This window comes from Triticum urartu, chromosome 2, assembly GCF_003073215.2.
Source record: "Triticum urartu cultivar G1812 chromosome 2, Tu2.1, whole genome shotgun sequence".
In the NCBI taxonomy this organism is placed as follows: domain Eukaryota; kingdom Viridiplantae; phylum Streptophyta; class Magnoliopsida; order Poales; family Poaceae; genus Triticum; species Triticum urartu.
Window position 1 is genome coordinate 692,219,105 of NC_053023.1, and position 72,089 is coordinate 692,291,193.

A 72,089-nucleotide genomic window follows, 5' to 3' on the forward strand; every position below is an offset into this window, starting at 1 on the left:
CCATGTCATGCCCGTGCAGGTCGTCGCCATGGACGACTAGGAGCTCTCTCGCCTTGGCCGTGAAGAGTAGTCCCACACCCTCGCCTTGCTCTGCCCTGGATCCGGTCCCTCTCCAGCAGCCGCCGTCGGATCTGGTATGCCACTGCCCGTCCGCCCTCCCACGCCCCCTTCCGTCGTTGGATCGAACTATCGCCACCATTGACAGCACGCATAGGATCGAGAAAACCTGTATACTGCGTAAATACGCAGAAGATTTTTTGTAAAATTAAAGTTAATAGTAGTAGCGTGGGTCCCAGGAACGCGCTACAAATAATTAGTAGTAGCGCGGGATGGCACCCACACTACTACTATCCAGTTAGCTGTAGCGCGCTAGTAGTAGCATGGGCACCGTGCCGCTATTAGGCTTTTGTCTAGTGGTGTCTGTCTGAAGGTGATATGTCAGCTCAGTCTTTCGGAGGTGCTCATACGGATAGAGGCCCTGTTTGGTTCGGCTGTGGATTTCTAAAAGCAGCTGTGAAAAATCTGCTGTGAAAAAACAGCTGTGGAAAATCTGATGTGAAAAAGATGTAGGTCATTTGGCAAACCAGCTGATACAGTTTTTTTAAGATTTTGGCCTGCAGCGGGATTAGATTTTGGAAAGCACGTCCTGGGCTACTTCCGCTTTTGGTTCAGATTTTGGCAGCGGGTTTCTGAAATCGGATTCTGCTGGATTCGCTCTTTGGTTCAGATTCTGCTGCACGGCAGCGGAATCCGTCGATAAAAGTTGAACCAAACATGGCCAGAATGTGCGAGTGTGCGTTCGTAGAGGTGAGTGTCTATGTGTATGTATGAGCGTCCGCGTCTGTGTTAAAAAATGGATATTGTGGTTAAAAAAATATTCCATGTCAAATCCGTAATATTGAGCACGTAAGAGCATCTACAACGGGACTTGACAAATCCGACCCCTCAAACGCCCGCGGACGCGACCGGTCGCGTCCGCGGACAGTGACCGGTCACGCCTCAGATTAGCTACTCTGCATCCGAATCTCTCGTATTTCAACCCCATAAATCCATACAAAGCATGCAAAAGAAATTCTGCGTACTACATACTACGTACTACCCTAGCTAATTTTCGTCGCCGGATATGTCCAGGACGTCGGTGCCTGGCGTCGGTTGGACGGGCACGTACAAGGGTTCCGGCTCCTCCTCCTACTCGACTTCATCCATGTAGGTGAACATCTCCTCCTCCTCAACCTCCTCCTCCTCCTCCAACTCGTCCTCCCGATCCACTGCATCAGGAGGAAGTCCCGCGGCGATCTGGGCTTCGCGCCTTGTCCGGATCTGCTCAAGGAGCTGCAGACGATGCCTTGGCGTTATAAATGGGTAGCCCCTTATCCTGCAGCGTGGGGGCATGGCTACTAGTGGTGGCGACGAGGGAGGGGATAGTGGCGGTGGTGGCGCACGAGCGGAGGAAAATGTGAAGGGGTAGGATTTCGGTGTCGGTGGTCGGCAAAAATAGTCAGGCTAGCCACTACGCTGCCGACGGAGCGGCGCCACGCGGCGAGATCGGTCTGACAGAGGATACGAGCTTCGGACCGCCGGGTTTCCGGGCGATTCTGCATGGGACCCCGACGTCAGTCCGACGTGACGTACGTGCCCCGACATTCAATATCCGCCCATATTTAGGCTGGATATGAGGGGTGCCGGTTAGCCCCCGGACGTTTGAGTTCCGTTTGAGACGCTTAGCTGTGTCAAAATTCCATGAACGGTGTATAAGATACAAACAGGTCTGAATTCCATGAACGCTCGTCCTGCAATAGATGCCATGGATCCATCCGCTACACGAACCTTGTCTTTACCTGAACAAGGTGTATAAGATACAAACAGGTCTGAATCCCATGTCATATGATTTGTAGCTCCTGTATCAATAATCCAAGGTTTTGATTTGGTGGTAGTGTTCGCTTGATAAAGGTTCATACCTTGGTGAGAAGTGGCAATTAGATTGGAATCAACCTTAGAGGTGCCTTGCGAGGAAGATGAGCTTTCTGAGAGTTTAAGCTTGGAGTTGAACTCCTCAAGAGCTCGTACATCTACCACTGGTGGCCCCCGTAGAGACGTGGTGTGGTTAGATTGCCTTCTATTCACACATTGAACTCCCCCTATCCGAGGTTTTCCTTTTTCCCACCAAGATGGATATCCATGCAGCTCAAAACACCCATCCTTTGTGTGTCCTTTTCTTTTACAATGATCACAAAGCAACTTGTTTTTGTCTATCTTGCCAAAGGGCCTGGGAGTACGGCGGTATTGCATAGATAAAGCCGCACGGTCATCTGCACATTTTAGATCATCCTCCTTAGGTTGAGACAACCGAGTTTCTTCCTCAAGCACACTGGAAATAGTATCATCGAGACTTGGCCATTCTGGTTGAGAGAATATAAGTTGTCGCCGAAGGTTAAGCTCCTGGTTTAGTCCATCTAGAAACAGCTTGGCCACAATCGTCTCAAACCATTTGTGATGAATGGCTAGATCTCTCTTGTCAACTGCTTGAAAAGGATGATAGTAGTGCAGGTCCCTGTACAACCGTTTCAATTCACCAGCATACTCTGTTACAGACTTTGTGCGCTGACTTAGATGAGTTAATTCCTCCATAATGCAGGTTGCCTGCATTTTGTTTGATTTCCCAGCGAATTGGTTCTCCAAGGCGGTCCACACTTCAGACACGGATGACATTATTTTGACCTGTTGTCGCACAATTGGATCCATGCTTCCCAACAGCCATACACTAGTGCAGAACCGGGCAATAGCACCGGTTCGTAAGGCCCTTTAGTGCCGGTTCCATAACCGGCACTAAAGTGTGGGCAGTAAATCCCCCCCCCCTTTAGTACCGATTCAGCACGAACCGGTGCTAAAGGGAAACCACGTGGCACGAGCCAGCTCCGGGGGCCGGGAGCCCTTTAGTACAGGTTGGTAACACCAACCGGTACTAAATGTTTGTGGGTTTTTGTTTTATTTTGTATTTTTCAATTAAATTTGTGTTATCAATTTAATTTAGGATTGTTTTACGTTATAATGAGTTGTAGTCGTCATCATCATCATCATCATCATCATCGCATATTAATAAATAAATAAACTCTAGCTAGCTAAAAATCATCGTAGTCGTCTAATTACCACTATTTAATCATCATAGTCATTACCGCTAGCTATCTAATCATCACCAACACTGGCTAGCTTAAAGAGGAAACATTCACTTTGTAACAGAAGCAAAGATATCATCGAGTTCAACATAATCATCACCAACATCGAAGTTCAGGACACGGACATGAGACACTAATTAAGAGCATGAACTAGTGCTGCTCCCTCTCAGGTAGAATAGCATAGAACATGTATAGCTCTCCTGATTCATCATACTGGAGCATGCAGATGAATATGTCTCCTAATCTTGGGTTGCGCTTCTCCTTGCTGCCCCCTAGTACTTCTCTGCGATCGTTAACAATTTTGCTCCAATCTTTCACTATTAAGCATTATTCGCTTTCAGAAATCCTGAATGCACTCATGTGCAATGTAGGATATCTTGGCCGTAAGCTAACCATTGACATGTCACCTTTAGTCTCGATCCACTGAGCCACAACTGTCATCGGAAGTCCCTGTTGAAGAACATCGTATAGTAATTAATATACTAAGCAATGAAAGTTTAGCTTCAAAAATAATGTATGCAAAAGATGCACTAATTAAGGACAAATAGTTAAAATCTTACCATCTTTCGATTATAGATGTGACCGTAGTTCAATACGATCACCATTGGTCGCACATTTTGAGTACTAACATTTCTAAGTTCAGAAAAAAAATTTGTCTTGACAGTATTAAGATCCTCAAGCCATGAAACATAATGACTTATCTCCTCGCAGTTTAGTTGAGCCCCGGGGCAGTAGTAGGTCCTGTCTACCAAGCGCCGGACATGTTTGCTTGAACCGAAATAAGCTGACAATACAAATTAGTTGTCAACTATTTTTGAATAAACTGTATCAAAGACATAAACATATGCATGCATGGTTGAGAAAAACTCACATAATGGTAGAACTGGAGGCGTTTGCACATCGACCCAGATGTCTATATTACCTTCAATATCATCTTCCGGACGAATATCAAAGGTGACAACCATACCAGGCTCAAATGCATAAGCCTTGCATAGTGCTTGCCAAGTTTTGCATTCAAAATGGGTGTATGTGTCTCCATTATATAATTTGACGTTAAAAGTATACCCATGCTCCGTCTTCAAGTAAACTCTCTTTACCTCCATATCATCTATAGCACTAAAACCTATCTTATCCAAAACAAAAATTCTTGCATGGCAGGGGATGCATTAGTAGAATAATAAAAATTTAAAATTATAAGTTGAAGCAAATGAAGCATAAGTTTTGCATTCAAATAATAATTGACAAAGTGACTTACTGTATCAACTTCGAATGTCTCATGCAGCTTGATGCTGAAGCGCCTACCATCAACAAGGAAATTTCTGTCGCACAGGTCGCGCTGGTCTTCACAGTGTTCGCACATAATGAAATCTTTTTCGTCGTCAGATGACATTTCCTATGTGACGTGTGACGCCCGGGTAATTAGGCTACAGTAATCCCCCGTTAATGATGCCACGTCACCACGATTATTGTTGTTGATCTTGTGTTAGTTCAAAACAATTCAAATTTAAGTTAAAGGCAAACCACAAAAGTTTTCAAACAATAAAACTAAAATGTTCAGGATGTGCCAAATAATTAATAAGTAATTATTTTGGATAAACCACACTTTTATAAAATGTTTAAATACTCTAAAATATTTAAAACAGTAGTTAAAACAATTAAATAAATGCTTTTTAAATTGTAAAAATAGTAAACTATTTTATTTGAAGCCAAACTAATTGTGGCAGTATCCTAATTAATAATACTAATTTAGTAATTTAGGGGGCTAAGTTCATAATTTACAAAACTAAAAATAAAAGGTATTTAAAAGAAAACATGAACTATTAAAAGAAAAATAGAAAAGGCAGAAAGACAAAGGAAAAGTAAAGGGCAAAGCCTAGTGTGCTACTGGGCCATAAGCAACTACAGTGCGGCCCAGCCCATCCCGTAGCGATCCCCTACCTCCTGTTCACAAGAGGGGGATCGTGGCTCACATCCACGCCTCCATGGCGGATGATGGCGCCATGTCGATCATCCGGCCAGCCCCCGAGTTGTATAAGACCGTCTCCATGCCCCTCGCCGAACCCTAGCGCAAATCCTCTCCCTTCCCCACGCCGCTTTCTTCCTCCCCCGCCATGGTAGTCTTTGTCGTCACCATCGATCCGTCGCCCACGAAGCCACAGAGTGCTCCACGCCGTACCACCATGTCCAGGAGATCCACCTCGACGTCCTCTTCCTCCTCACCAACGCACGCGAGGCCAGGCGCTCTACATCGTCGATATCGACTTCGTCTTCTTCATCGGTGCTCGAAGCTCGCCGCCAACGATTCACCGCCTCCTGCAGCTACTAAACTCCCACCGGCCTTTATTGCGCCTCACGATGAGCTCCCGGTCGAAACCCCTCTCCTCTAGACTTGGTTCGTTGTTTCCTGCTGATACTACCATCGCCACCGAAGCTCTGTCGCTGTCGTCGAGCTCGTCACCGTCAGTATCGTGTACTCTAGGGCCAGGCAAGCACGTCAACGTGCTCGTGGCGTCCCTGTGGTGCCGCCTGAGCCGTTTGTTTGGTCATTCTCCCCGTGTATCCCCATATCCGTTGAGCTCTTGCTCTGGCCACCGCTCACCGTCATTGCTTCGGCCAACTCCGGCCATCTCTGCTCGTGTCGTTGATTTCGTTCAACGCGCGACGTCGCGCCCGATTCGTTAGGTAGCAGCGGCCGCTCAAATCGTTGCTGGAGATGCTCGTTTGGTCCTCATCGTCGTCCTCTGTACTCGCAAGCCTTACGCTGCTCGCACGCCGGCGTCCTGCACGCGTCCGCCTCCGCCCGGGCTCACCGGCCCCGCGCGTCGCTCGCTGCCTTACGCTCCGCCGTGGCCTGCCCACGCCCTGGGCCGAGCCCTGACCGCGCGCCGGCGCGCCGCGCCCCCGCTCGCCTCCTACTGCCGCCGCGTTGCTGCAGTCTGCTCTGGTCGCCGCCAGAGCCGTGGCCGCGCTCACCCCGTTCCACTGCTCGCGCCGCGGCCACCCACGCCTCGCGTCCGACCCACCCTGCGCCCAACATGCGCCGCCGTGTGCATGCCGCTTGCTTCGCTGCAGCTTTGCTACTCCCGCAGCCGCTGTCTGCTGCTATGCTACACGGCTACAGTAACATTCAGTTACTGTAGCAGGAGCTAGCTTTTGTATTTCTACAATGACTAGCCTTCTAAACTGCCACTAAACAGCGATAAGACAAGTCCTAACATGGGTACAAATTATATGAATGGAAAGTAGACGTAACAAGCCTCATTTTGCTCCATTGGACCTGCTTCAGATAATGCTTGGATTAAATCCTACAAAAATCGCAAAATGCTATCTTGTGTTAAAAAGAATAGAGTTACTCCTTAGCATTGTGTGTGCGCTGTGTGCGCGTGGGCTGTGCCGCAGCCGTGTGTGGCCGGCCTAGTTTAATTAGGTCTAAACAAATTTAGTTTAGATTAATTGGTTAATTAATTAGTTTAAGCCTACTACATGTGGACCTGAGTTATTTAAGCTAGTTTTAGTTATTTTTTTAGGTATAGCTTATGACATGTGGGCCACCATCTTCCCTTTTGACCAGTTAAATTGACTTGGTCAATTCAATTAAATAAATGCAGAAATTTCAGAAAATTGAATAAACTTTGAAAATCCATAGAAAATAATCTGTAACTCAAATCGAAATAATTTATATATGAAAGATGATCAGAAAAATTAGACGAATCCGGATACGCAACCCATTCGTCTGTCACACGTCCCTAGCATAGCGAACACGCAACTTTCCCCCTCCGATTCATCTGTCCGAAAACGCGAAACACCGGGGATATTTTCCCGGATGTTTCCCCCCTTCACCGGTATCACCTCATACGGCGTTAGGTCACCCCTAGCACTGCGCATTGCCATGTTATGCTTTGTGTTGCTTTGTTTGCTTTGTTATTTATTGTGTTCCCCTCCGTTACTTCTTTCCGGTAGACCCCGAGACCGCTGCCGGTACCCCCGATCGACTACGATGTTGACGACCCCTACTTGCCAGAGCAACCAGGCAAGCCCCCCCTTTGATCATCAGATATCGCCTACTCTTCTCTATACTGCTTGCATTAGAATAGTGTAGCTTGTTACTGCTTTCCGTTATTCCTATCATGATGCATAGCCCGTCCTTGCTACTACTATTGTTACCATTACCTGCTATCCTACTGCTTAGTATAGGATGCTAGTGTTCCATCAGTGGCCCTACACTCTTGTCCGTCTGCCATGCTATACTACTGGACCGTGATCACTTCGGGAGGTGATCACGGGCATATACTATATACTTTACACAGTTACATTACCTGTGGTACTGTTCGGAGTTGGGGGCTGAAGGGGCAGGTGGCTCCATCCTGGTAGAGGTGGGCCTGGGTTCCCGACGGCCCCCGACTGTTACTTTGTGGCGGAGCGACAGGGCAGGTTGAGACCACCTAGGAGAGAGGTGGGCCTGGCCCTGGTCGGTGTTCGCGGATACTTAACACATTTAACGAGATCTTGGTATTTGATCTGAGTCTGGCTACTGGCCTATACGCACTAACCATCTACGCGGGGACAGTTATGGGCACTTGACGTCGTGGTATCAGCCGAAGCCTTCGTGACGTCAGCGACTGAGTGGCGCGCGCCGGATTGGACCGTAAGCCTGCTCTTGTATTAAGGGGGCTAGTTCTGCTTCCGGCCGCGTTCGCAACGTGCAGGTGTGCTAAGGGCGATGGGCCCAGACCCCTGGGCGCTTAGGTTTAGACCGGCGTGCTGACCTCTCTGTTGGTCTAGGTGGGGCTGCGACGTGTTGATCTTCCGAGGCCGGGCATGACCCAGGAAAGTGTGTCTGGCCAAATGGGATCAAGCGTGTTGGGTTATGTGGTGCACCCCTACAGGGAAGTTAATCTATTCGAATAGCCGTGATCTTCGGTAACAGGACGACTTGGAGTTGTACCTTGACCTTATGACAACTAGAACCGGATACTTAATAAAACACACCCTTCCAAGTGCCAGATACAACCGGTGATCGCTCTCTCACAGGGCGACGAGGGAAGGATCATCGGTTAGGGTTATGCTATGCGATGCTACTTGGAGGACTTCAGTCTACTCTCTTCTACATGCTGCAAGATGGAGGTGGCCAGAAGCGTAGTCTTCGACAGGATTAGCTATCCCCCTCTTATTCTGGCTTTCTACAGTTCAGTCCACCGATATGGTCCTTTACACTTTTACCCATGCATATGTAGTGTAGCTCCTTGCTTGCGAGTACTTTGGATGAGTACTCACGGTTGCTTTCTCCCTCTTTTCCCCCTATCCCTTCTACCTGGTTGTCGCAACCAGATGTTGGAGCCCAGGAGCCAGACGCCACCTTCGACGACGACTCCTACTACACCGGAGGTGCCTACTACTACGTGCTGCCTGCTGACGATGACCAGGAGTAGTTTAGGAGGATCCCAGGCAGGAGGCCTGCGCCTCTTTCGATCTGTATCCCCGTTTGTGCTAGCCTTCTTAAGGCAAACTTGTTTAACTTATGTCTGTACTCAGATATTCTTGCTTCCGCTGACTCTTGTGCCTTCGAGCATTTGTATTCGAGCCTTCGAGGCCCCTGGCTTGTAATATAAAGCTTGTATTATTTTAATTTGTGTCTAGAGTTGTGTTGTGATATCTTCCCGTGAGTTCCTGATCTTGGTCGTACACATTTGTGTGCATGATTAGTGTACGGTCAAATCGGGGGCGTCACAAGTTGGTATCAGAGCCGACTGCCTGTAGGAATCCCCCTTCCAAACTCCTTGGCCGAAGTTGAGTCTAGTCGATGAAAATTGTTTTACTAACATGGCTGTGTGGCCCATGGGCCCACGTCGCCATTGGGTGGTATTAGGATCTTTTACTCCTTGATCCTTACTCTGGGACTCTGAACTCTCTTCTATCCGGGTTAAATGAATTTTGCTAAATCTAACATTAGGATCTCGTTATCACTTTCACCCGGAGAGCCCCTTATTACTGATGATCGTCTGTTGTACGTGAAGACCCTGAAGATACTCTCCGCTGTTAACCCGAGAACTTGTGTTCATCGCGTTTGCAATTCCCCTTCCACTGTCAACCCTTATGGATAACTACTTGCAGTTGTTATTCTTACATTCATCCCCAGTTGGTCTTGTTATTACAAGATACCCCGTAATACTTGTCGTTGTTTCGATAATCCTTTGAACTTACTGCCTTGCCGTTCCTTGTCACCTGAATACCCCTATGGATAATTCTCGCACTTATCGAGTATCCGCTCACCCCCAGTTGTTCATGTGTTTCACAATGGTCTTCGAAATACTATTCGATCCTCCGAAAATCCCTAGCAGCTTGTTGCTCTGCAAACACTTGTCTGCTTGCATTATGGATGCTCTCCATATGTCTGGCAATATTCATTAGTCTCCTTTGACACCGTCATTTGATCCTATTGATTCAACATGAGTGCGAGTGCACGCAATCATCGGTTGATCCTTTTAAAATATCTTTCCGGCTCAGATGTCATTTTGAAAGTGAGCTGGTTATCGACTCATCAAATTGCCGTCGATTGTACCCCTAAGTCTACTCAACTAATCCATCCTTAATCAGAGCGTTTGCTTCTGATCCCTTGAGATGGAAATCGCAATTCCTTTGCATTTAAGGTTTGAATTAGTTAGTTATTCCCATAATCGAATGCCTTTGCATTCTTTCTTCCTCTGATTGAGTACCGATACTCACGTCAACTCCGTTATGGACCACCAAACCCATTGCTGAGTTGTTATCTCACATTCAATCTTGTGAGTTCTTTCCCTAATACATAGTGCTTTGACAACCATGCTCTACTTTCAAGCTTGTGTTAATTACTGCTAAAAATTTGTGGTATTTGTTCCTAAGATGCCTCGATGGGTTGAACTAATGCCTTACCTAATCTATGTGAGCCTGAAAGATTTCACGGGCGATACTCATCTGGTATTTCACTAGGTAAAACTTTCGACACTAATGCCTTTATCAAAATGAGAAGTGAATGTAAGGTTGTGCTTTGGAGAAGTGGGAGTCGACCTTGAACTTTGTGTTCATGCCCATGGACCCGATGTGGAACTTATCATGGAAGCTTCTTGCAAAACTTTCAATCAATTGGATAATTCTTCCGGTGTCTTTGAATTTGATCCCTTGCAACTATGGTGTCGGCCATATTGATATTCCTTGATTCATTTTCTCGGACAAGTTAAAGTACTTGTCTTTTGCAGATCAATACACTTGTCAACCCTCTATCTTGCTCTACCTCCGAGTATTACCCTCTGGTATCTCGATAATATCACCGAACCATGTTGCTTATTCTGAGCCTTCATCAAGTATTATTCCTCACCGATTCCAATGTTTTCCTGGTTTCGAGTTGTTAGTCACTCGAGGACACCAATAACTAAATCGGGTCCGCACCATGATTAAACAACTCTTAGTAATCTCCTTTACTCACGAGTTTGTACTCGAGCATGTCAATCCTAGCCTAATCGGCTATCATCATAGTGCTAATTTTAACTGTGCTACCCGGTCCTTATTCCCGGAGCATAAATTTTGACGCTGAGCTAAGCTTACGTCGATCTTCCTCGTCATAACAATTGTCCTTGAATGACAAGCTTGATTTCAAGTTTGTGTCGTACCTCTGGTTTCAATAACTTCTCGCTTCATCATTCCATTGACTTGATGTCATCGCCGACGGACGGCGGCGCGCGGCGTTCGGGGCGGGGGCGCGAGACGGCGACGACGACGGGCGGCGGCGGGGACAGCGACGACGACGGCGGACGACGGGCGACGGGCGGCGAGGACGGGTTCGAGCGGCGCGTGAGAGGTTGGAGACGAAAGAAGTGGGGAGATCTAACTGAATTTTCGTAAGTGTTGTATATATAGGAGAGGCCTTTAGTACCGGTTGGAGCCACCAACCGGTACTAAAGGACAACTTTGGCCAGGCCAAGAGGCGGGAAGAGCAGGCCTTTAGTACCGGTTGGTGGTTCCAACCGGTACTAAAGGGTGGTCTTTAGTACCGGTTGGAGCCACCAACCGGTACTAAAGGCCTCGCGCTGCCACCCCAAAGTTTAGTCCCACCTCGCCGGGCGAAGGGCAGCCGCACTGGTTTATAAACCCAGCCGCGGCTACCTCTTCGAACTCCTCTATATAGCAGGCTTCTGGGCCTAATTAATTAGGGCGCGCTGCCCTTCTGGGCCTGCATTTGCACACCCTAGGTCTGGCAGGCCCACTGGGCCGCGCGCCAACAAATTTTTTATATAGTTTTTTCTTTTCTGCATTATTTATTTTCTTCTATTTATTTTTGAGTAGTTTTTTATATAGTTTTTTTTCTGCATTATTTATTTTTTTCTATTTATTTTTGAGTAATTTTTTTGTATAGTTTTTTTATTTTCTGCATTATTTCTTTTCTTCTATTTATTTTCTTCTGGAAATTGAATACTGCATACTGAACAATTAGGTAAATGACTGAAAAACAACAAATGATGTCAGAACATGTTGGAAATTGATGACGTCGCTTTGAATGCTGCATACTGAACACAAAAGAAGTCCGGAGTTCAAATAAGTTTAAAAAACATTGAAGTGGCCGTGTAACAGATGAGTTCTCGTCTGAAACCCTGATACTCCGAAAGAGTATGTCCAGTTTGTACACGAAGTGCGTCCAGCTTTTGCCGTGACCCTCTCTACTCTTTCGCGCATGCTATGCGGGTGAAATGATGATACCATGCCAAGTTTCAACATTTTCAGGATTCATTTTGTAGTGATTTTCAATTTCACGGTCATTTAACTCTCTAAACAATTAGGTAAATGACCGAAAAACAACAAATGATGTCAAAACATGTTGGAAATTGATGACGTCGCTTTGAATGCTGCATACTGAACACAAAAGAAGTCCAGAGTTCAAATAAGTTATTAAAAATAAAAAAGAGGTGCAATGCTGGTTAATTTGCTTCAAGCCATTCGGAATAGTGTAGACTGCACTGCACATAGCTCAGTGCAATCTATGCTATTCCGCAAGGCTTGAAGCTAATCAACATGTAGGTGAGCATTGCAACTCTTCGTCATTGTCTGTGCACTCACGGCTTATAAACCGCTTATACTGCCTCTCTCTTGGCGAGGTGGGACTAAAAATCAGCTTACAAAGAAACTCTAGTACCGGTTCATGGCATGAACCGGTACTAAAGGTCTTCGTGGGGGCCCCAGACTGACCATAGCCTGACACAGCCTCATTAGTACCGGTTCGTGGCATGAACCGGTACTAAAGGTTACCCACGAACCGGTACTAATGATGCCCGCCCGCCTAGCCGTTGGAACCGGCACTAATGGTCACATTAGTGCCGGCTCAAATTCAAATCGGCACTAATGTGCTTCACATTTGACCCTTTTTCTACTAGTGATACTAGAACTCTATCATTGATCTGTCTTGTGTGAGTATCACCACTTTTCTGCTTTTCTTCATCATCAACAAGCAGGTACTCATAGCCATGGGAACTCAGTATCAATTGAGCATGGCGTGCCCAACTGACATAGTTGCCAGGACCTAACAACCTCACTGGATTTGGTTCCAGGGCATACTTAACTGTCTCTGGGACTGCTTTAAGCTGCTGCTGCTCAAGCAATTTACTGAAAATTTCATACATTTTTTCTATACTTGCATCCCCTGACTTGTCTTTAGATTGTTCTGACATTTCCAATGCAAAAGCACACCCCAAGCACACTCAACAATTGTAAGATTCACCACGCAAGGTGCTACTTGCTGTAGTACACGAGCCTGATTTAACTTGGCCTCTCCACTGCTTGTAATGGAGATCTCACGCAGGAGAATAGCAGCCAAAAAACAAACTTGGAGATGAACTAGCTATTGGCGTGATAGGTACCAGGAAGAACGATGGCACTTTGGGGATGAAATTGACTTTTCCGCAAACCACTCACCAAACCGGAGCAGCGCTGCAGACCTATGGCCGGGTCGGACGGCGGACTGCAGTAGGGATGAAGACGGGGATTCGGAGAGACCACACCACAACACACGACTACAGCGACCGCAAGCTCCAGAGTACGGCGACACAGCACCTCGTCGGCGGCCAATCTTCGCTCAAAATTCCGGGTGGAACACGCAGGAACGAACCTGCTCTGGTGCCATATTGAATCTCATACGAAAATCATGCAGATTTGAGTGAGCTAGGTTGAAGAACGGAGAGAGAGAGGCAGAGGCGATGGATGGGGAATTTTCTGGATCTCATCTCGATCCATCTCTCTATTATCTATCTATATTATTTGTACATTTTACACTTCAGCCCTCTTACAGATATATAAATTCCAACTCACACCAATAGAAGCAAATAATGGGGGCCAATGATGAGCAAGTTGATCAAATGCAGGAGTATGATGTGGGGAAGAAGATAAGTGATTTTCTGTTGCAAAAGAGATACCTAGTAGTGAAGGAAATATGCCCTAGAGGCAATAATAAAGTTATTATTTATTTCCTTATATCATGATAAATGTTTATTATTCATGCTAGAATTGTATTAACTGGAAACATAATACATGTGTGAATACATAGACAAACAAAGTGTCACTAGTATGCCTCTACTTGACTAGCTCGTTAATCAAAGATGGTTATGTTTCCTAACCATGAACAAGTAGTTGTTATTTGATTAACGGGATCACATCATTAAGTGAATGATCTGATTAACCTGACCCATTCCACTAGCTTAGCACCCGATCGTTTAGTATGTTGCTATTGCTTTCTTCATGACTTATACATGTTCCTATGACTATGAGATTATGCAACTCCCGTTTACCAGAGGAACACTTTGTGTGCTACCAAACGTCACAACGTAACTGGGTGATTATAAAGGAGCTCTACAGGTGTCTCCAAAGGTACATGTTGGGTTGGCGTATTTCGAGATTAGGATTTGTCACTCCGATTGTCGGAGAGGTATCTCTGGGCCCTCTCGGTAATGCACATCACTTAAGCCTTGCAAGCATTGCAACTAATGAGTTAGTTGCGGGATGATGTATTACAGAACGAGTAAAGAGACTTGCCGGTAACGAGATTGAACTAGGTATTTGGAATATCGACGATCGAATCTCGGGCAAGTAACATACCGATGACAAAGGGAACAACGTATGTTGTTATGCGGTCTGACCGATAAAGATCTTCGTAGAATATGTAGGAGCCAATATGAGCATCCAGGTTCCGCTATTGGTTATTGACCGGAGACATGTCTCGGTCATGTCTACATTGTTCTCGAACCCGTAGGGTCCGCATGCTTAAGGTTACGATGATAGTTATATTATGAGTTTATGCATTTTGATGTACCGAAGTTTGTTCGGAGTCCCGGATGTGATCACGGACATGACGAGGAGTCTCGAAATGGTCGAGACATAAAGATTGATATATTGGAAGCCTATGTTTGGATATCGGAAGTGTTCCGGGTGAAATCGAATTTTACCGGAGTACCGGGAGGTTACCGGAACCCCCCGGGAGCTATATGGGCCATGATGGGCCTTAGTGGAAAAGAGAAGAGGCAGCCCTACATGGGCCGCGCGCCCCTCCCCTCCCTTGGTCCGAATAGGACAAGGAGAGGGGGTCGGCCCCTCTCTCTCTATTCCCCCTCCGCGAATCCTATTCCAACTAGGATTGGGGGGGAATCCTACTCCCAGAGGGAGTAGGATTCTCTTGGCGCGCCTCTCCTAGGCCGGCCGCACCCCCCCTAGTCCTTTATATACGGAGGCAGGGGCACCCCAGAGACACACAAGTTGATCCACGTGATCTTATTCTTAGCCGTGTGCGGCGCCCCCAGCCACCATAGTCCTCGATAATATTGTAGCGGTGCTTAGGCGAAGCCCTGCAGTAGTAGTACATCAAGATCGTCACCACGCCATCGTGCTGACGGAACTCTTCCCCAACACTTTGCTGGATCGGAGTCCGGGGATCGTCATCGAGCTGAACGTGTGCTAAAACTCGGAGGTGCCGTAGTTTCGGTGCTTAATCGGTCGGGCCGTGAAGACGTACGACTACATCAACCAAACGCTTCCGTTGTCGATCTACAAGGTATGTAGATCACACTCTCCCCTCGTTGCTATGCATCACCATGATCTTGCGTGTGCGTAGGAATTTTTTTGAAATTACTACGTTCCCCAACATTGGCATCCGTGCCTAGGTTTTATATGTTGATGTTATATGCACGAGTAGAACACAAGTGAGTTGTGGGCGATATAAGTCATACTGCTTACCAGCATGTCATACTTTGGTTCAGCGGTATTGTTGGACGAAGCGGCCCGGACCAACATTACGCGTACGCTTACGCGAGACCGGTTCTCCCGACGTGCTTTGCACATAGGTGGCTTGCGGGTGACAGTTTCTCCAACTTTAGTTGAATCGAGTGTGGCTACGCCCGGTCCTTGCGAAGGTTAAAACAGCACCAACTTGACAAACTATCATTGTGGTTTTGATGCGTAGGTAAGATTGGTTCTTGCTTAAGCCCGTAGCAGCCACGTAAAACTTGCAACAACAAAGTAGAGGACGTCTAACTTGTTTTTGCAGGGCATGTTGTGATGTGATATGGTCAAGACATGATGCTAAATTTTATTGTATGAGATGATCATGTTTTGTAACCGAGTTATCAGCAACTGGCAGGAGCCATATGGTTGTCGCTTTATTGTATGCAATGCAATCGCGCTGTAATGCTTTACTTTATCACTAAATGGTAGCGACAATCGTGGAAGCACAAGCTCGGCGAGACGACAACCATGCTACGATGGAGATCAAGGTGTCGCGCCGGTGACGATGGTGATCACGACGGTGCTTCGGAGATGGAGTTCACAAGCACAAGATGATGATGGCCATATCATATCACTTATATTGATTGCATGTGATGTTTATCTTTTATGCATCTTATCTTGCTTTGATTGACGGTAGCATTATAAGATGATCTCTCACTAAATTATCAAGTAGTGTTCTCCCTGAGTATGCACCGTTGCGAAAGTTCTTCGTGCTGAGACACCACGTGATGATCAGGTGTGATAGGCTCTACGTTCAAATACAACGGGTGCAAAACAGTTGCACATGCGGAATACTCAGGTTAAACTTGACGAGCCAAGCATATACAGATATGGCCTCGGAACACGGAGACCGAAAGGTCGAGCGTGAATCATATAGTAGATATGATCAACATAAAGATGTTCACCAATGAAACTACTCCATCTCACGTGATGATCGGACATGGTTTAGTTGATTTGGATCACATAATCACTTAGAGGATTAGAGGGATGTCTATCTAAGTGGGAGTTCTTTAAGTGAATTAACTGAACTTAAATTTATCATGAAACTTAGTACCTGATAAGTATCTTGCTTGTTTATGTTTGATTGTAGATAGATGGCTCGTGCTGTTGTTCCGTTGAATTTTAATGCGTTCCTGGAGAAAGCAAAGTTGAAAGATGATGGTAGCAATTACATGGACTGGGTCCGTAACTTGAGGATTATCCGCATTGCTGCACAGAAGAATTACGTCCTGGAAGCACCGCTGGGTGCCAGGCCTGCTGCAGGAGCAACGTCGGATGTTATGAACGTCTCGCAGAGCAAAGCTGATGACTACTCAATAGTTCAGTGTGCCATGCTTTACGGCTTAGAATCGGGACTTCAACGACGTTTTGAACGTCATGGAGCATATGAGATGTTCCAGGAGTTGAAGTTAATATTTCAAGCAAATGCCCGGATTGAGAGATACGAAGTCTCCAATAAGTTCTATAGCTGCAAGATGGAGGAGAACAGTTCTGTCAGTGAGCATATACTCAAAATGTCTGGGTATAATAATCACTTGATTCAATTGGGAGTTAATCTTCCAGATGATTGCGTCATTGACAGAATTCTCCAATCACTGCCACCAAGCTACAAGAGCTTCGTGATGAACTATAATATGCAAGGGATGAATAAGACTATTCCCGAGCTCTTCGCGATGCTGAAAGCTGCGGAGGTAGAAATCAAGAAGGAGCATCAAGTGTTGATGGTTAACAAGACCACTAGTTTCAAGAAAAGGGGCAAAGGGAAGAAGAAGGGGAACTTCAAAAAGAACGGCAAGCAAGTTGCTACTCAAGAGAAGAAACCCAAACCTGGACCTAAGCCTGAAACTGAGTGCTTCTATTGCAAGCAGACTGGTCACTGGAAGCGGAACTGCCCCAAGTATTTGGCGGATAAGAAGGATGGCAAGGTGAACAAAGGTATATGTGATATACATGTTATTGATGTGTACCTTACTAATACTCGCAGTAGCACCTGGGTATTTGATACTGGTTCTGTTGCTAATATTTGCAACTCGAAACAGGGACTACGGATTAAGCGAAGATTGGCTAAGGACGAGGTGACGATGCGCGTGGGAAACGGTTCCAAAGTCGATGTGATCGCAGTCGGCACGCTACCTCTACATCTACCTTTGGGATTAATATTAGACCTAAATAATTGTTATTTGGTTCCAGCGTTAAGCATGAACATTATATCTGGATCTTGTTTGATGCGAGACGGTTATTCATTTAAATCAGAGAATAATGGTAGTTCTATTTATATGAGTAATATCTTTTATGGTCATGCACCCTTGAAGAGTGGTCTATTCTTGTTGAAACTCGATAGTAGTAACACACATATTCATAATGTTGAAGCCAAAAGATATAGAGTTGATAATGATAGTGCAACTTATTTGTGGCACTGCCGTTTAGGTCATATCGGTGTAAAGCGCATGAAGAAACTCCATACTAATGGACTTTTGGAACCACTTGATTATGAATCACTTGGTACTTGCGAACCGTGCCTCATGGGCAAGATGACTAAAACGCCGTTCTCCGGTACTATGGAGAGAGCAACAGATTTTTTGGAAATCATACATATAGATGTATGTGGTCCGATGAATATTGAGGCTCGTGGTGGATATCGTTATTTTCTCACCTTCACAGATGATTTGAGCAGATATGGGTATATCTACTTAATGAAACATAAGTCTGAAACGTTTGAAAAGTTCAAAGAATTTCAGAGTGAAGTTGAAAATCATCGTAACAAGAAAATAAAGTTTCTACGATCTGATCGTGGAGGAGAATATTTGAGTTACGAGTTTGGTGTACATTTGAAAAATTGTGGAATAGTTTCGCAACTCACGCCACCCAGAACACCACAGCAAAATGGTGTGTCCGAACGTCGTAATCGTACTTTACTGGATATGGTGCGATCTATGATGTTTCTTACTGATTTACCACTATCATTTTGGGGATACGCTCTAGAGATGGCCGCATTCACGTTAAATAGGGCACCATCAAAATCCGTTGAGACGACGCCTTATGAACTGTGGTTTGGCAAGAAACCAAAGTTGTCGTTTCTGAAAGTTTGGGGCTGCGATGCTTATGTGAAAAAGCTTCAACCTGATAAGCTCGAACCCAAATCGGAGAAATGTGTCTTCATAGGATATCCAAAGGAGACTATTGGATACACCTTCTATCACAGATCCGAAGGCAAGACTTTTGTTGCTAAATTGGAAACTTTCTGGAGAAGGAGTTTCTCTCAAAAGAAGTGAGTGGGAGGAAAGTAGAACTTGACGAGGTAACTGTACCTGCTCCCTTATTGGAAAGTAGTACATCACAGAAAACTGTTTCTGTGACACCTACACCAGTTAGTGAGGAAGCTAATGATGATGATCATGAAACTTCAGAACAAGATACTACTGAACCTCGTAGATCAACCAGAGTAAGATCCGCGCCAGAGTGGTACGGTAATCCCGTTCTGGAAGTCATGCTACTAGATCATGATGAACCTACGAACTATGAAGAAGCGATGGTGAGCCCAGATTCCGCAAAGTGGCTTGAAGCCATGAAATCTGAGATGGGATCCATGTATGAGAACAAAGTATGGACTTTGGTTGACTTGCCCGATGATCGGCAAGCAATTGAGAATAAATGGATCTTCAAGAAGAAGACTAACGCTGACGGTAATATTACTGTCTACAAAGCTCGACTTGTCGCAAAAGGTTTTCGACAAGTTCAAGGGATTGACTACGATGAGACCTTCTCACCCGTAGCGATGCTTAAGTCTGTCCGAATCATGTTAGCAATTGCCGCATTTTATGATTATGAAATTTGGCAGATGGATGTCAAAACTGCATTCCTGAATGGATTTCTGGAAGAAGAGTTGTATATGATGCAACCAGAAGGTTTTGTCGATCCAAAGGGAGCCAACAAAGTGTGCAAGCTCCAGCGATCCATTTATGGACTGGTGCAAGCCTCTCGGAGTTGGAATAAACGCTTTGATAGTGTGATCAAAGCATTTGGTTTTATACAGACTTTTGGAGAAGCTTGTATTTACAAGAAAGTGAGTGGGAGCTCTGTCGCATTTCTGATATTATATGTAGATGACATATTACTAATTGGAAATGATATAGAATTTCTGGATAGCATAAAGGGATACTTGAATAAGAGTTTTTCAATGAAAGACCTCGGTGAAGCTGCTTACATATTAGGCATTAAGATCTATAGAGATAGATCAAGACGCTTAATTGGACTTTCACAAAGCACATACCTTGACAAAGTTTTGAAGAAGTTCAAAATGGATCAAGCAAAGAAAGGATTCTTGACTGTGTTACAAGGTGTGAAGTTGAGTAAGACTCAATGCCCGACCACTGTAGAGGATAGAGAGAAAATGAAAGACGTTCCCTATGCTTCAGCCATAGGATCTATCATGTATGCAATGCTGTGTATCAGACCTGATGTGTGCCTTGCTATAAGTCTAGCAGGGAGGTACCAAAGTAATCCAGGAGTGGATCACTGGACAGCGGTCAAGAACATCCTGAAATACCTGAAAAGGCCTAAGGATATGTTTCTCATATATGGAGGTGACAAAGAGCTCATCGTAAAAGGTTACGTTGATGCAAGCTTTGACACTGATCCGGGCGATTCTAAATCGCAAACCGGATACGTGTTTACATTAAACGGTGGAGCTGTCAGTTGGTGCAGTTCTAAACAAAGCGTTGTAGCGGGATCTACATGTGAAGCGGAGTACATAGCTGCTTCGGAAGCAGCAAATGAAGGAGTCTGGATGAAGGAGTTCATATCCGATCTAGGTGTCATACCTAGTGCATCGGGTCCAATGAAAATCTTTTGTGACAATACTGGTGCAATTGCCTTGGCAAAGGAATCCAGATTTCACAAGAGAACCAAGCACATCAAGAGACGCTTCAATTCCATCCGGGATCTAGTCCAGGTGGGAGACATAGAGATTTGCAAGATACATACGGATCTGAATGTTGCAGACCCGTTGACTAAGCCTCTTCCACGAGCAAAACATGATCAGCACCAAGGCTCCATGGGTGTTAGAATCATTACTGTGTAATCTAGATTATTGACTCTAGTGCAAGTGGGAGACTGAAGGAAATATGCCCTAGAGGCAATAATAAAGTTATTATTTATTTCCTTATATCATGATAAATGTTTATTATTCATGCTAGAATTGTATTAACTGGAAACATAATACATGTGTGAATACATAGACAAACAAAGTGTCACTAGTATGCCTCTACTTGACTAGCTCGTTAATCAAAGATGGTTATGTTTCCTAACCATGAACAAGTAGTTGTTATTTGATTAACGGGATCACATCATTAAGTGAATGATCTGATTAACCTGACCCATTCCACTAGCTTAGCACCCGATCGTTTAGTATGTTGCTATTGCTTTCTTCATGACTTATACATGTTCCTATGACTATGAGATTATGCAACTCCCGTTTACCAGAGGAACACTTTGTGTGCTACCAAACGTCACAACGTAACTGGGTGATTATAAAGGAGCTCTACAGGTGTCTCCAAAGGTACATGTTGGGTTGGCGTATTTCGAGATTAGGATTTGTCACTCCGATTGTCGGAGAGGTATCTCTGGGCCCTCTCGGTAATGCACATCACTTAAGCCTTGCAAGCATTGCAACTAATGAGTTAGTTGCGGGATGATGTATTACAGAACGAGTAAAGAGACTTGCCGGTAACGAGATTGAACTAGGTATTTGGAATATCGACGATCGAATCTCGGGCAAGTAACATACCGATGACAAAGGGAACAACGTATGTTGTTATGCGGTCTGACCGATAAAGATCTTCGTAGAATATGTAGGAGCCAATATGAGCATCCAGGTTCCGCTATTGGTTATTGACCGGAGACATGTCTCGGTCATGTCTACATTGTTCTCGAACCCGTAGGGTCCGCACGCTTAAGGTTACGATGACAGTTATATTATGAGTTTATGCATTTTGATGTACCGAAGTTTGTTCGGAGTCCCGGATGTGATCACGGACATGACGAGGAGTCTCGAATGGTCGAGACATAAAGATTGATATATTGGAAGCCTATGTTTGGATATCGGAAGTGTTCCGGGTGAAATCGAATTTTACCGGAGTACCGGGAGGTTACCGGAACCCCCCGGGAGCTATATGGGCCATGATGGGCCTTAGTGGAAAAGAGAAGAGGCAGCCCTACATGGGCCGCGCGCCCCTCCCCTCCCTTGGTCCGAATAGGACAAGGAGAGGGGGCCGGCCCCTCTCTCTCTATTCCCCCTCCGCGAATCCTATTCCAACTAGGATTGGGGGGGGGGGAATCCTACTCCCAGAGGGAGTAGGACTCTCCTGGCGCGCCTCTCCTAGGCCGGCCGCACCCCCCCCCTTAGTCCTTTATATACGGAGGCAGGGGCACCCCAGAGACACACAAGTTGATCCACGTGATCTTATTCTTAGCCGTGTGCGGCGCCCCCAGCCACCATAGTCCTTGATAATATTGTAGCGGTGCTTAGGCGAAGCCCTGCAGCAGTAGTACATCAAGATCGTCACCACGCCGTCGTGCTGACGGAACTCTTCCCGGACACTTTGCTGGATCGGAGTCCGGGGATCGTCATCGAGCTGAACGTGTGCTAAAACTCGGAGGTGCCGTAGTTTCAGTGCTTGATCGGTCGGGCCGTGAAGACGTACGACTACATCAACCAAACGCTTCCGTTGTCGATCTACAAGGTATGTAGATCACACTCTCCCCTCGTTGCTATGCATCACCATGATCTTGCGTGTGCGTAGGAATTTTTTTGAAATTACTACGTTCCCCAACAAGTAGTTCTGGATGATGTGTGGGAAACAGACACATGGGAGCAAATAAACAGGACAATTAAAGCCTTTCCAGACGCATCTAATGGTAGTAGAGTACTGCTAACCACACGAAAGGAAGATGTTGCAAATCATGTTCAGATGCCAACCCATGTTCATGTTTTGAAGCACTTAGATGAAGAGAAAAGTTGGGAACTTTTTAGTAGCAAAGCTTTACCATCATACAAAAGATCTGTCATGTGTGATGTGGATGAGTTTGAAGAGGTAGGGAGAAAGCTTGCTCATAAATGTGATGGATTGCCACTTGCATTGATAGTGTTGGGGGGTTATCTATCAAAGAATCTGAACACACAAGCATGGTCTGATGTACTATTTGGCTGGCCGTTAACCAAAAGCACACAAATGATGCGAGATATACTAGCTCGTAGTTACAAGGATCTGCCCTGTCACTATTTAAGAACTTGCTTCCTCTATCTTGCTGCTTTTCCTGAGGATTATGAAATACATGTGCCGAACCTTATTGAATTATGGATGGCCGAAAGCTTCATTCCGCATACACCAAGTCATAAACCAGAAGAAATAGCACACAAGTATGTTACTGAGTTGGCTCAGAGAAACTTGATTCAAGTTGTCCACAGAAGCAGGGCACATAAATGGATTCAAACAATAAAGATTCATGATATTTTACGGGACTGGTGCATAGAAGAAGCAAGACAAGATGGTTTTCTTGATATTATCGACAAAAAAGGGCAGGTCAAGCTTCCTCTCTCATCATATGTAGTTCCGTTTTATGTTTCAATATATGTCAATTGTGTCCTGTTATTTGACATCTAGCTGACATATGGATGCATTCTACAAAATGCAGGTCAGGCTGGTGCAGCATCGTATGATACCATGATTTGTCATCGTTCTTCTTTCCAAAACCTGAGTGGACAAATTTTACATGGAACAACTCCTATTCTCCGAACTCTCTTTGGCTTCGGACTCTCATCAGTATCTCTACCTAAAATGACTTCCTTAAGGGTTCTTCACATCCAAAACTCAATCCTAAAGGATTTTTCTAGGACAATTGGAGGGTCCATTCACCTAAGGTGCCTTAGATTGACTGGATGCAGACATGTAGTTCTCCCTTCTTCAATTGGAAAACTCCTTTATTTGTAGACTATAGATCTCAGAGGCACTGAATTGGACTCGGTAGTACCAAACTCCCTCTGGGATATTCCTACTCTAAGGCATGTTTACCTGAATAAGGAGTTTTCTCCACCAAAGAGGTTGCAACAAAAAGAGCTTCAGACCTTCTGGTTAGTTGTTAGATCCTTTGGCACTGAATATTGCAACCGTGACATGGTGATGTTTGTCAGCCTAATGACAGAACTGACAACCTTCGTATGGCACACGACCAAGACCAACTGCCCTGCAGAGATGATGAATGTTATTGTGAACATGCCGCACCTGGTTTATATTTACCTTGAGCAGTTCAATGTGCTCGATAAGCTTCCGGAGAGCCATCACTTCCCACAAAGCCTGCGAGAGCTCCATCTATCTGCTGATGTCATTAAGCAAGACCCGATGCCAATCCTGGAGAAACTTCCCTGTCTTGTGGTGCTCGTGTTGCAGGGGTATGACGGGCATACCATGTGCTGCTCTGCCCAAAGGTTTCCTTGTCTGCAAGAGCTACAGCTTTTTGAGTTTTCCATCGAGGAGTGGAGGATGGAGATTGGGGCAATGCCAAAGCTCTCCCACCTGACATTTGCATGGTGTAAGAAGATGAGCAAGCTCCCGGAGGGGTTGCTGCATCTTCCGTCCCTCACTTACCTGGACCTGAGCTATATGCCCCTGATCTCCGAAGATGACAACACGCTGAAGGAGCTGCGGGAGAAAGGATGTGAGGTGGAGTAAATGATCACGAGCACAGATGTGCTCGATATCCTATGCGTTCGGTGCTGCAAGGGGATCTGGGCCAATTCTGTATATGGTGGGCTAAGAATTGCAGGTAAATGGGCATTGTGTGAGAATACGTGTATGCCAGACCTGGGAAGTGGGCCAGTTCAGGAACGGCCGTCAACCGGTAACGGGCTGAGCCGTGGCCCAGTTTTGCCTACGTCTATCTGATCCGTGGCTCTGATAAGTCGACTAGTCTCTTCCTTTGCCTCAAAAAAAACTAGTCTCTTCTTCCCCAACTCGGCCGCCATGAGAGGAAGTGAGAGGGAGAACAGGGGCTCGACGCGCAAATGGAGCTCCTCATGTAGCAAGAGGTATGTCGGTCCGATGCATTTTTTTGTCCACCGTAGCGTGCGATTTGAAGAGTGGAGCTCAGGCGGCTAGGTTTTCTATGCTTTCTCCGCCACAGATCCACTCTGATTGAGGAGGTCGGGGAGAGTATGGTGTCGGAAGGTTCGTCGGCGGATGGTACCAGGGGGACGTCCGTGGAGGTGGCGCTGCAGGAGACCACGGGTGTTCGCGGCGGATCTGCGGGCGTCTGTAGCGGCGGCAATCGATGGAGAGAAGATGAATCCCCAGGCTCTTGGTTGGAATAAGAGGTGAGGGAAACTAAATTTAAATTGAGCAGTGATTTGAAGAATTTCAGCAATGTATTTTCAAGCTGTGTATAGTCGTGCAGTGTTGATTGAATTTTTTTTGCGACTGTAATCCATGGTGTGATATGAACTAGTGTTAAAGCTTGTTGTTTTCAACGGTTAATTTAATCTATCAGCTATGTAATTTCAATTGCAATTTGGTTGTCAGTGGATCAAATTGGTTGACACAATCATTTGTAATCGCACTGAAATTTAATTGAGCAGTGCTATGAATAATTTCATTAACGTATTTTTCCAGCTGTGTATGGTTGTGCTGTGTTGATTGAATTTTTTGTGACAGTAGATAGCCGATGCATCTTGTCGATTTAAAATTGGTAGACACATCATTGCAATTATAATACAGCTTGGGGAGGTCGTACTAAGCTCTAGTACTGAGAAGTGGAGCCATTTATATGGATTTTGAGAGCACATTAAGTATTACTATCTACATAATAAAACTTTGTAGATCCATAACAGCAGTCGCCAGGGTGTTAATTAAACATTCATCTAAGATGGTGCAAAATGTGGAATCTGCAGTTGGAAATGGAAAATGTTGTAGATGCTATTTAGTTTGGTCTATGTTCCGTCCTGTTGCATACAAGATGAATGAAGTGAGTGCAGAAGGTTGATGGAAAAATATAGCATAAATGAGAAACAATGCAAAGTGGTTTCAAATGGATGATTGCCGGCACCGGGTTGTATGTGGTTCTATGTTGTCATGAAAAAGGTCTAGAGCATATGGAGAGTGTGCAAAATTCAGATGATTTCCGGCACCGGGTTGTATGGTTCTATGTTGTCATGAAAAAGGTCTAGAGCATATGGAGAGTGTGCAAAATTCGGAAGTGCTGGATAAAAACTGCGTGCAGCTGATTCTAAATACTGCTCTCCCTGAATGACTTGCTTTAGCAAGTTTTAATATATGTGGCTAGAATTCTGTGTACATTGCCTGTGGAATTATAGTGTGATGATAATTAGCAATGGATTGTCAGATGTAAATCCATAGTCTAAACTGGTATGGATGCAGCATTTAATTTTTTTAGAGAGAAGTTAACCATGATCGTGGACACATCTAGTGTATAGTGCATTCGTATTTTGCAGGTATATCTATCTTGGCCGTGGTAGATGGTGAATCCAAGGTGCTGATCTAGTCTCCAATTTGTTGACTCATCTCTTTTTCTTATGGCCATGGCTGCGCGCGGGTTCTCATTTGTTGAGGAGGTGGATGAGAGCGCAGTTCCAATGGATCCGGCGGCTCCGGTTGCTGTGGTTTCGTTACCGGGCACCGTCCAAGTGACAGCGACACGCAAGGGGGCTGGCAGCGCCGGCGTCGACCATGAGTGCGGACGCACAGATCTGCGAGGAGGGAAGGGGAGGGGAGGATTGACGCGAGTCGTCATCGCAGGTGTCAGAAATGTCCATGGGGAAGATGACCCCGCAGCCACCTGGATGGGCTAAGAGGCCCGTCAGCTCGAATCCCTTTTGTAGTTTTCCATTTACTGCACTTTGGAAATTGATATAGTTGGAAAGTTTACAATTGCAAGCAGAGTGTGACACTGGATTAGATGGGGGTGGCATCAAAGTGATGTAGGATTAGAAAAACTGGATTAGTGTGTGCTCTGGGCATGAATGGACAGTTAAAATGGAAATTCTAGAGGCACAGTCAGCCCACTTTGGGTGTGGTTTTCATGGGTTTCCAGGTACAAGACAATGAACATCGAAGCATTCCATTGTTGGTGCTTGTGAGCGGCAGAAAATGCATATGAAAGCTCATTGTTGTGGGACGGTTTTAGTTCTTTTCATGTTTCCTGAGATGAGCTGGGTGTAATTGCTGTTCGATGTGGTTGTTTGGTTCGGAAAATGTGGCCAGTTGTTAGATTTAAATTTTAATAGCTATGTTGATGAGGTTGTTGGGTTGGGAAATGTCTGCATCTCTTAGATTTAATCCCTGTTTCATGAGGATGTTGGGTTTGAAAGTGTAGCACAACTCCTAAGGCATGGTCACTGCAATTGCAGGGTGAGGATAGGCACAGGCACTCATTGCAGGAAACCATGCCCGTCGTGTGTAACTGCATTTGAGAAAGTTGTAAGGGGGTATGCAGAGAACCCTTCAGAGAACGTCATTGTGCTGATGCTGGGCTCAAGCTTCGATTCGCTCGGAGAAGCTTATGATTTCTACAACTTTTATTCCTGGGACAGGGGATTTGGAACAAGGTACAAGAAGAGTAGAGTGAATGTCGAGAGGATGAAGGGCATGCAGGAGGTCATGTGCGGGTGCTTGGTATGTGCCGTCGGCAGACAATATAAATTATTTTCTATTTTTTTGCTTGTGGGTAATTTATGCACATGCTGTGATATTTTTTTGCAGGGGAAAGGCCGGCGTGGAGAACACTAGGTCTAGGTCCTACCGGTGTGAGTGTGCCATTTATGAAGAAGTCTATGAAAAATCTGCGTTGAAAGATAGCAAGGAGCAGGCGGATGACGATGTGAGGAAGACAAATGGAAGTGTTTGCTGAATTGGGGGCAAAGGATCCACACTTTACATACCATGTGCAGGCTGACAAAGAAGGTCGGATAAAAAATGTGTTGTGAGCGAATGGCAGCAGCAGTCTGCAATATAGTTTCTTTGGCGACGCAGTGACGTTTGGTGCAACGTACCAGACGAACCTTTACGACACATATTCAGACTTTTTGTTGGGGTTAACAACAATTTTCAGAGTATTATACTGCCTGGTGTACTGGTATGCCACTAGACTGACGAGAGTTTTGAGTGTGTTTTTCCAGACTTTGTACGGATGAAGAGAGGCGTGGTGCCGAAGACAATACTCATTGGTAATATGGCTTGTTTGATGATGTACGATCATCACCTTATGGTTCTTCTAGGATGAACTGATTAACTTGCTTATGTCATGATTGCAGACTAGAATCGGATGAAGAATTGCATAAAAGAACATGGCTGGACAGGGGTGATGTCCCCGAAGCAACCCCGGAAGCCTGCAAGGTGTGATAATTGTGGGTACGTATGAAGGCCATAAGAGGAACACCTGCACCAAGGCAATGGAGATGAGGTTAGAAAATGTGTGATGCTGGAGTGTAGTGCTAGGTCTAAGGGGTTGTTCCTGGTTATTTGTAACATGTGATGTTGTGTTGTCGTGGACTATTTCTGATTTGGTGTTGCACTGGTTGGCGGGCTGAACTGTAGTTAAAAAAATCTGGCGTTGTTTCAGTTAATTAATTGCCCATGGTGCGATGATGGCTGTAGTCATAGTTGCATGCTTGATGTTACTGATTCTTGCAGTTTGTAGTGTTGAATCCTTGGCTTGGGGTGATTTTGCTTATTCTTGAAGTCTGGTTCGTTCTGTTGAATGCTCTGGTTATTCAGATCTAGGGTAGAGGTGCTGTGGAAAAATGGTGGGGGAGAGGGGATGGAGAAAAATAAAGGGGTCGATGTACACGGCGTCCGTTATTACATTTGAGCCTGTGACACCCGGATAATTAGGCTACAGTAATCCCATATTAATGATGCCACGTCATCACGGTTACTGTTGTTAATCTCGCGTTAGTTCGAAACCGGTTCGAGTCCAAGTTAAAAATCAAACAAACAAATGAACGTTTTCAAACATTAAAACTAAAATTTTCTAACTGTGACAAATAAATTATGAGTAATAATGTTGGAGAAACCAACATTTCTTATAATATTTAAATGCACTAAAACAACCAAAACAGAGGGCAAGATAATTAATTTAATGCCTTTTATAAAGTTATAATAATATAACTAATTTAATAGTGTGCCAAAATAATTGTGGCAGTGGCCTAATTAATAATACAAATTTAGGTGCTCATTTGGTATTTTATGAAACTAAAAGAAAAGAAACTTCAAATGAAAACAGTAAAGAAATAAAATAATAAAAAACAGAAAACAAAACAATACAAAAAAAGGAAAAAAGAAAAGGAGAGAACCCCTCCCTGCTGGGCCGTGGCCCAGCTGGCCTCCAGGCCGCCCGGCCCCAGGCCAGCGACCGACCCATCCTCGCTTGCCCTTATCCCCCGTAACCCTAACCCACCAAACCACAGCACCTCCCAGTCCCCCTCCCATGATCCCCACGCTCCTCTCCTCCTACCCCCGATCCAGATCGGGATCGGGGCCCTCACCCCCGACGCCGCCGCCGCTGCCCAGTGCCTCCGGCCACCCCCCCCTCGCCGGCGCCCGTCTCCCCATCTTCCCCCGCATGGCGCCCGCCCCACCTCGACCCGAGCTAGATCGGATCGATCCCGCTGCTCGATGCCCGACGCTGCCCCGCTGCTCGACGCCGGAACCTCCTTGCCGGACTGCCTCCCCATCGCGCGCCGTCCACGTCTTTCTCCCCGAGCCCCACTGCCCGTGCCCTACTGCTCCCCTGTGAGCTCCCCTCCCTCCTCTCTCTGTCGTGGCCGCGCCCTCCCCCCTCACGCTCGGCTCCATCCCGCGCCGCCTCGGAGCCGCCCACGCCAACCACTACCGAGCTCCACTGCCGCCGTCGCCGTTGCTCCGCTCACCGGCCGCGAGCGCTGCCCCGGGAGCCGCCTATGCCCGGCCACCATCGCCTCCGTCCCGCGGCGCCTGGCCGCGCCCACCAGGGCCGCCGTCGTCTGGGGCCGCCCCTACTCCGGCGCCGTCCTCGCCCGGCCATGCCACCGCGCCCGCTCTGCACCGCGGCTCGCCGCTCGCGCCCCCCCGCCTGACTCTTCGTTGCCTGCGCCGCGCCGCCTCATCCCTGCTGCGCATGTAGGCCCCGCGCGCGCGCCCGTGCTTGCCCACGCCCCGCGGCCTCCCCGCGCCGTGCCCCTCTGCCGCCGTGCTCGGCCTACTGCTGTGGCCTCGGGCACGAGCGCCCGCACCCAGCGCCCGCCCCGTTAGCCGCCGCCCAAACCCGCTAATGCCCCCTGGGCCTATGACAACGGGCCCCGCCCCAGAACAAAAAAAAATGATGAATAGAAATAATAATAATAATAAATAATTAAAATAATTAATTATTTAATTAATTAAGTTAATTAATCTAATCAATTAGTTAGGTTAATTAAACCCTAATTAACATAAGCAGTGTATGACAGGTGGGTCCCACTGGACCCACTGGTCAGGTTGACCAAGTCAACTCTGTTGACTGCTGATGTCAGCATGACATCATGCTGATGTCATTAATCTGTTTTTCGAATTAATTTAAATAATTAATTAAATTCCAAAAATTAATAAAATCTTTAGAAAATCATATCTTTTAATCCGTAACTCGGATTAAAATATTTTCAACATGAAAGTTGCTCAGAATGTCGAGACGATTCCGGATACGCAACCCGTTCGTCCGCCACACCTCCCTAACCTATCGAACTCGTAACTTTCCCCCTCTGGCTCCTCTGCCCGAAAACGCGAAACACCGGGGATACTTTTCCGGATGTTTCCCCCCTTCACCGGTACCACCTAATACCGCGTTAGGGCACCCCTAGCACCGTTACTTGCCTTGTCATGCATCGTTGTGCATCTGTTTGCACCGTTATTGTTTCTTCCCCCCTCTTCTTCTGCTAGACACCGAGACCGACGCCGCTGCTACCCAGTACGACTACGGAGTTGACGACCCCTCTCTCTTGCCAGAGCAACCAGGCAAGCCCCCCCCTTTTGATCACCAGATATCGCCTACTCTTCTCTATACTGCTTGCATTAGAGTAGTGTAGTATGTTACTGCTTTCCGTTATTCCTATCCTGATGCATAGCCTATCCTTGCTACTACTGTTGATACCATTACCTACTATCCTACTGCTTAGTATAGGATGCTAGTGTTCCATCAGTGGCCTTACACTCTTGTCCGTCTGCCATGCTATACTACTGGGCCGTGATCACTTCGGGAGGTGATCACGGGCATATACAATATACTTTACACAGTTACCTTACCTGTGATACTGTTCGGAGATGGGGGCTGAAGGGGCAGGTGGCTCCATCCAGGTAGTGGTGGGCCTGGGTTCCCGACGGCCCCCGGCTGTTACTTTGTGGCGGAGCGACAGGGCAGGTTGAGACCACCTAGGAGAGAGGTGGGCCTGGCCCTAGTCGGCGTTCGCGAATACTTAACACGTTTAACGAGATCTTGGTATTTGATCTGAGTCTGGCTACTGGCCTATACGCACTAACCATCTACGCGGGGACAGTTATGGGCAATCGACGTCGTGGTATCAGCCGAAGCCTTCGTGACGTCAGCGACTGAGTGGCGCGCGCCGGATTGGACCGTAAGCCTGCTCTTGTATTAAGGGGGCTAGTTCTGCTTCCGGCCGCGTTCGCAACGTGCAGGTGTGCTAAGGGCGATGGGCCCAGACCCCTGGGCGCTTAGGTTTAGACCGGCGTGCTGACCTCTCTGTTGGTCTAGGTGGGGCTGCGACGTGTTGATCTTCCGAGGCCGGGCATGACCCAGGAAAGTGTGTCTGGCCAAATGGGATCAAGCGTGTTGGGTTATGTGGTGCACCCCTGCAGGGAAGTTAATCTATTCGAATAGCCGTGATCTTCGGTAACAGGACGACTTGGAGTTGTACCTTGACCTTATGACAACTAGAACCAGATACTTAATAAAACACACCCTTCCAAGTGCCAGATACAATCGGTGATCGCTCTCTCACAGGGCGACGAGGAGAGGATCATCGGTTAGGATTATGCTATGCGATGCTACTTGGAGGACTTCAGTCTACTCTCTTCTACATGATGCAAGACGGAGGCTGACAGAAGCGTAGTCTTCGAAAGGACTAGCTATTCCCCCTTATTCCGGCTTTCTGCAGTTCAGTCCACATATAATAGCCTTATTTCAGTTGATACCAATGCATACATATGTAGTGTAGCTCCTTGCTTGCGAGTACTTTGGATGAGTACTCACGGTTGCTTTCTCCCTCTTTCCTCCTATCCCTTCTACCTGGTTGTCGCAACCAGATGTTGGAGCCCAGGAGCCAGACGCCACCTTCGACGACGACTCCTACTACACCGGAGGTGCCTACTACTACGTGATGCCCGCTGACGACGACCAGGAGTAGTTAGGAGGATCCCAGGCAGGAGGCCTGCGCCTCTTTCGATCTGTATCCCAGTTTGTGCTCGCCTTCTTAAGGCAAACTTGTTTAACTTATGTCTGTACTCAGATATTGTTGCTTCCGCTGACTCGTCTATGATCGAGCTCTTGTATTCGAGCCTTCGAGGCCCCTGGCTTGTAATATGATGCTTGTATGATTTTTTTTTATTTGTAGAGTTGTGTTGTGATATCTTCCCGTGAGTCCCTAATCTTGATCGTACACGTTTGCGTGTATGATTAGTGTACGATTAAACCGGGGGCGTCACAAAGCCGTGGCCCAGAACGGTGTCCCGCGCCTAAGCCTTCTTGTGTTAGACGGCAACTGTCGCATTGATTGCGATAGATGGGTGGACCATGGCCTTGAATTTGTGCGCATATACCATATGGAATACCCTGACACATACGGTGGGCTGGTGGGGATCTAGATGCCAACGGACGATTCAGATAACGAGCACATATGAGACCGAGCTCAGAACAGCACTTCCCCATAGCTATGCCCTTCCCCCTTCTCTTGTCTTCCTTCCTTTTATATCCTTTTATTTTATTTTACTACTATATGGATTCAAGAGTTAAAAGAGGCAAGCTTTGTAGTACTTTTGACTTCCTCTCTGTTCATCGCTGCCTGTTTGTTTGGAATGATGGTTTTAGCATCGACAGCTTGCACTTTTTTAAGGCATTTCTTTTGGGCTTTTTGCAGGTGGATGATACACGTAAATGAAAATTGTGGTGCTCTTTGCAACTTTACATGCTGCGGACATGTTTATTTTTTTTCCCTAATTCTGAAGGTGGCAAGAGAGGAATAAATATTTCAGTATGATAGATGTGCTAGTTTTCGCAACTGTCATTTCCTGCAAATTTGTCTCTCTGTTTACCTGAATCCAGTACAATAAAGTAGATGGAACACCTGTTTCAAGATGGTGGTGTATATGTATTTCTGATCTGTGCAAACCTTCATGGATTATGCTTTCCACAAACATACTACTCTGATTAGCCGATTCATGGTGTATTTCACTCTCTCTGTTCACGGTGAGCACTCACTATTATCAATTCAGGTATTGTTAGTTTCTTGATGCAACGTTTCAGACTCATATATCTCAGGTTTTACTTTCTCTTTTGCCCATTTTTTTTCTATACCTGACAAACTGAAAAGAGACTGGCAGATTAATTGCTGTGGATGGATTTGAAATAGGAAGCAGAGTGAATCAGATTGTGTATGTAAATATCTTCTGATTGTTTGAATCAGATTGTGTCTGTACAGAATTTGTATGTATTGCTCCAGACAATTCAGAACTTATATGTGCTTCGTATGGTCGATTTTATGGGTAGCAGTGTTGATTATTCATATCTTGGAATGATGCATTTCTAGATGGAGAAAGAAAGAGTAGATATTTGTCTGTTTTTATCATTGATCGATGCAAATTGTACAGTATCGTTCAACTTCCCTCCCCCCTCTGAAACTAGACAGCTAAGCATTGGCAGGTAGTCAAAAAAAGTACTCATATGTTCTTTGTCGCTGAAATTTATTACACTTGCTGTACGATGTTGCAGAAATTATAGTTGCATAGATGTATTTTATACGCTTTTGCTAAAGCACATCTAGATTTTACACAAAGATTCGTGCGAATATTTTTGTTCCTGTTAATGTTTATTTGAGTCACATATAGACAGAACCATTGTCCCGTGAACTTGGCACAAGGTACAATCCTTTTCTTTTTTTTACAAAACCAGAATTTATATAATAATCAAGTCTTAGTCTTCTAAGAACATTCGTGAAAAAAGGATAAAAATTACAGACAAGCCCAAGGGGAACTCGTCGTAGTTCCTTACCCGCACAAACCGATAGTGTGTTTGTGAGCCTAGCTCGATGCCACACCTGCTCCGCATTCCCCGAGCCAGGATCTGTTGTAATTGCAGTCGAGAAGTTAGCACACATAGGAGACATTAGCATCGTTGAGGCCCTTCCCAGTGCTCCACGGTGTACTGGTGCTAAAGATGCCACTTAGGCAGAAAAATGATGTGGCAAAGCAATTAAAAAGGAGAGAGAGCATTATGGTGACCCCCAGTGCTCCACGGTGTACTGGTGCTAAGGATGTCACATAGGCAGAAAAATAATATGGCAAAGCAATTAAAGAGGAGAGAGAGCATTATGGTGACCCCAATAAGGCTGGTCATAGTGGGGAGTAACTTATACTAGTGTCATGCATATGACACTAGTCTAAGTTACTACCTCCATAGTGCAAAGTAACATAGTAGTAATGTCATAGGTTGCTTCATTTATTAGCTCATAGACTCATTTTGCCTCGGGAAGCGCTATGTTACAGTAACATATTATGTTACCACAAGCACCTTTTCCTCATTAAATAATTGCCACATAAGCAAAATTGTCTTGGGATGTGTTAAGTTACTACCTAAGTTACCCCCACTATGACTAGCCTAAGAACCAATGCTAAGCACGTGAACCTAGGCAAAAAGACTACCAACCAATACATGAAAGAGTTTTATTACTAAACAATTAAATAGAGGAGGCTTAGCTACAAAAATCTAAGCACCGATGCATTGGGGACATTAGTTGCTAAGCATTTTAATACACTTAGCACCCCACTTTAGCACCAATGCATTGGGAGAGGTCTGAGGCATGGACCATCAATCTAGAAAAGGCAAAGATTGGACGACGAGACCCAACCCCACATCACTGCCAAAAGCATCATCGTAGGCTCTTATTGCCGAGATCAATGTTGCCACCGCGGAGCAAGACAGAAGCGTTGGAATTGACGGCTCACCCCAAAATCCAGTCGATCAGGTATGGGGAAACCAAGCCTCACGGCGGTAACTCCAAAACCAGTGCCACCATGATAGGGACATGGTCGGGATACTTATTTCATTGTGTTGTCGCCTCCACCACTCGGACGAAGAACGCAAGGACATCAAAACCTTACCCACTAGACCAAGACTCCCCTCAAGCGTGAAGATCCATAGTACCTGCGCCTCCTGATGTTGACATGTACCTAGGGTAGAGTCATAGGCCTAACCTAGACACCCTATACAAGGGCATTGCCCTAGAGTCAAAGACACTCAAAGGATGACAGAAGATACAGAAGATACTGACTGAAAACACCTTGGAGTGTAATCCACTCGACCAGTTACCCACTCGGATATCCCAATTCCATTCGACCTAGGTAGAGTCTGTCGACCACACGAAGAATCACTCGGAGAACAGAAGGTCTAAAGCCACTCAGGACAGTAACGGCCAGGCATTCACTCCGTAGCGTTAAAGGCCATTTATATCTCTTTATAGCTAGCGTCACCAGTAACGTCTTGTCTTAATGTACATTGAACCCTGAATAACTGAGGGCGGGAGGGGTCCGGTGCACTCTATATAAGCCACCCCCCTCCTCAGGTACAAGGGTTCGCACCTCTGTAACTCTCACGCATAATCCAGTCGACCAAGCTTGCGGGCACCGAGACGTAGGGCTATTACTTCCTCCGAGAAGGGCCTGAACTCGTACATCTTGCGTTCATAACCTCACCGTAGCTAGGATCTTGCCTCTTCCTACGTACCCTCATCCTTACTGTCAGACTTACTCCCACGACACCTCCCGCGTATTGAAATTGAATGGTGAAGGCAAGGGAGACTGACATAAGCAATCCACAAGGGTAGGGCTATGCGGTAGTTAGGGGTTTTTCTCCAGGTTACGCAGGACTTGGGAAAAGTAAACTCGGCACGAGGGCGCAATTTAGTGCATTAAAGATGCGATCACCAATCGCATGTCTAAGATTTGAACTCTAGTGGATTGGCTCCATCATAAAGAACCTAACCATCTGAGTTATGCTTAGTTCGCCTCTTGAGACATGTTGAGTGCCTACAAGTACCATGTGTTTTGTAGACCGTGTCTATCAATAATTGGTGACTCTCTAGTGATATATGTTGAGCAGAGAGTTTGTTTGGTAGCATGTATCTATGTTTGATCAGGTTACCGCCTCCGTAAGGTGGCGATCAGGATAGACCCACAATTAAAAAACATTTCAGCAAATTTTTAGGAATAACATTTTTGTACTATATAAAAAGGAAACTGTCTATGGCACATCTAGACATGCATTAGGCTAGCTCTCATCTAGATGAGAGTTAACTATATCACATCTAATTTCTACATCATTTGATTTTACGCAAAGATTCGTGCACGTTTTTCTTTTCTTTTTTACTTGAATATTCAAAAGGCATAGGAGTTAGATGTGACTTAGTTAATTAATTCTCATCTAGATGGACACACGACAACGCAAAAAAAAAATGGACACACAACTTTGGACCTCCACATACATTTAGCCCTCACATCTCATAATTTAAAGAAACAAATAACGAATAATAATGCTTTATTTGAAAAATAAAAGGACAATAATGAATGTTGCAGTCTCAGAGGTTGAGGAACTGCATGTAGTGGTCGAAGATGTAGTCGACGATGACCTTGTAGGCCCTCTGCGTGGGGTGGTAGCTGTCGAAGAAGACATGCTCCGACACGTCGTCGCACACCGGCATGAACCTGGCGTCGCACAGCACGGCCACCTCGTTCGTCCCGGTGCCGCAGCACCCCTTCGTCGTCTCGCTGAACCCGTACCGCGCCCCGTTGTCCACCAGGTCCTGGATCACGGTGTAGATGTCGATGAACACGAGGGTGGGGAACCCGGCCGGGTCCTCCTCGCCCAGCCGGCGGATCAGCTCCTGCGCCCTCGCGTTGTAGAGCCGCGCCGCGGCGTTGCGCTCCGGCACGCAGCCGCGGTCCGGGCCGCCGCCCATGGTCCGCTGCGACGGCACGCACCCGATGGGCGGGAGCCCCACGAAGCCGATCCGCTTGGCGCCCCGCGCGCTCACGTTGCGGAGCAAGGACTCGACGCCGACGAGGAGCAGGTCCACGTAGGCCGGGATGTCGTAGTGGGCGCTCCGGAGCGGCGTGGTGTAGTAGGTGTTGGCGATGTCGTCCGTGCCCGCGCACACCACGAACAGCGCGCCGTCGATGATCCGCCGCGTCTCCTCCTCGCCGGCGATGTCCACCAGCTTGCCGCGGTACTCGTCGAAGTAGGCCAGCTGCTGCTCCAGCGAGATCACGTTCTGGAATGAACCGAAGTAGATCGATTGATATGGCATCGATCACTAGCTTGCACACGCACAGATCAGTTGGCGGAAATAAGTTACCACGATGACGGGGGTGAGAGGGTCGAATCCGGTGGCGCCGGACGCGAAGCTGACGCCGGTGAGGAGGTCCTCTCGGGTGTGCTCCACGCCCAGGTACGGAGGAAGTAGTTCCTTCACGTTAAGGCCCTGGGCTGAAATTCGGCCCATTAGAAACATGACTGAAATTGCTGCTATTTTTTTTTTGCAAACATATATAGCATGGGAGCTGCTAATTTCATGGATAATATAGCACAACAATGCGTGTAATACAAAGGGTTGCAGACTAAAACATCTGTGACGACAATCCCATGGCTCAATGGCGCAACATCATACTCTCGCGGCTTAATGCGCCTCTCACCCTCATCCGCTATCGGCCAAATCTTGGCCCTTTCATGAAAGCAACCCCAACTTGTTTTTCGAAAAGGGACGCTTTATTACTTAAAAGGTTTAAGCATTAATCCCAACTTGTTAATATTCTATTACCTAGTAGTCTAAAATTCAGCTAGAAAATAATCATGAAAATCATTATATACTCCATATTTTTTTGAGCTCCAATTTAAGTTGGTTGAGATTGATTGGTGATTTAATTGAATTTAAATTGGTTAAGGGTAATTAGTGGTGTAATAAGATAATCAGACACACTACGTTGGTTGAAAGGAGATATGTCACTACATGAAACCCGCATCCACCAACACCGGTCCTCCATCGCCTTCCTCTTGTCCCATCCGCTCTCGTACCAATCCCGTCGTCCCTGTCACCTAGGCGGTGGCAGCGCGCTGACCCTGAACTAACTTTGTAAAAGGCTTCTTCTTCCATGGTTAGTAGTTTCTTTGCTATAGACAAACATGTTGTTTCCATGACAGAAGATCAACATGTAGTTTTGAAATATTCTTGGGTCGAATCTCATTGGGTTGAGTGGAAGGAAGCAAGCCACCATGTCAAGGTCCAGCACAAAAGTTGAACACAAAACATTAGCAAATGTGTTTGCCAACATAATTTGGGTAAAGTCTTTGCTTAAGACATTCCAAGAGGGAAGGGCGATGATGGTGACGTGCCTTCAGCTCGCTATAGTGTTTGTAGTCGTCGTTTGGTGGTCTACGGACCAAGATGTGGTTTCTTTTACTTCTTGTGTTCTTTATACTGCCTTGCCTTGACAGTTAATGAATATAACGGAAGTATTTCCAGCAAAAAAGAAAGAAATTCCAAGCATCATCAGCAATAGTGACATGTTTATGGTGTGACAACTCAGGAGATACATATATGCCTATTAGCTAACCCAGTTTTTCATGCTCGAACCAAACACAATGAGATTGATTTCTATTTGGTTAGAGAGATGATTGCCGAACACCCCTCACCTGTAATGGGTATGATTGGTTTAGCTAGGTTTAACCACATCTTTCTTGTGAACTGTAACTTCCTAGGGATGGATATATACACTTCAGCAATCTGTATAGACAATACTGCAGCGAAGTTTGGCTGGATGTAGAACATACTACAACCGTTGTATGAACGATTGAGAAATTAAACAGGCTTGACGTACAACGTAGAACGTACTACAGTGTTTAAAGGTCATCTCACTTGAAAAAGTATGGTGTACAAGCTTGTTGATGTACAAATGTTTGTCATTACTCCGTGGGAGGTTGGTTGCACATGTGCACTCAGTTTTCAGCAACGTCGGAGCAACTTTTTCAGCAATTAACTAGAACTGTACATGCATGTACGTGCGTGTTCGCTATACAATTATAGTACGCACGGAGTTAACCGATTTGCAACCACACATGTTTCAAGCACCTTTTTTCAGTGTCGGCAGAAGAGTAGGCAATTCATTAATCAGGAGAAGATGCTATAGTAACAATTTTCAAATGGCAGCAGTAAGTCCCACAGGTATGGGTAAGACACCAAGGTATTCATACACTACTGCATTAAGCAATTCCATTTTCCATGTATGCCTCGAGATGGCATGGCACATGGAGGAATTAAGACCTTCCTCACATGGAGGGGGTATACCGTATACAGTACACACACTGGCTGGATTATCCTCTCGCGAGCTCTGTCAGTGGAGTTAATTTAGAGTAGTGCATGTAGTATATACGGTGAGCATGCGTACATGGAAGGTATACACATACAGAAAAGGATGACACATACGCTAGTACGTGCGTATAGATACTTACCCATGAAGTCGGTGGGTATGAGCCCGTTGGAGAAGCGGCCGGTGGGCTCGTGGTTGGCGAAGTCCTTGCCGTAGGGCGCGTGGTTCGCCTTCACCACCGTGTGGAGGCCGTTGTTGTTGCCGGGGTCCATGATGGAGTCGCCGAACACGATCACCGCCGTCACCAGCGGCCCCTTCTTCTCGCACACACCCGGCGGCGCCATCGCCAGGGCCACCACCACCACCGCTGCGACGAGGGCCGTCCTGCAGCTCCTCCTCATCGCCAGCATGTTTCGGTTGTCTCAGTGCGTACGCGGTTTGCTTGTAGCTGCAGCTTCCTAGTTAGCTACATCTACTTATATAGGAGTGCTAGTACTAGAGGTTCTGTATGGAGCCATAGTGAAGGTGCAATTGATGCCAGTTCCATCTCATTAACTGTCATGCACGTTCCATGATATTATAGAGTATATATCATTGTATGCTGTCATAAGGGCAACTCCAACGCTATTCACCAAATCGCCAAAAATGCCCTGACCGAATTATCTGAACATTTTTTGCCATCCAACATTAGTCACCAAATTTGTTTGGATCGGTTCGGATGTTCAAAGTCCTACAACCCGAAACCAAAAGTAGTGGAGGTATGAGGGCATCTAGACCTCCACCATGCCAAACTCCGACATGACCGGCCCATCCAAAATACTCCATCCGGATCACTCCCCCCCTCCCCCCATTCCGCCCCTCTCCCCTATGCTCCGTATTCGCTCCGTCGGTGACCGATATCACCACTGTACCACCACGGCTGCCGCCCAGGTCTTGCCGACCTCTGCTGCTCCAACCAGTCGCCTTCCAGCCTTCGACTATGCCATTGTTTCGTGGATACGGCTACAACTCTTGTATCCTTCGCTAGTCGCTGATGTCGTTCATGGCAGACACCATGCTCAGCAAGTGTTCGATCAAATGTCATTGCCATTTTTTTGGCATTCTCGTTGTTTACTTCGAAGCAAACACAATGGATTCCGGCGAGGAGTACTTTTACAGTGAGTCATGGAGTCTTCTTCGTCGGATGACGAGGAGGAATACGAGGATGAAACGGCGATGATGAGGCCGAGTCTTGCAAAGAAGGTGTGTGCGGAGGAGCATGTTCTCAACTACAAGGGTTCAACAAATGGACATCGAGTGTTGAACCGGTATCAGGCACGAAGGCATCTGATGTTGGGCAATGATTAGTTTGCCCCCGATGCACTATTCGAGCCCTGTTTTTGCCGTTATTTTCGGATGAGGCGGCAAGTGCTTGATCACCTCTACTATGGTGTCTGGGCTTATGATGATTACTTCACCTTGAAGAAGGATGCCATTGGAACCATTGGGTTCTCTTGTTACCAGAAGTGCACCGCTACAATGAGAATGCTTACCTATGGCATGGTCGCATATTCATGGGACGAGTACCTCTGGATGTCTAAAAGCACATGCCTCGAGGCCATTGCCAGATTTGTTACTACATTAACGAAGGTGCTTGGACCAAAGTACTTGAGAGAACCAACTCCCACAGACACAACAAAGCTCATGGCAATTGGAGAAGGAAGAGGGCTTCCGGGTATGATCGGATCCCTGGATTGCATGCATTGAAAATGGAAGAGTTGCCCATATGCTCGACAAGGCCAATACCATGGCCACTGCAAAAAGTCCACCATCATTATTGAACCAGTTGCATCACATGACCTATGGATTCGACATTCTTTCATTGACACACCTAGGTATCACAAATGACAAACGTGCTGCAATGGTCTCGTGCAAGGTTGTGTGCGGGTGAAGCTCCTGAGTGCAATTATACCATCAATGGTTATGAGTATACCATGAGGTACTATCTTTGTGATGGTATCTATCCTCCGTGGGTGACTTTTATCAAGACCGTCTCTGAACCAAGGGCTAACAGAAGATGTCACTTTTCCCCAAAACAAGAATCTGCCATAAAGGATGGCGAGAGGGCATTTGAAGCGCTCCAAGGCCGCTTTGCAATTGTTCACGGACCTACTAAATTATGGGATCAAGAGACATTGTGGGAGATGATGACAGCTTGTGTGTGATAATGTACAACATGATCATGGAGGGCGGGGGTGATGGAGTTTGCAATGGTCTGGATTTTCAAAACATGAGTGATCCTATCCAGCTTCCACTGCAGAGTCTGGTGACATCGAGGAACTAATGAGCAGCTACAGAATGATTTTGTTTGGGTGTTTCATATCCGACTAAGATGAATTCAAACTTAAACTATTTTATTTCAAAATTTTATGTTTGGACTGTAATATTTTTATTTGAACGGTTTTTGCATTAAAGTATTTACCTTTCCATTGCTTAAGAATTGTGATATTTACTTTGATTGTTTGAGTAGTCCGGGTATACTAGGAGCGGACAATTGACGACTCCGGTTAGATCGTCTCCGCACCTATTGATGTCCACGGTTGTTTTTATGAACCTCGTTGGAGTTGTCCTAACGGCCAGCACATGCATGGGTATCAGTTTCAGTGAAGTTGATGCACGTTTGATGATAGAAGCAGATGCGGGTGTTGCGAGCGGGGTTTCTTTCATAGGAACCGTGTACGTTGTTGAAGAGCTAGCCCATGCTTTCGCGAAGACTACCACGCGCGCTAGCTCCAGCCGAGAGTCATAGATAGAGGCGTTCGTACGATACGACGTTCAACCGCTGGCTGCCGCGCGCATGCATGCATGTGCTTCCACTTTGCTGGAAAAATATACTGTATCAAACTGCACAAGAAAGTTCGCAAGCACCGAAATGTAGCCACGAATCACTCGTCAGGACCGGACGAATTGGAAAATGATATCGTACGCGAACTCAAGGCCACATCTCAGCAACTACTTTTGTGGGCATTAACTAACGACCATTTCTTGCGTGATCCTTTGCCTCATAAATTATCGCGACGACCGTATCAACACCTTGTCGACTGATAGTGATACCGCGTGCCGTTTTTTAAATTGCGTCCTTCAATCAACACCTTCAAATCCCTGCAAATGTTCATAATACTGTACCGTTTATAGCTGAAAGAAGAAGCTGTAAAATCCAACAAGTGTGCTTGCTTCGACATGCAATTCTAGTTTCACTGAAGTTAACCAAGGTTATGCCCATGAAAAACAAAATTCAGAGCAGTGATCGTGGCCTCTACGTAGCTAGTTCGACCAGCTCCAGCAGCTTGGAAGAAACACACGTGCATGCGAATTAAGATGCCTTTTGAGCCTGAGCGGCCGTGTCGCTGAAGGGAAAGCGCTCCTGTTCTCAGATCCGACAGCGAGGGAGATGACAGTGTCACTGTCACTGTCACACCACACTATAGCTAGCTAGCGCATTAATTAAACCGATAGGATGGCCTCGTACGCACGCAAGGGGCTAATTAATCAAGGACTCCTGTTTACGATTAGCTTTGCGGTGCGCGTATGCGTATATATAGGTCGAGATTAACTAAAGGAGTGTTCATCATTAGGCATGTGCCATGGAACAAACGTACTGTAATTTGCAGTGATCTGACCACAGAGGTGTTGGGTCCCACAGATTCAGCTATATATAAAGGCATCCAACTTAGGTTGATCACGACATGCAACTGCGAGGTACTCTATTAATACAACTCCATGTGCATCAATAGTTTCGTTGTTGGATCAGCTTGAAAATAATATTTCCAACTGCTCTCACTGGTCTTGTCTTATGATCTTGCCTATCTTTCCAGGCCCAAAGCTGGTGGCGGGTAGAGCCTCCTAGCGCAATGGTGAGTGCGTTCTGTTTCCACTCAAGCCACCTAGGTTTGAATCTCCCCACCTAACTAACAATGAAGGACGTGACTAACTTCCGGACGGCAGGAATTTAGCGATAGGTGCGGAGGATCGAGTATTGAGTATGCATCGAGTGTATGCAGCCTAGTTCTTTTACGTAAACTTCACCTCCCTTTTACCACATATATGCATGCATGCAGAAAAAGACAAAATTGATGATGTCATCCTAGATTTCCTTTTATTTTGAAAATCAGAATGTTTTGTAGCTCAAACCATCGCCTCGATTGAAAAACCGTCTTCACATAAAAGATTCGTCACGACGAGACCTTCGAAGCTAGATCCCATGTTGTTATGTTTCGTCGAAAAAAATCCGGGTCAAAAGTTACCAGACCCATGCTAAATAAGTTATCACATCTCTAGTACGCCAGTTACCATCCTGTTTATATAGAAATTACCGGGGTATAAAAATGGCTCCTCCAATATTCTCTCCACATGCAAATGCACGATAGCACAGGAAAGCTGATGTCATTGTAGATTCTCACTATTTCAAAACTACAAAATGTTTTATAGCTCAAACTGTTGTTTCTGACTGAAAAAACGTTTTCACATAAAAAATCCATCGTGACGACAACTTCGAAACTAGATCTCATGTTGGTATGTTTTGATCATTTTTTTCGACAAAAGTTACCGTAAGTTATCATTTATGTTATATGTATGTTAACATGTTATTTATGCAGAAGTGACCGGGGGGTGTGTTTTCAACGAATCCTTTCCCCCGGGTCAACGTTATTGTGGTATTTGTACCTAAGTCATCAGGTCCGCGATGCATATATTACCATGCTATTTGCATAGAAGTAACCGGGGTATGTTTCAACAACTTTTTATTCGGGTCTAAAGTTACCGTGATGTTTGTACCTAAGTTATCAGGTCTACGGTGCTTATATTACCATGATAACTATACAGGAATTACCGGGGGAGGGGGTATTCAACTACTTTTTTCCAACATCCCTCCCCCACCCCTCATCATCGTCGCCAAAGTTACCAGAAGTGGGGAATATAAGTTATCAGGTCTGCGATGTGTGAGTTATCATGCTATTCACACAAAAAATAACTGGGGATATATTTCAACAGGCGCCCTCCCCCACCCGGTCAGCAACCAAGACCGGGGTACATAATTTATCAGGTCTGCGATGTGTGAGTTGCCGTGCTATTCACATAAAAGTTACCGAGGGTATATTTCGTCACCCCTTGTCACGAAAAGTTACCATGACCGGGGTGCATAAGTTATCAGGTCTCCTATGTGCGAGTTACCATACTATTCGCACCAAAGTTATCGGAGGATATTTCATCAACCCCCTCCCCCCACCCCCCGCCCCCGCGCCGAAGTTATCGGGTTTATGATGTTTGAGTTGCCATGATATTCACAAAAAAGTGACCAGAGGATATTTCAACAACCCTCCCTCCCGGGTCGTCAAAGTTATCAGGACTGAGGTACATAAGCTATCAGGTTTATGATGTGTGAGTTATCATGATATTCACACAAAAGTGACTGGGGGATATTTCATCAACACCCCCCCCTCCCCGGACCAGGGTACATAAGTTATCAGGTCTGTGATGTGTGAGTTACCATATTGTACACAAAAAAACCGACGGTATATTTCATCAACCCCCCCCCCCCCCATGTCACTAAAATTACCATGGTGTCATCAACTCGAGACGAGCTAGTAAAATAATCTACTTAAGTGCGGAAAAAGATCAGACATCACATTAACTTTTGTGCAAACCTAGAAGGGAACGTAGGTGATGTGATTGGCTAGTAGAGTTACCTCATAAAGTCATAAGAGGTACAAAGGATCGAAACATCTTGTACATATAACCATACTAATAGAGTAGATGAGTCAAAATGCTAAAATGATAAGTAAAAGGCGAGCATCGGGAAACACAAGCTTAATGTAGGGCATGTAGGTAACTTGACTATCTGACCTAATTGTAAACACAAGCTTAGTGCAGGGTAACCGGTTACCTGCCACAGTTATCTACCAGGAGGTATGGGGATTGCGTGCGCACTGTGCAATTAAAAATTAACGGCGTCGCCTGTGTTCAGATCTATTGCGAGTTTCCGGTCGACTAGAAGTTAGCTTTCTCGTATCAGAAAATATCAGATTACGTTTCAACATACATTTTTCACTGGGTCAAAACGTAAGTTATCAGGTCTACTATGATATTTTTTTTGAGGTAGAACTACTATGATATTTGCACATAATTTATTGGGATATGCTTGAACAAAAAATATTAGCCGGTAAAAAATTACCACGTGTTTCTAGGCATAAGTTATCTAGACTTTTAGCGCGTCTTCTAACTAGAAAAAAGGAAAGAAAATGTTCAGACAAGGGGAAAGATATTTGGTTCACAAAAAAAAATATTTTTGTCACGTTACATGCAGTGTGGTAAAAAAAACTACCTAACTAATCATATAAGAAAAGATTTGGACCCTGTTGGCAACAACTAATTGTGTGTGAAATGGCTAGCTCGATGCACTATATTGCAAGAGGTCATGGCTTCGATCCCTCATCCCCACGCAATTCTTTTTCTCGGCCCAGAAAATTGGATCACCTGCTAAAAAAGGCGAGCACCGGGATTAGGGGCGTGCTAGGAAGGTTTGCCCAAAAAGTCACAAAAACAACAAAAACAGATCGAGGCCTTGGCGTGCGCATCGGACAGCGATGAGATCGTTCGGATCTGTTGCGAAATTCCGGCCGACTGTAATTTAGCTTTATTGAACAACGAAAGTTAAGGGAGGAATCCCCCCCCCCCCCCCCCCCCCCCCCCCCCCCCCCCCCTGCCATGCATTGACGGGTTCGGCCCATAAAACCCTAGCGCTCACCAAGACTCGTATCCCATTAAACACAAGAGAATTCAAATACTGTACAAGAACAACCTCAAGAAAATAAAAATTGCAAATGAGCCCAAGAAGTATTTGTCGCTGCCCCTGACCTGCTCCTTCCGCTAGCGTGCCGTGAGCTTTGCTCGATGCTGCACCAGTCATGCATCACTAGAGTAAGGGGGGCGTTGTAACTATACCGAGAAATGACCGGATGTAGCCAAGAGATGCTGGAAACGATGATCCGAACAAGTGGCGAATCTAGAAAGAAAATGGAAGGGGGGCGGGGCTGCCTGTGTCGTGCGAACATGTGTTGGACTAGGCTGATAAGTGGACGGGCTTCGCATTGAGACTAGTAGTAGAAAATAACTTTGCAGCGCTGGAGTGGAAGTTCGAGTCGATTAAAGCACCCTTGGTAAATTCGCCATTGATCTCAACCAAGCACGCATTGTCGACCTGTATAAGATGTTGAACGTTGGACATGGAGTGACAACACCAAGTCGGCATCAAAGTTCCAGCACCCCCAGCGCCTCCCGGCTCTCGCCAAGTTTTCCTGCTTCTCATATCTATGAAGCCCCTCTTCCCTTCTAGCCGCCCACAATCTCCACCATCACCGTCGACGAACTTGGTGTTGTTCTCGAAGGAGGATAACCACTAGACCATGACAACTCTTGATCCCTACAAAACTCATCTGGATACTCATGATATCTAGAAACAATTTGTGAGTAAAAAGTCAACTATAATTTATATGCCTTGCACATGTGTTTGTCAAAACTCGCATTGGTTGAGTGTGTTTTGGATAAAACTTTGTCAGAAGGCATTTTTTTCAGAACTCAAATGTTGTAAGGTTTGACTATAAGTTCATAAAAAGAATGATCAAGAATTCTAATAGCAAATTAAGGGCATCTCCAAATTTGTATCTCAAACCTCCCGCAAACGTTCAGATCATATGGTCCTGGGCACCGAAACACCCTCTCCATATGATATCTCTATTTGGTGCTATACTTGCTCCTGTAAACACAATTAAAGTATGCATCGTTTGACTTAAGAGAAAATCAATAGGCTTTCTTTTCGAGTACACACCATTTTCTGAAACTTTTTGCAGACGAACACTACACTAGCCGAAAGAACGCATTCGTGTAGCCCATGCCTGACAAACCGGCCCCAGTTCTAGCGATGGGCTACATGCATGACCATCTTCCACCTGCGCACCCAACCAAGGCCAAGGCGACCGAGCAGTCCACCTCCGCCGCCGTCGCCGGCGAATTTGACCCCACCGAGCCATGGTACGCGCGGGTGTGCACCCTGACGCGCCTCCGAAGGCACCGGGAGGCCCTTGCGGTCCTACGCCATGCCGACCCTTCGCCGCCGCCGCACGCCATGGCGCTGCCATCCGCGGCCATCTGCTGCGCGGCGCTCTCCCTCCCCTCCGGCGTCGCGCAGGTACACGCGCTCGCTGCCAAGCGCGGCCTCCTCCCTGCCTCCGACGCGTACCTCCTCTCCGCGCTGCTCTCTTCCTACTCCCGCCTGGGCCTCCTCCGCTGCGCGCGGCGGCTGCTCGACGAAATGCCCCCTGCGTCCACGCCTCCAGCCACCGTCCTCTCCGCCTTCAACTCCCTCATCTCCGGATGCGCGCTCCACGCCCTCACCCCTGCCTGCTTCGCCCTCTTCCGCCGCATGCGCGTGCACGTGGCCGGCGTCCACTTCGACGCCGTCACGCTCCTGACGCTGCTCCCGGCCGCTCCTACCACCGTCGTGCCGCAGCTCCACGCCCTGGCGGCTCGAACGGGACTCGTCTCTGGGACTACCGTGGCCAACTGCCTCATATCTGTGTATGGCCGCAGCAGCGCCCCTCTTGCTCGGCAGGTTTTTGAGGAGATGCCGCTGGCCTCCCGTGATCTTGTCTCATGGACCGCCGTGCTCTCGGCGCACGCACAGAATGGTCTCACTGTGGACGCCCTCGAGCTCTACCGCCGCATGCGTGGCCATGGTGTGGAACCAGACGCTCTGACGCTCGTGGGCGTGCTCTCCTCCTGCGCACACCTTGATGCGCGTGTTGTTGGCCTGCACGTGGATCGCTATGTGCGGGAGAGAATCCCGGGGTTTCGTGGAAATGTGCAGCTTTGCAGCGCGCTTATCAACTTCCATGCACGCTGCGGCAGCTTGCCCCAGGCGCAGCAGCTGTTCGACGAAATGCCCAGGAAGAGCATCGTGTCGTGGACGGCGCTGATCACCGGATATGGCATGCATGGACATGGTGACATGGCCATTAATCTCTTCCAAAGGATGCTGTCAGAAGGCTTACGGCCAGATAATGTCGCAATGGTCGCGCTCTTGTCGGCGTGCAGCCACGCCGGGAAGTATGAAGAGGGGTGCAAGTACTTCTTTGCAATGGAGAGCACCTACAAGCTGCAGCCTACACTGGAGCACTACGCCTGCATGGTGGACCTTCTTGGACGGGCGGGCCATCTCGAGGAGGCACGAGAGCTCATCTCGTCGATGCCCATGCCAGCCGACGGTTCTGTGTGGGGTGCCCTTCTTGGGGCGTGCAAGATACATAAAAATGTGGAGACAGGGGAGGAGGCTTTCAAGCATGTTATTATGCTCGAACCAAGCAATGTGGGCTACTACGTGCTCATGGCTAACATGTACACTGACAGTGGACAACAGGATGGTGTTGCAAGGGTGCGTGCCATGACGACAGAGCTTGGGCTGAAGAAGGAGCCCGGTGTAGCTACCTCAAACACAAGGGGAGAGTTCACCTGTTAATGGACGACGACAACTCGCATCCACAGGCGAAGAGAATTTACGTGCTTGTGATTGAACTTGAGCAGATTGTCAAGGAGAAGATGAATGGCACAGCAGGAATGGGGGAAAACTGAGTGCTTGACAAGAAGGTAGCTGTACCGTTGGTTGGCACTCACAGTGAGAAGCTCGCCGTACCATTCTCTATGCTGATTGCTGAACAGAGTGGATGTTGAGATTGTGGTGATGAAGAACCTGAGGGCGTGTGGGGACGGCCACTCGTTCCTGAAGATGGTCTCTGCAATTGCCAACCAGGTGTTTCTTGTCAGGGATTTGAGCTGCTTTCATCGCTTCGAGGGTAGAGCATGCTCCTGCAAAGATTACTGATGAATAATTGGATTTGGTCTTCACTGTGAAGGAAGGCTTAGCTGGTTGCACTGGATACCAAAAGCATTATTTATAGTTTGTAAGCTAGCTTTTGCTCAAATCTTCTGTACGACATGAAACATGCTTGATTGCTGAAAATTACAACACTAATATCACGTAGTACTGGAGGTATGGGGACATTAGGGACTGGACAAACAACATCAGAGACACCCAGTACCCACATACTGTGATGCTCAACTATGTAAAGATCGGGCTACGATGTGTTGAGTAGAACCTGTGGTTCAGATCCGAAGACTCTTGTCCTAATGCTGGCCAATGAGTTGACCAAACTGCAAGTTTCCCGACAGGCTGGTCTTGTACTCCTGGTTCAATGGCTGATAACTAATTGTAGAATATCCTGATTTCAGAGGTGTGACAAGTGCAGATTTTAACCAGAGGTGGTTCAGAGTACACCAGAAACACCCGAGTTCTCCAATAGATTGGCATCGTTCAGTTTAGTGGTGTATATCAACGAATCTTTGTTGAAGAAGATGATAAACTGCAATTGCATACAGATGTTATAGAGGGAGGTGGCGGAAAGTTTCACTGAAATATGGAAATAAATGTTTTCATACTCGCGGGTGTGGGCTGTTGATACAAGCCGACAGTGAATATATGTCGTGCTGCAAACAAGAAGATAAAAGACAGTCTTTGTCATTGCAAGTGCAACTGTTAGGTAGGAACATTTTCTGCCATGCTAATGTACCGATGATTGCCAGGATCAGGAAGACTAGGAATGCAGCTTCACGAGCTACATCCCGTTTGGTCTTTGTTTTGATAAGGAGCAAAATTACGGAAATTGCTTTTGGAGGCTGAGCTCCATGAAGGCCTACAAATGCAAAATTCAAAATTCATGAAAATTCATATTTTTACATTTCAAAACATTCTGAAAAAAAATACAGAGATAGATGAAGGCATAGCGTGTAAATTTTCAGGACGAAATACGTTGAAATGAGGGCTGTGCAAAAAAGACAAATTTGAGGCTTTTTAACACATGATACTATTCATCCTTCCAGACCATGAATTTGTCTTTTTTGTACAGATTGCACTTCAACGTGTTTCATTCTGAAATTTTACACACATAAACCTCACATCCTTATTTACTTGTACAATTTTTTTTCAGATTTTTTCAAAACCAAAATTTTGAATTTTGAGTTTTTTTCAAACAATCGGCCTCCATGAAGGCCCAGAGCCAAAATGCCATTCTCGCAAAATTATATTACACTATCCCGCTGTTTGTTGGTTGAGCTCAGTTTGAGTTGGGCTTGGATGCAAAAGGACAGGTCAGTGAGTAGGCCCTGTTGCAGCTGCTCACCTGTTAAGTTGCACGCTGATCCACTCCGTTGATGTATATCACCATTGACAGTGTGATGTCCATATCTGTCAACCTATGTTTTTTTTCAAAAACACTAACACCCACACGTGTGACAACATTGCAACTCGCCCACATGCTTGGATCACCGTCTAGTTAAATTTGCACAAATCTTGACACACCGAGGCAGTTTTTGCGTGCCACGTAGGACAAGGCCGGTGTGTGGGCGTTGGAGAGGTCGCCCACACGCCCCACAACACACAGTTGACAGCTGCGCTGTGTGGGCGAACTAGTTTCTGCCCACACAACCACCACCTAGTCCACGCGCGTGTGGGCGAATTGCTTTTCGCCCACACAACAGTCGTACGTTGTTGGATGGCAACTGCAATTACGCGTACATGGCAACTATGATTCGTTTGCTAGACGGCAACTGCAGTTGCGCGTACGTGGCAATCAGATAAACATACATGGCAACTATGATTAACCACACGTGGCAACTATTGTTTGACCATATGTGATAAGTAGTTAATCACACACGACAACTATGGCTTGATTACACGCGGCAACTATCATAAATTAGACATGGAAACTATAGTTAACCAAAACAGAGAGAGTTGCCATGCTTTTACAACCATATTTGCCATCCCGGATAACTACATCTGCCATCCTGGATGGCAACTAAATCGTCATCCCGCGGGTACCTAATATAGCCGCGTTAGGACGTGTGGGCATATTTGCTTCGTGCCACACGCACGAGACGGGGATGAGTAGTACTTGCTGGGCACGTGGCGCGAAGTAGTTGTGCCCACACGTGTGGGCAATTCTACTGTTTGCCCACACACAGCCCGTGTGGGCTGCCCCCTGCTCATGTCACACACGGTATGTGAGCGAATGCCTATTATGCCACACGTGTGGTGAATATCGGCGTCCTTTTTTTCCAGAACTTGTCAACCTGCGTTATTGCTTACCATCGGAGCAGGGACATGCACGCGCCAGAACCGGCCCTAAAAGCATCTTCAACTGGATCCGATGAGGACCCGGTCTTCAGGCCGCCAAGCAGCGGTCCCTATCGTCCAAGGACTCAGACGCGCGCCATCACCGACGAATTTGCTCACGGTCGACTCCTTGGACGCCAGGGAACTAGCGGTTGAAGACAACATAGGAGTCGGACCGCGCTGCGCCCTGAAGAACAGGATGCGGAGGAAGCACGTGCCTGCATCCTCATGAGGCAACAAACTTGGGCCGGTCGTGCAATCGTCGGCATGCCTCTGGAATCAGACGAGAACATGTCCGCTACCTCCGTCTACACATCCAACTTCGGCCATGAGCAGATCCACCTCGACTCCAACGCTGCCTTGGACCGCTAATTCTGCAACAAAGACGATAAGGGCAAGGGCGGCCCTCAGTGAACTTCCCCTATCTAGTTTATTTATACCATCGAACAATCTGGTCTTAGTTAAATATTTTCTTTGTTTTACTATGGTGTCGTTGTTTAACTGTTGTTGTCCTATGTCATCTGGTGTTTGAACTATGTCCTATGTATGCTAACAATGTATATGTTGATCGATGTTCCATAACTTTGTATGGATTTGAGGGTTCGTAAATGAAGAGCATTGTAACCCGAGCGGACAAATTGGGGTTGACCCACTCCTATTCACCGACGCGTCCCCACACATACAGGGGGGCAAATTAGGTAAGTCTTAGTTGGAGATGCTCTAAGCTAGGGTGATAAGGCCCCTGGGCGGGGGCCTTATCTATAAGAGCCCAATCTATATATGCATTAGAATATGTTGTGCCTGACTATATGTCTCAACAATGTAATGAGTTGTATATATAATTCCTAGTATGATGTATGAATTGCAAAATTAATCCACTAATGCTCAAATATTTACAAATTGGGAGGGTTCGAGCAAGTTGGAGAAAGGCCAAATTGTTGGTATTGCTAAAGTCGTCATAGAGTTAGGAACGACACACTCTCCATTAGACATAATCAATTTAAATTTTAGATAAAAAATATCCTTCCTACTTATAAAATTCAACAAACAATATCCTTCCCACTTATAAAATTCAACTTGGTGGTCTTTCGTTCATTTCCTTCTCAACCTTTCTCTTTTCAACCATGACAAGTGGTGGTGGTTCCCTCAAACAATCCTCAATTCCACCCACTACCGCTGTGATTACCGCACCGGGCTTGTCTCTAGCCACGCCACCGGCTGCCGCAACCCAATCTGCCCCATTGACCTCACCCTTCCTTCCCTTGTCACTCGCCACCAACGGAACCACCTCCCAACCTGGTCCGTAACCACTGCCTTGTCACGATCCGGACCGCCGATGCTCACCGCTTGAGCTACATGTTGCATAATGTTCGTGCTCCACCTCTAAGTAGACGTTGCCAATAACCTCAATCTATGATGGTGTCCTCCGTTGTCGTGTCACTCTCTCCACCATCGCCTCTTGACCTAAGAAATGACAAGCTCCCATGTCGCGTCGATCAGGGATCACATGATAGGGTGATAACTTCCTCCCGGTGAACACAAGTTGGGATGACTGGCCGAACCTGCCGCCACATGACCTCCTCTGTCATGCCCCCAACCTATTCGAAGGTGGTCCATAGGGGGAGTTGGCTTGATCAAGAGTTCTTTCACGACTCATCATCAGAGGAGGAAAGATGATGATGACCTCGATATGGTCTTGATGATGACCATGGAGGAAGATGGAAGCAGTTCTCAGTTGGGTCGTAGGTACATTTGTCATAATAGGGAATATGCTCAAATATTTCCAAAATCGTGAGATATTATTTCATGGAAAGTTTAGTGTATCGGGCAAACTTGTTCACACGATGTCTTAGAATGCCGACAACACTCTTTCTGGGGCTGCGGTCGAAGCACATGATTATTGCACTAGTACAAAAAGGGTCAAACGTGAAGCACATTAGTGTCAGTTTGAATTTAAGCCGGCACTAATGTGTGCATTAGTGCCGGTTCCAACGGCTAGCCGGCCGCTCTCATTAGTACCAGTTCGTGGCGAACCTTTAGCACCGGTTCGTGCCACGAACCGGTACTAAAGTGAGTGGTGGCAGGATGTTGTCAGTCCGAGGACCCTCCAGCACCTTTAGTACCAGGTCGTATCACGAACCGGTACTAGAGGTCGTCCTATATAGACCCTTCGTCCACCCGAGCTCGCTCTGTTCTTACCCTTTCCCCTCTCCCCTCTGTTCTTTTCCCTCTTCCTCTCAATCTCATCACACATTTTGCCCAAAATTTGTCAAGATTTGAAGGCCCCCATCCATTCAAATGATCACAAAGGTTAGCAACTTTGTCCTTTCATCTCTCATTGCTAGATTAGCTCGTGCAATGCTTTATATAGTGATTGATTTTTGAGTTTAGTAATTTGGGAGGAATTATATATATGTGCTAGTATTTGATTTATATGCAATTTGAGGTCAAAAATAACACTTAGTTTGCATATGTAGGTGTGGTTTACTTAGTACCTTCTAAATCTCCGTCGTAACCACCGTCGATCGCTCGCAACGTCCCGTCGCCGGCACCACCTTGTGGTGAGCCTCTTGTTCATGAAGTTTTATATAAAAAATTGATGTTTGTGTGATTTGGATATATAGTTACTCGTATAATTATCTTACACATACGTTGTTTGTTATACATAGTGCCATGGTTTTGATATCCGTCCCCGTCGGCCCTCGTCCGGGTTATGATTCAGATATGGTATATTCTCTTTTAAAACTATTCATTGCATTTCGTGTTTATGACAAATTATGCCCATCAAGTTGACATAGATATTTGTATGTAGGAGGTAGTTGAACCGGAAATTCCAACCGACCCTATTGTCGAGAGGTTAAATTTAGTTGAAAGAAAAAACAAGGATTTGAAGGAAAAATTGAAAAGAATTGAGGGAGAGAAGATGGAATTGGAGTTGCATGTTGCCGATGTCGTCAATGATCACAAGATTAAGATGGAGAAAATGCGCTTGAAGATTAGAAAGATTATAAAATATGCCATTCATAGTGAGGCTTGGTATCATTATGCTGTTGGATCAATTGTTACCTTAGTTGCGATCTTGATCGCATTTGTTGTTGCATTTAAATTCTTTAGGTAGAGAGTTATTTGTTTGTTGCATTTAAGTGTTGTATGATCTTTATGTATGAACTTTATGTATTGTATTAATTTGGTGTTTTCGGTGCTGTGTATTGAAGATGAGCCGGCAATGGATGTACGATGACCGATGCTCTCCCGAGTTCATTAATGGCGTGCGTACTTTTCTGCTTGCGACTGAGGCAAACAAGCGGGCGGATGGTTTTATGCCTTGTCCATGTGCTGGCTGTAAGAATGGTCACAATTACTCTATGTCAAGAACCATTCACGTCCACCTGTTTGAGTCCGGTTTCATGCCCCACTATAATGTTTGGACCAAGCATGGAGAAAGAGGGGTTATGATGGAAGACAATGAAGAAGAAGAGGACGACGACAGCTATCCTGGCCATGGGTTCCCTGAATATGATGATACAACAATGAGGGAAGAAGCTGAGCCGGTAATGCGGGAAGAAGCTGAGCCGGCAATGTGGGAAGAAGCTGAAGAAGAGGCATCAGATGAGCCCGTTGATGATCTAGGTCGGGCCATTGCCGATGCAAAGAGAAACTACGCAAGTGATTTGGAGAAGAAGAAGTTGCAGCGCATGTTAGAGGATCACAAAAAATTGTTGTACCCGAATTGCGTAGGTGACAAGAAAAAGCTGGGCACCACACTGGAATTGCTACAATGGAAAGCAGAAAATGGTGTATCTGACAAGGGATTTGGAAAGTTGCTGGCAATGATAAAGAATATGCTTCCAAAGGACAACGAATTGCCCGAGAGTACGTACGAAGCAAAGAAGGCTATCTGCCCTCTAGGGTTAGAGGTGCAGAAGATACATGCATGCCCTAATGATTGCATCCTCTACCGCGGTGAGTACGAAGATTTGAACGCTTGCCCAGTATGCGATGCATTACGCTATAAGATCAGCCGCGATGACCTTGGTGATGTCGAGGGTGAGCGCCCCAGGAAGAAGATTCCTGCCAAGGTGATGTGGTATGCTCCTATAATACCACGGTTGAAACGTTTGTTCCAAAACAAAGAGCATGCCAAGGCGATGCGATGGCACAGAGAAGACCATAAGAAAGACGAAAAGTTGAGAGTACCCGCTGGCGGGTCGCAGTGGAGAAAAATCGAAAGAAAGTACGGGAAGGAGTTTGCAGATGACGCAAGGAGCGTATGGTTTGTTCTAAGCGCAGATGGCATTAATCATTTTGGGGAGCAGAGCAGCAACCATAGCACCTGGCCTGTGACTCTATGTTTGTATAACCTTCCTCCTTGGTTGTGCACGAAGCGGAAGTTCATTATGATGCCAGTGCTCATCCAAGGCCCTAAGCAACCCGGCAACGACATTGATGTGTACCTAAGGCCATTAGTTGAAGAACTCTTACAACTGTGGAATGGAACATGTGTACATGCGTGAGATGAGCACATGGGGGAAGAATTTGACCTAAAGGCGTTGCTGCTCGTGACCATCAATGATTGGCCTGCTCTCAGTAACCTTTTAGGACAGACAAACAAGGGATACCGCGCATGCACACACTGTTTGGACGATACCGATAGTATATATTTGGATAATTGTAAGAAGAATGTGTACCTGGGACATCGTCGATTTCTTCCGAGCAGGCATCCCATAAGAAAGAAAGGCAAGCATTTCAAAGGTGAGGCGGATCACCGGACGAAGCCTCGCCACCGTACTGGTGCTGATGTACATGATATGGTTAAGGATTTGAAGGTGGTCTTTGGAAAGGGTCCTGGTGGACAACCTATTCCGAATGACGCTGGCGAACGCGCACCCATGTGGAAGAAGAAATCTATATTTTGGGACCTGCCCTATTGGAAAGACCTACAGGTCCGCTCCGCAATCGACGTGATGCACATGACGAAGAATCTTTGTGTGACCCTGCTTGGCTTCTTGGGCGTGTATGGGAAGACAAAAGATACACCTGAGGCACGGGAGGACCAGCAACGTATGCACGGAAAAGACGGCATACATCAGGGTCATGCAAGCTACGCTCTTACCAAAGAAGAGAAGGAAATCTTCTTTGAATGCCTGCTAAGTATTAAGGTACCGTCTGGCTTCTCATCGAATATAAAGGGAATAATAAACATGGCAGAGAAAAAGTTCTAGACCTAAAGTCTCATGACTGCCACGTGATTATGACGCAACTGCTTCCGGTTGCATTGAGGGGGCTTCTACCGGAAAACGTTCGATTAGCCATTGTGAAGCTATGTGCATTCCTAATGCAATCTCTCAGAAGGTAATCGATACAGAAATCATACCAAGGTTAGAGAATGATTTGGTGCAATGTCTTGTCAGTTTCGAGTTGGTGTTTCCACCATCCTTCTTCAACATCATGACACACGTCCTAGTTCACCTATGTGAAGAGATTAACGTTTTGGGTCCTGTATTTCTACACAATATGTTCCCCTTTGAGAGGTTCATGGGAGTCTTAAAGAAATATGTTCATAATTGTGCTAGGCCAGAAGGAAGCATCTCCAAGGGCCATGAAAATGAGGAGGTCATTGAGTTTTGTATTGACTTTATTCCTGACCTTAAGCCGATTGGTGTTCCTGAATCGCGGCATAAGGGTAGACTGGATGGAAAAGGCATGCTAGGAGGGGAAAAATAATATGTATGGACGGACATTCTCTCACTGAAGCACACTACACAGTTCTACAGAATTCCGCCTTGGTGGCTCCGTATATGGATGAACACAAGAATTTGCTACGCTCCAAACACCCGGAGCGGTCTGATGACTGGATTACACGTGAACAAACCAGGAGTTTCGCCAGCTGGTTGCAAACACGTACCATGCATGACGCCTCTATTGAAGATGACATGTACTTGCTGTCCGAGTTACCATCTTCGAATATAATGACTTTCAAAGGGTACGAGATAAATGGTAATACATTTTACACGATCGCCCAAGATAAGAAGAGCACCAACTAAAACAGTGGTGTCCGCTTTGATGCAGAAACCAAGACGGGAAAGGAAACATATTATGGTTATATACAGGACATATGGGAACTTGACTATCGACGTGGTTTGAAGGTCCCTTTGTTTCGGTGCAAATGGGTCAATATGACACGAGGCGGGGTAACGGAAGACCCGCAGTACGGAATGACAACAGTGGATCTCAACAATCTTGCGTATGCAGACAAACCATTCATCCTAGCCAATGATGTGGCACAGGTTTTCTATGTGAAGGACATGTCTACCAAGCCGAGAAAAAGAAAAGATAAGGAAGCGAATGCATCGTACGATGAGCCAAAGCGGCACATAGTTCTTTCTGGAAAGAGAAACATCGTGGGAGTGGATGACAACACAGACATGTCAGGAGATTATGAAAAGTTTGATGAAATTGCTCCATTCACAGTGAATATTGACCCGAGCATCCAGTTAAATGATGAAGATTTTCCATGGCTACGGCGCAAAGGGACACATGCAAAGAAAAAGTTTCACACCCAAAGATCTGGGATGTGATCGGCTTCACTATCATCACTTTCTTCTGTGTTTCACACCCAGGAGGGAATCTCTGTAATAGTTAGGGTAGTTAGTTATCTGTTTTGGCATTTGAAACGCGAAGAAATTTTATGTGCAAGCAAATTCTTTCATGCATTTACTGATGTTTTCAGCTAAATGACCCTGAAATTGAAAAGCATTTCAAATGAACTCATAAAAGGTTGAAAGTTGGCATGGTATCATAATTTCACCCACATAGCATGTGCAAAAAAGTAGAAATGGTTACCGCAAAAACTGGATGCACTTCGTGTATAAAATGGACAATCTCTTTCGAAGTATCAGGGTTTCGGATGACAACTCGTCCGTTACAAAGGCATTTCATTTTTTAAATAACCTAAGCATTACCAAATTGAATATAATGATAAAACACACTAAGATTAAACATAAGAAAAAAGAATCACTAAAAAATCTATTTTCAAAGTTAAGTTATTCACAAAGTAGAGTGATTCACACAAATTTCAAATAATTCAAAATTTAAGCTATTCAAATTTGTAAACTACCGGTACTAACAGAAAGTTTGTAATTTTTTGTACCTAAAGCAAAAATATTTACAAAGAAACTCTAAATACAGCAAAAAACAACTCAAAAATAAATAAAACAAAAATAAATAAAGCAAAAAAATAAGAAAAAAGCCCACCTACTGGGCCATAGCGGCCTGCATACGACTAGAAACCCAAATTCTAGTTGGGCCAGGATGCAGGCCTGCTAGCCTAGTAGGCCCAACAGGGCATCGCAGCAGAGGTAGGCCCAGAAGGCCTGCTTAAGAGAGGAGCTCGAGACAGCAGCGACGGCGGGGCTTATAAGCAGGTGCGAGTGCCCCTCGGCTAGCGAGGTGGGACTAAACTTTTGCGCCCCTCGCCTGGCAGCACACACCCTTTAATACCGGGTCATGGATCCAACCGGTACTAAAGGGGGGGCCTTTAGTACCGGTTGGCGCCACGACCCGGTACTAAAGGGGGTGCGGTTCCCGCCGCTTCGCCTGGCCAAAACAGACCTTTAGTACCGGTTGGTGGCTCCAACCGGTACTAAAGGTGGGTTCTATATAAGAAAACACTTCAAAAAAATTGTCAGTTTCTCATCTCTCCCTGCTTCTTTCTCTTTTGCCCCGTCGCTGCCGCCCCTCGTCGCCGCCCCCGTCGCCGTTCGTCGCCATCGCCGTCGCCGTCCCCGTCGCCGTCCGTCGCCATCGCCGTCGCCGTCCCCGTCCCCATCGTCCCCATCGCCGCGCCGCGCCGCGCCCTGTCGCCGCGCCGTGCCGCGTCCTCCCGTCGTCCCCGTCCCCGTCGTCGCCGCCCCGTCCCCGTCTCCGTCTCCGTCCCCGTCGCCGCCCACCGTCGTCGCGCCTCGCCGGTGAGCTCCTGCCCCGGCCGCCAACCACACACACACATTGTTATAGAATTATTAGCAATCTTTCTGTTTTTTAGTTACAGAATTATTAGAAATATTAGTTTTAGTTATAGAAATGTTAGTTATATAGAAATATTAGAAATGTTAGTTATATTAGAAATGTTAGTTATATTAGAAATGTTAGTTATATAGAAATGTTAGTTATATAGAAATGTTTTTTAGTTAAAGAAATATTAGAAATGTTAGTTTTAGTTATAGAAATATTAGAAATGTTAGTTTTAGTTATAAAATTTAGAATTTGCATATATGAAATCACAATCCATCTTTAAAAAATGTTACTTTACTTTTGCGGCATATAGTATTTGTTGTCGACGATGCCCGGCCCGCATCCTCGCCGTCGACCCGTTCACGACGACGTCCTGCTTCAGAGGACCCATGTCCGGGACTGGGCTCCACCGGGCTGGCACTGGGAGGTGCTACCTTCAGGGGCGCGACGCTTGGTGAGGAACCCGGCCCCGGGTCCCGTCGTCGACCCTCATCTCCTTTGATGGCGTTCGCGTGGGCCACTTTCGTGCGGAGGGAGCCGGCCCCGCCGGAGGTGGTACGTCGCCGTGTCAGGGAGGAGGACGAGCACGTCCATCGCTACATGGCTGCTATGGATGTCAGGTTCTCCAATACCTGACAGGTTCTTTTGGGAGATCACCCGAGCTATGATCTAGTGATGGTTCCTTCTCTTTGGGTGTCCACCGCCTGCACCTCAGGAACCGCGAGTGGCCTAGATTACTCTGTAGTATTCGATCTTTATTAGCTTGCTAGCTAGCTAGCTAGTGATGTACTCGATATTATATCTATTATTCGAGACGATGTATTCGAGATTATATCTATTATTCGAGATGATGTATTCAAGATTATATCTATTATTCGAGACGACGTATTCGAGATTATATTCGATGATGCTTATTATGTACTATGATTGATTCAGTTTTTCCTTATTAATTGACTGCGTCCATGCATTGTAATTTGAATATATTTCTTTTGGATTAGTTAAACAAAACCTATGGCGGACAATACCGACAGAGAGGGAGAAGAGGCCCTGTTCAATATCATACGCAATCCTCGCGGGCCAGATGATGATCAGAATGAAGAAGATTATGACGGCTCCGAATATCTAAACAACACCGGGGAGGGTGATATGATATTCGATCGCGACGACCGAATTGATGAAGTCATGAACTATGAACATGACGAAGAAAATGTTGATCTTGAAACAACAAAGACTGGCGAGGTATATATATTTATATAAGAAGGCATCTGGCGATCATCACATGTTTTAAATGACTTGAAGATATATTAACGAATCGATCTTTCTTCTTTCAGCCATCCGGATCGAGCAAATCTTCAGGCAACAGGAAACGAGGCCCGAACAAAAAGTTGAAGGAGGGCATAAAGTACAATATCGAGGCCATCAAACCTAATGGCGAACCATTAGCGCCTAAGAAGATTGCGGACAAGTTCATTCGTCAGTGCGGAGTTCTTGTGAAGGACCAACTCCCGATCTCCCTTCAAGAATGGAGAGAGCCAGCAAAGCCACGTCCAGGAGTTACTTTTGTCGACGACAGACAAAAACTTCTGCTTTGGGAAACGCTCATGGAACATTTCACCCTACCAGATCATTTCACAGATGCAAATGTGGAGAAAGTCAAGGACGCTGCTCTTAGGAAGATGGCGGTTGCATTCAAGAACCACAAGATTCGTGAATGGGCCAAGTACGTCAAGGGAGGAATGAAGACTCCAGTATTCGAGGGAACACTAGAGAAGCAAAGTGCTCATTGGGACGGTTTGGTGAAATTCAAGGATTCGGAATTATCTAAGGTACGGTCGAGAATAAACAAGGCCAATGCCGCAAAAAAGGATAAGTTCCATAAGCTGGGGCCAGGTGGCTATGCGGTGGGAATGCCTAAGTGGGATAAGTCTGAGAAAGAGATGCTAGATGTAGGTGTCACTCCAGAAACATTGAGCTGCCCCCTAGGTGCAGGACTTGGTTCTATGCGCATGGGGGGGAGTTGGACCCGAAGACAGGCAAAGTTTCGAAGAAGGCATGTCTGGACGGAGCCGAAGATAAGCTACTTGTTGCAATAGAAGAGGCTCGATCGGGGGTGTTCGAGCCCAATAGAGAGAACGACGAGCTTACGCGTGCCCTGGGAAATCCTGAACACCCGGGAAGAACACGAGGCATGGGCACTATTCCGTGGTATGAGGGGTTTTCGGACTGGAACGCCGACTACAGAACCCGTGCGAGAAAGAAGATTGCGGAGGAGAAGAAGAGGAAGATGGAGGAGGAGCAGAGGAATCTAGACTATGAACGCCTTCAAGGCCTAGAATCAGCGCACGAGGACTTGGCAGTCAAATTCCAGCGGCAGCAGGAGCAGATCGACTCACTTAGCCAGCAAAGGAGGTCTCAGCAGCTAGCGGATGATCCACCATTGGATAGCACCGTCCCATCCATGCCGAGAAGCAGCGTGGGTTCTGTTGGAAATATGCCCTAGAGGCAATAATAAAAGCATCATTATTATATTTCCTTATTCATGATAATTTTCTTTATTCATGCTATAATTGTGTTATCCGGAAATCGTAATACATGTGTGAATAACAGACACCAACATGTCCCTAGTAAGGCTCTAGTTGACTAGCTCATTGATCAACAGATAGTCATGGTTTCCTGACTATGGACATTGGATGTCATTGATAACGAGATCACATCATTAGGAGAATGATGTGATGGACAAGACCCAATCCTAAACATAGCACAAGATCGTATAGTTCGTTTGCTAGAGTTTTTCCAATGTCAAGTATCTTTTCCTTAGACCATGAGATCGTGTAACTCCCGGATACCGTAGGAGTGCTTTGGGTATACCAAACGTCACAACGTAACTGGGTGACTATAAAGGTAGACTACGGGTATCTCCGAAAGTGTCTGTTGGGTTGACATGGATCAAGACTGGGATTTGTCACTCCGTATGACGGAGAGGTATCCACTGGGCCCACTCGGTAATGCATCATCATAATGAGCTCAAAGTGCCAAGTGTCTGGTCACGGGATCATGCATTACGGTACGAGTTAAAGTGACTTGCCGGTAACGAGATTGAACGAGGTATTGGGATACCGACGATCGAATCTCGGGCAAAGTTAACATATCGCATTGACAAAGGAATTGCATACGGGGTTGTTGAATTCCTCGACATCGTGGGTTCATTCCGATGAGATCATCGTGGAGGCATGTGGGAGCCAACATGGGTTGTATCCAGATCCCGCTGTTGGTTATTGACCGGAGAGTCGTTCTCGGTCATGTCCTGCTTGTCTCCCGAACCCGTAGGTCTACAACACTTAAGGTTCGGTGACCGCTAGGGTTGTGAAGATATGTATATGCAGTAACCCGAATGTTGTTCGGAGTCCCGGATGAGATCTCGGACGTCACGAGGAGTTCCGGAATGGTCCGGAGGTAAAGAATTATATATAGGAAGTGCTGTTTCGGCCATCGGGACAAGTTTCGGGGTCACCGGTATTGTACCGAGACCACCGGAAGGGTCCCGGGGGTCCACCGGGTGGGGCCACCTATCTCGGGGGGCCCCATGGGCTGAAGTGGGAGAGAACCCAGCCCAAAGTGGGCTGGGGAGCCACTCCCCTAGGGCCCATGCGGCTAGGGTTGAGGGGAAACCCTAAAGGGGGCGCCCCCTTGCTTGGGGGGCAAGCCCCCCACCCTTGGCCGCCGCCCCCTAGGAGATTCCATCTCCTAGGGCCGGCGCCCCCCTAGCACCCCTATATATAGTGGGGGAGAGGAGGGACTTCATACACCAGCCCCTGGCGCCTCCCTCTCTCCCCGTTACGTCTCTCTCTCGTAGTATAGGCGAAGCCCTGCTACTGTGACGCCCTGCATCCACCACCACGCCGTCGTGCTGCTGGATCTTCATCAACCTCTCCTTTCCCCTTGCTGGATCAAGAAGGAGGAGATGTCTCCCGTCCCGTACGTGTGTTGAACGCGGAGGTGCCGTCCGTTCGGTGCTTGGTCATCGGTGATTTGGATCACGTCGTGTTCGACTACATCATCACCGTTCTTTGAACGCTTCCGCATGCGATCTACAAAGGTATGTCGATGCATCCGATGACTTGTTGCTAGATGAACTCCTAGATGGATCTTGGTGAAACGAGTAGGAAATTTTTTGTTTTCTGCAACGTTCTCCAACAGTGGCATCATGAGCTAGGTCTATGCGTAGTTCTTCTTGCGCGAGTAGAACACAATTTGTTGTGGGCGTAGATTTGTCAACTTTCTTGCCGCTACTAGTCTTTTCTTGCTTCAGCGGCATTGTGGGATGAAGCGGCCCGGACCAACCTTACACGTACGCTTACGTGAGACCGGTTCCACCGACTAACATGCACTAGTTGCATAAGGTGGCTGGCGGGTGTCTGTCTCTCCCACTTTAGTTGGAGCGGATTCGATGAACAGGGTCCTTATGAAGGGTAAATAGAATTTGACAAATCACGTTGTGGCTTTAACGTAGGTAAGAAGTCGTTCTTGCTAGAACCCTAAATTCGGCCACGTAAAACTTGCAACATCAATTAGAGGACGTCTAACTTGTTTTTTGCAGCAAGTGGTTTGTGATATGATATGGCCAAAGTTGTGATGAATGATGAATGATCTATATGTGATGTATGAGATGTTCATGCTATTGTAATAGAAATCACGACTTGCATGTCGATGAGTATGACAACCGGCAGGAGCCATAGGAGTTGTCTTTATTCTTTTATATGACCTGCGTGTCATTGAGAAACGCCATGTAAATTACTTTACTTTATTGCTAAACGCGTTAGCCATAGTAGTAGAAGTAATAGTTGGCGAGCAACTTCATGGAGACACGATGATGGAGATCATGATGATGGAGATCATGGTGTCAAGCCGGTGACAAGATGATCATGGAGCCCCAAGATGGAGATCAAAGGAGCTATGTGATATTGGCCATATCATGTCACGTTTATTATTTGATTGCATGTGATGTTTATCATGTTTTGCATCTTGTTTACTTAGAACGACGGTAGTAAATAAGATGATCCCTCATAATAATTTCAAGAAGTGTTCCCCCTAACTGTGCACCGTTGCGACAGTTCGCTGTTTCAAAACACCACGTGATGATCGGGTGTTTTATTCAGACGTTCACATACAACGGGTGTAAGACAGATTTACACATGCAAACACTTAGGTTGACTTGACGAGCCTAGCATGTACAGACATGGCCTCGGAATACAGAAGACCGAAAGGTCGAGCATGAGTCGTATAGAAGATACGATCAACATGAAGATGTTCACCGATGTTGACTAGTCCGTCTCACGTGATGATCGGACACGGCCTAGTTAACTCGGATCATGTAATACTTAGATGACTAGAGGGATGTCTAATCTAAGTGGGAGTTCATTGAATAATTTGATTAGATGAACTTAATTATCATGAACTTAGTCTAAAATATTTACAATATGTCTTGTAGATCAAATGGCCCACGTAGTCCTCAACTTCAACGCGTTCCTAGAGAAAACCAAGCTGAAAGACGATGGCAGCAACTATACGGACTGGGTCCGGAATCTGAGGATCATCCTCATAGCTGCCAAGAAAGATTATGTCCTACAAGCACCGCTAGGTGAAGCTCCCGTCCCACAGAACCAAGACGTTATGAACGCTTGGCAGACACGTGTTGACGACTACTCCCTCGTTCAGTGCGGCATGCTTTACAGCTTAGAGCCGGGGCTCCAAAAGCGTTTTGAGAGACATGGAGCATATGAGATGTTCGAAGAGCTGAAAATGGTTTTTCAAGCTCATGCCCGGATCGAGAGATATGAAGTCTCCGATAAGTTCTTCAGCTGTAAGATGGAGGAAAATAGTTCTGTCAGTGAGCACATACTCACTATGTCTGGGTTACATAACCGCTTGTCTCAGCTGGGAGTTAATCTCCCGGATGATGCGGTCATTGACAGAATCCTCCAGTCGCTTCCACCAAGCTACAAGAGCTTTGTGATGAACTTCAACATGCAGGGGATGCAAAAGACCATTCCTGAGTTGTTCTCAATGCTGAAATCAGCGGAGGTAGAAGTCAAGAAGGAACATCAAGTGGTGATGGTCAATAAAGCCACTAAGTTCAAGAAAGGCAAGGGTAAAAAGAACTTCAAGAAGGACGGCAAGGAGGTTGCCGCGCCCGGCAAGCAAGCTGCCGGGAAGAAGCCAAAGAATGGACCCAAGCCCGAGACTGAGTGCTTTTATTGCAAGGGAAGCGGTCACTGGAAGCGGAACTGCCCTAAATACTTAGCAGACAAGAAGTCCGGCAAAAAAAAAGGTATATGTGATATACATGTAATTGATGTGTACCTTACTAGTGTCCGTAGTAGCTCCTGGGTATTTCATACCGGTGCAGTTGCTCACATTTGTAACTCAAAGCAGGGGCTGCGGAATAAGCGGAAACTGGCAAAGGATGAGGTGACGATGCGCGTCGGGAATGGTTCCAAGGTCAATGTGATCGCCGTCAGCACGCTACCTCTATATCTACCTTGGGGATTAGTTTTAAACCTTAATAATTGTTATTTAGTGCCATCTTTGAGCATGAACATTGTATCGGGATCTCGTTTAATTCGAGATGGCTACTCATTTAAATCCGAGAATAATGGTTGTTCTATTTATATGAGAGATATGTTTTATGGTCATGCTCCTATGGTGAATGGTTTATTCTTTATGAATCTCGAACGTAATACGACACATGTTCATAATGTGAGTACCAAAAGATGTAAGGTTGATAATGATAGTCCCACATACTTGTGGCACTGCCGCCTTGGTCACATAGGTGTCAAACGCATGAAGAAGCTCCATGCAGATGGACTTTTAGAGTCTCTTGATTATGAATCATTTGACACGTGCGAACCATGCCTCATGGGTAAGATGACCAAGACTCCGTTCTCAGGAACAATGGAGCGAGCAACCAACTTATTGGAAATCATACATACTGATGTGTGCGGTCCAATGAGTGTTGAGGCTCGCGGTGGCTATCGTTATGTTCTCACGCTCACTGATGATTTAAGTAGATATGGGTATATCTACTTAATGAAACACAAGTCTGAAACCTTTGAAAAGTTTAAGGAATTTCAGAGTGAGGTTGAAAATCAACGTGACAGGAAAATCAAGTTTCTATGATCAAATCGTGGAGGAGAATACTTGAGTCACGAATTTGGCACACACTTAAGAAAATGTGGAATAGTTTCACAACTCACGCCGCCTGGAACACCTCAGCGTAACGGTGTGTCTGAACGTCGTAATCGCACTCTATTAGATATGGTGCGATCTATGATGTCTCTTACCGATTTACCGCTATCTTTTTGGGGCTATGCTTTAGAGACTGCCGCATTCACTTTAAATAGGGCTCCGTCGAAATCCGTTGAGACGACACCGTATGAATTATGGTTTGGGAAGAAACCTAAGCTGTCGTTTCTAAAAGTTTGGGGATGCGATGCTTATATCAAGAAACTTCAACCTGAAAAGCCCGAACCCAAGTCGGAAAAATGCGTCTTCATAGGATACCCAAAAGAAACTATTGGGTACACTTTCTACCTCAGATCCGAAGGCAAGATCTTTGTTGCCAAGAATGGGTCCTTTCTAGAGAAAGAGTTTCTCTCGAAAGAAGTAAGTGGGAGGAAAGTAGAGCTTGATGAAGTATTACCTCTTGAACCGGAAAATGGCGCAACTCAAGAAAATGTTCCTGAGGTGCCTGCACCGACTAGAGAGGAAGTTAATGATAATGATCAAGATACTTCTGATCAAGCTCCTACTGAAATTCGAAGGTCCACAAGGACACGTTCTGCACCAGAGTGGTACGGCAACCCTGTCTTGGAAATCATGTTGTTAGACAACGGTGAACCTTCGAACTATGAAGAAGCAATGGCGGGCCCGGATTCCGACAAATGGCTAGAAGCCATGAAATCCGAGATAGGATCCATGTATGAAAATGAAGTATGGACTTTGACTGACTTGCCCGTTGAACGACGAGCCATAGAAAATAAATGGATCTTTAAGAAGAAGACAGACGCGGATGGTAATGTGACCATCTATAAAGCTCGACTTGTCGCTAAGGGTTATCGACAAGTTCAAGGGGTTGACTACGATGAGACTTTCTCACCGGTAGCGAAGCTAAAGTCCGTCCGAATCATGTTAGCAATTGCCGCATTTTACGATTATGAGATATGGCAAATGGACGTCAAAACGGCATTCCTTAATGGTTTCCTTAAGGAAGAATTGTATATGATGCAGCCGGAAGGTTTTGTCGATCCTAAGAATGCTGACAAAGTGTGCAAGCTCCAACGCTCGATTTATGGGTTGGTGCAAGCATCTCGGAGTTGGAACATTCACTTTGATGAGATGATCAAAGCGTTTGGGTTTACGCAGACTTATGGAGAAGCCTGCGTTTACAAGAAAGTGAGTGGGAGCTCTGTAGCATTTCTCGTATTATATGTAGATGACATACTATTGATGGGAAATGATATAGAACTCTTGGACAGCATCAAGGCCTACTTGAATAAGAGTTTTTCAATGAAGGACCTTGGAGAAGCTGCTTATATATTAGGCATCAAAATCTATAGAGATAGATCGAGACGCCTCATAGGTCTTTCACAAAGCACATACCTTGATAAGATATTGAAGAAGTTCAATATGGATCAATCTAAGAAGGGGTTCTTGCCTGTGTTACAAGGTATGAAATTGAGCTCAGCTCAATGTCCGACCACGGCAGAAGATATAGAAGAGATGAGCGTCATCCCCTATGCATCATCCATAGGTTCTATTATGTATGCCATGCTGTGTACCAGACCTGATGTAAACCTTGCCGTAAGTTTGGTAGGAAGGTACCAAAGTAATCCCGGCAAGGAACACTGGACAGCGGTCAAGAATATCCTGAAGTACCTGAAAAGGACTAAGGAAATGTTTCTCGTTTATGGAGGTGACGAAGAGCTCGTCGTAAAGGGTTACGTCGACGCTAGCTTCGACACAGATCTGGATGACTCTAAGTCACAAACCCGATATGTGTATATTTTGAATGGTGGGGCAGTAAGCTGGTGCAGTTGCAAGCAAAGCGTCGTGGCGGGATCTACATGTGAAGCGGAGTACATGGCAGCCTCGGAGGCAGCACATGAAGCAATATGGGTGAAGGAGTTCATCACCGACCTAGGAGTCATACCCAATGCGTCGGGGCCAATCAAACTTTTCTGTGACAACACTGGAGCTATTGCACTTGCCAAGGAGCCCAGGTTTCACAAGAAGACAAGGCACATCAAGCGTCGCTTCAACTCCATTCGTGAAAATGTTCAAGATGGAGACATAGATATTTGTAAAGTACATACGGACCTGAATGTAGCAGATCCGTTGACTAAACCTCTTCCTAGAGCAAAACATGATCAACACCAGAATTCCATGGGTGTTCGATTCATCACAATGTAACTAGATTATTGACTCTAGTGCAAGTGGGAGACTGTTGGAAATATGCCCTAGAGGCAATAATAAAAGCATTATTATTATATTTCCTTATTCATGATAATTGTCTTTATTCATGCTATAATTGTGTTATCCGGAAATCGTAATACATGTTTGAATAACAGACACCAACATGTCCCTAGTAAGGCTCTAGTTGACTAGCTCGTTGATCAACAGATAGTCATGGTTTCCTGACTATGGACATTGGATGTCATTGATAACGAGATCACATCATTAGGAGAATGATGTGATGGACAAGACCCAATCCTAAACATAGCACAAGATCGTATAGTTCGTTTGCTAGAGTTTTTCCAATGTCAAGTATCTTTTCCTTAGACCATGAGATCGTGTAACTCCCGGATACCGTAGGAGTGCTTTGGGTATACCAAACGTCACAACGTAACTGGGTGACTATAAAGGTAGACTACGGGTATCTCCGAAAGTGTCTGTTGGGTTGACATGGATCAAGACTGGGATTTGTCACTCCGTATGACGGAGAGGTATCACTGGGCCCACTCGGTAATGCATCATCATAATGAGCTCAAAGTGACCAAGTGTCTGGTCACGGGATCATGCATTACGGTACGAGTAAAGTGACTTGCCGGTAACGAGATTGAACGAGGTATTGGGATACCGACGATCGAATCTCGGGCAAGTAACATATCGATTGACAAAGGGAATTGCATACGGGGTTGATTGAATCCTCGACATCGTGGTTCATCCGATGAGATCATCGTGAAGCATGTGGGAGCCAACATGGGTATCCAGATCCCGCTGTTGGTTATTGACCGGAGAGTCGTCTCGGTCATGTCTGCTTGTCTCCCGAACCCGTAGGGTCTACACACTTAAGGATCGGTGACGCTAGGGTTGTGAAGATATGTATATGCAGTAACCCGAATGTTGTTCGGAGTCCCGGATGAGATCCCGGACGTCACGAGGAGTTCCGGAATGGTCCAGAGGTAAAGAATTATATATAGGAAGTGCTGTTTCGGCCATCGGGACAAGTTTCGGGGTCACCGGTATTGTACCGGGACCACCGGAAGGGTCCCGGGAGTCCACCGGGTGGGGCCACCTATCCCGGGGGGCCCCATGGGCTGAAGTGGGAGGGAACCCAGCCCATAGTGGGCTGGGGCGCAACCCCCCAAGGGCCCATGCGGCTAGGGTTGAGGGGAAACCCTAGAAGGGGCGCCCCTTGCTTGGGGGGCAAGCCCCCCCACCCTAGGCCGCCGCCCCCCCTAGTAGATGCCATCTACTAGGGCCGGCGCCCCCCCCCCATAGCACCCCTATATATAGTGGGGGAGAGGAGGGACTTCATACACCAGCCCCTGGCGCCTCCCTCTCTCCCCGTTACGTCTCTCCCTCGTAGTATAGGCGAAGCCCTGCTACTGTGACGCCCTGCATCCACCACCACGCCGTCGTGCCTGCTGGATCTTCATCAACCTCTCCTTTCCCCTTGCTGGATCAAGAAGGAGGAGATGTCTCCCGTCCCGTACGTGTGTTGAACGCGGAGGTGCCGTCCATTCGGTGCTTGGTCATCGGTGATTTGGATCACGTCGTGTTCGACTACATCATCACCGTTCTTTGAACGCTTCCGCACGCGATCTACAAAGGTATGTAGATGCATCCGATGACTCGTTGCTAGATGAACTCCTAGATGGATCTTGGTGAAACGAGTAGGAAATTTTTTGTTTTCTGCAACGTTCTCCAACAGGTTCCGCCCCGGGCGACGCATTGCTGGATAGCTACCCAGTGGATGACATCATGGAGAACACTAACTGCGAGCTACACTTCAAAATGAAGAACATATCCATGAAGGTGGCGGACGCCCTTGCTTTTACAAATCCCCCCGAGGCAACCTTCCATTGCAACCCGATTCCAGCGGGCTATGCTCGTGTCTTGGTTGATGAGGTGGTGGACCAATATTCAGGGCTAGAGCTTGACATTCCTGGAGGTGACGATGAGCACACACTGGGAGAGGCCAACCATCGTATCATCCTATGGAGAAAGGATTGCATCATCTTTCGAAATCCACCGACACTGGGTCATCCGACTCCTCGTCGAAGTCCGCCACCGAGTCAGCAGACTCCCGCTCCTCCAAGTCCACCAATGCGTCAGGCCACTCCTCCTCCAAGTCCGGCACAGCTTCAGGCCACTCCTCCTCCTCCAAGTCCGGCAAAGCGTCAGGCCACTCCTCCTCCAAGTCCGGCACAGCTTCATGCCACTCCTCCTCCAAGTCCGGCACAACTTCAGGCCACTCCTCCTCCTCCAACTCAGCCACGTCAGCCGTCTTTGCTGCCTCAGCAATTACGGAAGAGATCCGCCTCAACTATGATGCGTAGCGGTACAAGTCGAGGTAGTACTGGGGGTACAGGCGGAGGCAAGCGATTTCAATATGGTCCAAGCCTCGCGCCTCTTCCGCAGAGGCCTTACGACAGGTCTGCGGAGGAAAACATAGCCATATCGAAGGCCAAGGTGGAAGCCCATTTTGCACCGAAACTGCCACCGCCGCCAAGGGAGAAAGTGCCTGTGGAAAAGATTGACCACTTCATTCATATGGCTAGAGCACCAGCTCCCAAGCCTGTTGACACAGACTATGAGCGCCACATCAAGAAGTTAAATCGAGCACGTCTACAGAAAGAGGCGAGCTCGAGCTCGAGCAAATCAGCTGGCAAAAGGAGCGGTAAAACAGTTCCCCAGCTGGGAGAACAGGCAGCGCAATCAATCCCCCCGCTTGTTGTGCCAACAACACATGAGAGTAGGCGCGCCCAATATTATTGTGGGCAAACCATTAACGTTCCCGGGGTGGGCAATGTGGTAATAACCGAGGAGCATATTCCGCAGGCTGAAACGATCGGGATCACTGTTGGACAACTCCTCGATATCGAGCCCATGTCTCCGACTAGAGAGGAGGAAATAAAACAGAAATATGTCCCGGGCCAACCTTTGGTCGAGCCAGACAAGGTCACTAAGCTCCCAACAAGAATGTATGAATTGCATCAATGGTACATGGACATTACCAAGATTTCCAATCGAGAGTCCCTCATGGTGAATGTCAAGAAGGATCATTACTACCATGAGAAATTTGTGACCGTTGAGTGTTCAGAACTATTTCAACTATACAATCAAGACGCACTCGACAAATCTATCGTCAGTTGCTATTGTCTGTAAGTGATTTCTTTCTGTAATTTAAGTCTC

General features: G+C 46.3%; 1 protein-coding gene, 1 long non-coding RNA gene and 1 pseudogene across 2 annotated transcripts; 2 read left to right on the top strand and 1 right to left on the bottom strand.

Annotated features, from left to right (window-relative positions):
• Positions 1 to 26,875: 26,875 nt before the first annotated feature.
• On the top strand, positions 26,876 to 28,116 carry LOC125534154. The gene is made up of 3 exons (XR_007294411.1): positions 26,876 to 27,145; positions 27,233 to 27,696; positions 27,784 to 28,116. It is a non-coding gene; the product is annotated as an uncharacterized LOC125534154 (long non-coding RNA).
• An 8,042-nt stretch (positions 28,117 to 36,158) lies between these two features.
• On the bottom strand, positions 36,159 to 39,573 carry LOC125534155 (GDSL esterase/lipase EXL3-like). Its single transcript, XM_048697442.1, has 3 exons — positions 39,270 to 39,573; positions 37,120 to 37,250; positions 36,159 to 37,035 (listed from the first exon to the last, which is right to left on the bottom strand). The coding sequence occupies exons 1-3, from the start codon at positions 39,535 to 39,537 to the stop codon at positions 36,343 to 36,345; spliced, it is 1,092 nt and encodes a 363-aa protein (XP_048553399.1). The 5' UTR covers positions 39,538 to 39,573; the 3' UTR covers positions 36,159 to 36,342.
• A 7,501-nt stretch (positions 39,574 to 47,074) lies between these two features.
• LOC125534156 lies at positions 47,075 to 49,199 on the top strand (annotated as a pseudogene).
• The last annotated feature ends 22,890 nt before the right edge of the window (positions 49,200 to 72,089 follow it).

Coding starts and splice junctions, on each gene's coding strand:
- LOC125534155 (XM_048697442.1), bottom strand. CDS start 39,537: ATGCTGGCGATGAGGAGGAGCTGCAGGACGGCCCTCGTCGCAGCGGTG. Junction 37,251..39,269: donor CATACCCACCGACTTCATGG/GTAAGTATCTAT, acceptor GCCGAATTTCAG/CCCAGGGCCTTAACGTGAAG. Junction 37,036..37,119: donor CTCTCACCCCCGTCATCGTG/GTAACTTATTTC, acceptor GGTTCATTCCAG/AACGTGATCTCGCTGGAGCA.